Genomic DNA, 58,487 nt, shown 5'->3' with positions numbered 1-58,487 from the left:
CTATAAGTTTTTTGAGATTTAAAATAAGTTTAATATTGGCTAAGTTTGAATTCGGGTTTTGTTGTTTTAAGTCGACACTTTGACAGTTAATTTGTTTGAACTTGACCGCTGTCGAAAGACTTTAATCTTCAAATCTTACATGTCAAAGCGATGACAGCTGACAGATCTTCACGCTTCGTAAGTTAAAGAAAATACATCATAAACTAATATATCTGATACAGTAATTAATCCATATTAAATTGTACTTTTAGCCTATTCTGGCAACTGACAAGGAAACTCATCAAATATAAAAAAACAATCAAAATTTGTTAAAAAGTAAAAAAACTGCAAATGATATTCGAAAGTTGACATTGAAGTTTGAGAATCTCTTTGTGTGACAGTTGATAATAATTTTGATAAATTGATAATAATTTTGATAATGCCGCTTTATGTACGAAAAACTTTGACAAACCTATGAACACTTAACGCTTTAACATCTATAGACAAACATTTGACCACGAATATTTTTGACAACTCCCGACAACTTTTTACGCTTCGACATTAGACACTGACTTTTGACAACCTAATTGTGACAACTGATTTTTGACGCTTCCATCAATCAGCTGCGTACAGACTCATCTGATTGAGTCGTACTCAGACAATCGCCTTGAGGTATCACTTTAGGCGAACTTTTGCCGACAAATATTTCCACTTCCTAAAAAAAAAATTAAGCAACTTTAATAAGAGAAATACGACATTGCGGACAGTGATGCCAACTTGGGGGTTTCCCCTAAATTTTGAAATATCAAAATATAATATACTGTGAGATATGACTTTAGGGGTTTAAAATCGATATTAGGGGTATATGAAGTTGGAGTTGACATCACTGATTGCGAGTACTCTATGCAAATATAATGATTTAATTTTTAATCTGATATAAGTCTGATGTCAGAGACAAATTAATGTATCTAAATTAAAAATATCGATTTTCATACCACAATCATATTATGACCTGTGACGGTCATTATGTGTAATTAAGGAATGACAATCAAAACTGTTTACAAGCATGGTACGTCACAGTGCGACGCCATCTTGCCTAGATATTTTTGCGGGTAATTTAATTTTTAATGAAAAATAACAATTTGAATATTTAGGTTTTAAACTCTTTTCAAATAGTCCTTTATGTATTAAAAATTACCTGACTTCCTTCAACGGACATACAATGATCCGTTTCGTTACTTTGTCCGGGAGTCGAAGCCCGAGCTGCTAGCTGACGCTCGCGTGCCACGCGCCTGGAATAACATATAAAATAAATAAATCAGTGGCGCTACAACCACTTTAGGTCTGGGCCTCAGGTTTCTGTATCTGTTTCATGATTTGTCAATCCAATAGGCAAGTAGGTGATCAGCCTCCTGTGTAAAGGCCGATTTACATTATCTTAGTGTTTAGGAGAGTGCTTTAGGATAGTACTTTAGTTGAAACATGTAAACGCTACTTGCTTTAGTACGGTTCTACTTGACTTTCAAGTTGAATCAAAATAGAATCGCTTTTTATTTTTGTTTCAAGTGATACCCCTCCCGCGCCCGCGCACCCCCCGAGATCTTCCCTCGTTGTGTGTAAACACGTAATTTAGTCAAATCTTTAGAAGAGTGCATAAGTGCCGTGTAACGCGTGCGTGTTTTTTGATTTTTAAAGATGGCTAAATGGTCGGAAGATACAACTATCAAAGTCTATGTAAATGGCATTTTAGACTAGGCGTTTTGGTAAATTGAAAAATCTGAAATATTAATATTTCTTAATATTATCTTAAAATATATAAATTACCCGACAGGTTGTTTGTCCGCTATGGACTTCCTAAACTATTTAACATATTTCCATCAAATTTGCACACCGTGTGCAGTTTGATCTAACTTAAAAGATTAGCTTACATTTTTTTTATTTTTTTTTATTGATAAAGCTTGCCAACGCTCGGCACACTGAGACATTGGTAAAAACAAACACAAAATACAATTTTTAATCTGACAAGCACTTATAGGCAAACATAACATAGGTACATATAGATATCATAAAGAGATTATTAAACAAAACAAACAGTACATTTAATTTTATTGTAAAGTATATGTTTATTATTTGACACTTGACAGTCACAATTCTAACAGATGGCGCTGTGTTGAAAGAACCAACGTTTCACATAAGCTACAATTTAATGGCATTACCACCAAAAAAGCATGGTGGTCCCCAATCCATGACTGGTGTTCTCCTACCGTTTCCCTTGAATAATTTACCACTATGTATATAACAAAAACTTAGCCACAGCAACGCTTGGCCGATGCTGCTAGTTAAAATATATGACATCGTTATGTTATCGCGTTTTAAACATGCACAACGCCATCTGTTGTTTAATAAATGAAATGAATTTAGACATTTTATTTATTATACGATCAAAACATACCTCCTAGGGGCCTCATAGCCTATCGGTCTTATTAAGTGGCAGCTAGGTGAGGGGTACCGGGTTCGATTCCCGGTTCGAGGGCAAGTTCTAATTTAATTTAAATTTGTTCTCGGCCTTTGGGAGGGTTGTGCGGTAGGTACCGGGCGAGTGCCTAAACCGTACATGGAGGTCACGGTCGAATTTTTAAAGACAAGCACGAATTATAAAAAAATCCTATACTTGACGCTGGCTAATGCACAAATCGTGCCAGAGCCATAAAAAAAAGAACATACCTCCTATGTTCCAGCATCACTTTCCTGTCAGCCTCTCTCTTCTCGGCCGCCAGACGCGCCTTCTCATTCTTCACTTGAGGAGTGCGAGCCACCTTAGCCCGGACCGGCATAGATGGGGGTTTGGATGGTGGTGGTACAATCTGAATTTACCAAATAAATTAAGTGTATGTTCATAAATTTCTCGGAAACTAAGTCTTATCGACATATCTGTAAAGTAAAAAATCATTTAATCATATAGGTAAAACAATGTACACTTGTGAACGTCAAAAAAAAAATGTATATGACATGCTTCTAACTTTACATTTACTGCCAGTTCTCAAATCAAGGGCGTAGAAAGCAGAGAAGAACTGGCAATAAACTCTCCGCCACTCTTAATCGCCATGTTTTTTTTTACACAACGTTTGTAAGGAGCTGCATCCATTACACCAAGTTCCACATGACACCTTAAGTAATAAATAATAATAACATAAATTAAAAGCAAAGACTCCTTGCTCTATATATATATATATATATGTTTACTGTTTATATATATACATATAAGTTTTTTTATGATTTACATTTAAGAGACAGTATACGAAATTCCACCCCTATCATCTCGTATTTATTAATGCAGTTCTTTACGCACACCACCACTATGTGGAACCAACTGCCAACTGAAGTATTTCTGAGCCAATTCAACTTAGGGTCCTTCAAGAAGAGCGCACCATTTCTTAAAAGACCGGCAACGTACTCGCGAGCCTTCTGGCAATGTCGTATCACTTAGCATTAGATGAGCCTCCTGCCCATTTGCCCCCTGTTATATAAAATATATATGTATATTATACTTGGAGCACGGGCTGATCCAGGGGATCTTCGAAGTAATTACCCCATCCAGGAGCCTTGCAAGCAAACTGATGTTGTTTAAATTCTTTATACATACATAGAAATATACATTATTTATAAATATATATATTCTTAACATACAAAGTAATAACAATAATTAATAAATAGAACATTAAACCAAATTTAATAAGTTTGGTTCCAGGTCCAGCACCCTGAGGTAGACGTATAACGCTGGCATTTCCTGGCTGTGCTGCAATACATACTTATAGCACCAGCCCTGGGGTCACCGGTAGTACCAGGCGCTAACTTAAAGCTTTAAGTAGCTGTTTGTGTGACAAAAGTAAAAATTTAACCAAAATTCCTCACCTCCTGCCAATTATTCGCCTTCAAACTATCCAGATGAGAGTACAATGCATCGACATTCCTAACTTGGAGCAACACCATGTCCCAGAAGCCTTGGAGGTCCTCCAATGTTGTCGGGAACTGCTCATCTCCACATTCATTTATATTGTTATAGCAGAGACCTGAAATGTTTAACATCATTCATATTAGAGATCTTTAAAAAGGCCTACTACCCATCTGAGGTTGTAAATTTAAATTTTGGTTATTCATATTAGAAATCTTTAAATTCATAATTTGAAGTTGTGACTTCAAATTTTGGTTATAGGCCTAAAACCCAACTGAGATCTTGAATAAAATATTGGTTATTATAAAGGCCTACTACCCAACTGGGGTTATTAATCCAAGTTTTGGTTATTATAAAGGCCTACTTAACTGAGGTTGTCAATTCAAATGTATAGTTAAGTGAATTTTTTAAAATAAAAGCATTCAGAAATATGCAACCATGGTCTAGTTTAAACTTCTTCGAACCAAGTTAAATGTTAAAATCCTCACTAACCTTGAAACTGCTGCATTTTCTGTGTGGCCAGAAGCCTTGCTTTCCCTGAGGCAGCTCGGAGTAGACCCAGCACTTCCTCGCTTATGTTTTCTTGATTCTGAAATATTATTATATAAACTGTTTAAAGTACATACAATTCTCTTAACAGTTGAAAAATATTGGTTATACACAACCAAAATTTGTCTCAATTTAATTAAAAAAAAGTTTAATTGACTAGGTTTATGACAATTTAAACATAATTTAAATTAAGTATAAAACATCAGTAAACATTAGACTAATTATTTTTTTGCTTAAAGGAGCTGTAATCTATCAGAATTAAAGCAAGACATAAAATAAAATTTAGAGTACCACCATAAGACTAGTACACATGGTTTCTCTTTAGTTTATCTTAATATTAGGTTTTAATCCTGGTTTACTTGGTAATGGTTTAAGACGGCATGTCTGTTTTAATTGAGTATTGTACAAATTTGTTTGAAAGGTTTGAATTTGGGAAGTTCTAATTGTTGACTGTATTGTTATGAGTAATAAACACAAAATATTGTTAGGCTTTATATCATTTATAATATTTATACTAACTTGTAAGCTTTCCAATTCCTTTTCAGCCCTAGCCGAGAGTGCAATCAGCCTCTCTGTCTCTTTCTTCTCCAAATCCAGGAAATAGTATGCATCTTTCACAATTTCACCATTCTTCTCTTCATTTTTAACACCATTCACTTCACTCACCGTTTTACCATTCTCAGTTACTTCAATGTTCACTTCACTAGTTTCAGACTTCGGTGAATCAATTTTAGATTTCCTAGGCGATAATATTGGTAGTTGTGCACGGAATTCTGGTCTCAAATGTCTCAAGACTGGAAGGTCTTTGGGGCTGGTTTCCTCGGTAGATCTGACTCGCTCAGGGCTTTGGCAGTTGAGGGATTTCTCAGTCAAGATGTCTTCGCTTTTATGCCGTTGAAAGAATCCTTGTGCCAACGCACCAGGGCCGTACAGTCTCTCCACCCTCTGTTGGATGAAACTTTTCATTGGACTGGTCAGCTTCTCCCCATTCTCCTTGGTGATCTCGACTCGCTTTTCATTCGACGTTATGGTATACTCCGAAAACTCCTTTCCGGATATGAAATTAGTTTCAGAATAACTGCATTTGAAGACCTGATCCACCTCATCCTTCTGTATGGAAGAGAAGCTCTTGCTTTCTGATGAAATATAGGATTTTGTCGTCATTGTACCGAGGAAGTCGTTCTTGAGCTGACGATTTTCAGCCGCCATGAATGTGTTGGCTAAGTATGGGTCTGTATGCGCCTTGCTCGGCGCCTTGGACGTCAAATTGGTATCATGAGGGAATGTTGGTACAACCAATTTGTTCGCACTTACTGGAATGGGAACTAGCAGGGGATCAGCAGTTCGATAATGTGTTATTGGCCGTATGGGTGATGCTTCACGACTCTTGTTGATATCCTGGCGAATCTTGGAGTCATATGTCGTCAGGTTTGTGTAACCGTTGACTGAACAGGCCAGATTCAGGTAGCTTGGCTTCTTATGCTCGTCACGTTTTTTAAGATGGCTCCGGGATCTGTGACTCGAGGTATCAATCAGGATTTTTGGAGGTTTAAGAAGGTCTGGTCTTTCTGGGGTTCTGGGTGGTGTAAATGGTGTGGGAGTTAGGTTCGGTTGTAGAGTACCAGCTCTCTCTTGTATTCGCGACGTGAATTCTTTAATACGGCTTGTGGTTGATGATGGTGTAAGGATGTTCAGACTTCCCGATGTGGTATCTGAAAAAAATCTATATTTGAAATATAGTGATTTTAAATAGTAAGCAAGAAGTCACCGCTAATTGCAGTTTTCTAGCCATCTCCTTTCATCACAGCGTAAACGCAATTTAAAAGAGAAGAAATAGTACGTGAGAAGAGTGCACTGTGGTCGTAACTACTCCACATTGCTATCTATATGTACAACGAATTCTTCTTATCGCCAGAAAAAGCGCAGTTCACCCAGGCGTCACTAGAGCTTATACTCCAACTCATTTCTCTCTCTCTTACTAACCCCGATTGACTGTCATAATTGATATATGAATTTCGGTGTAAAACCTAAATTAAGTTTAACTTCTTAATTTATTGATAACCGATATAATACGATACGATATAATATACAAGGAGGAAATATTTCCCTTGCCCAATGTAGTAGTAGGTGTATCTGTGGCTTGACTCACACCATCCTATAAAGAGAATGATACCACCTCGAGTATCAGGCTAGGGAATGCACTGCTCATTTAATTGTATCAATTGTGTTATATTTATTTATGCAACGAAGTTTTAATTTGCAAAAGAAGGGCAACGGGCTGACCTTATCGCTTTCGAGCGATATCTTCCAGGCAACCACTGTGAGCAAAAATTTAAATTAGATAAGGTTGGGAGTGTGCAAAAATACATAGGTATAGTTATTTAGACAAAACGAAAGTAATAAAAAACATGTTATCAGTGATCAGGACAAGATTGTGGACAGGTAATGTTTGTACAGTATAAATTTAAAGGAAGATAGAGAAGGAGCTAAGCAAATGGGGACGGGAAGTGAATTTCATAACTGCAGAGACCTATGAGCGAGTCTAATCTATCTAATCTCGCAGAAACACGTGAAGAACTTTTAGCTACTTTCAGAGTGTCTTTCTGATACTACAGCCACTTAATCTCGTTATGTTTCGCTACGGGATTGATCTCGAAAAATGTCACGAGATCTCGCGAGATCGGTATTGCATTCCTAAGGTAGCAAACAACATGCATTTTTAAAAACTTACATGAAAATATTAAATAATAGTCACACATGTTCACTTACACACAATTAACACAATCTTATCAAAGCCTGATAAAAACGTCAATTATTACAAAAATTCAATAAACTACTAGGATAATCTATCGTCAATAATAAAATTGGGTAATTTTGTCGAATCAAGGATCCACTTTAAAACAGCTCCAATTTTTTTTCTACATATTTTCATCACTCCGCAATGGTGTACCATCCAATAATGTGCGCATGCGCATGCTCTTTGCCCCATTTATCATCATGATTTGTGAAATGAAGGAAAGAAGGTACGCATTTTTTGCTTTACCTAATCTAATATAACACACTGGGAACTGAGCCAATATGATTTATATCATGCATGTAATATTATCAGTTTTTAATTTTTTTCATGGGGTCATGCGCCTCCATAATATTAGTTGGGGTACTACATACAAGTCGTAAAGAACGATAGAATTTTATTTTGAGCTGTTTTAAGGTGAAGCCGTGATTCGACGAATTTTACCAAAATTGATATAAAATTATCGGTAGACACAAAAATTATATCAGTCTTAAAAGTATTTCCCTATTTTCAAACTACTAGCTAACATTTGGTATACAGATAAATGCTGGTACCACTGAGCTACTGATTATGTAACTCAAAGGTTGTCAGAGGTGGCTTTTATAGAACAGGGGTCAAACTGACAGGAGGCTCATCTGATGTTAAGTGATACCAGCACCCATGAACACTCACAATGCCTAAGGGCACGCGAGTGCGTTGCCGGCCTTTTAAGAATAATAACTTTCTATAAGTGACAAATTCAGTTCAGTAGCTCGACGTCCGTCGTTCCATCAATATGTGGGACTAACTTCCCATTGAAGTATTTCAAGGGTCAAGAAAAGCATACCAATTCTTAAAAGGTCGGCAACTTAAAAGCCTGGCAACTTCAGTGCCCATAGCAATACTTAATATTATCAGATGAGCATTCTGCTTATTAAACCCGTCCATAAAATGTAGTGCAGAAAACAAAAGAGCATCTAGCAACTTCTTTAACAAAAATAAAATCACTGTCAATGCACACAAACCATCAAATTAAAATGTAACATTGGTTTGTGGACTCAGTTTCCGCACTTAGACTCTCAATAGGGTCCATTGTGTGTATAATGAAACATACTATAAAATTAATGGTCTCTGGCTATCTGTTTGTATGATTGTGAGAACCTCAACTACCATACAAATACACTCATAGGTAGTGTTTCCCGAAGAAACTTTGGGTATACAACTCATTATATGATATTCATATTTAACTCATATATGTAATTTTTTCTGTCTGGGACAAAAATGCTAAAAATAAAGATATATGAAGCCAATTGGAGGAGGCCTATACTCTATAAGGAGTCTTTGGAAAAACAATTGACATATAACTTAGCTTGCCAAAATACCGTGCTGCTGTATGCTGTTGTCTGATCTTGCTTACATTACATTCAAAACCAGTTAAATTATATGTATATGTAAAGTAATATGTCTAAGCTATCCTTGATATTTCCAAAAATGGTTCTGACTATATTAGCGAATACATGAGATGAATATTTATTATATAGGCAGATTATATAAGCCATTTATAACTGACTGACTTGGCCCCACACAGCCAAATGAATATAGCCCATTACTCAGGGATAATGTAGCATTTTAATAATGTAATCATTTCTGAGAACAGTCCAGGATAAATTTATTTCTTAAAAACATACTAAAATCTCATAACTTATTATACATAATATTTAATCTTAAAAAAAATATGAAGAAGATAGTACAATAAGTAACAATAATTATTTTTACATTTATATTTCTTTATGGAAGTAGGTTATAATATAACTATTGTTCTACCTAATCAAATCTATACTACTTGTTTATATGACATTTTATGTAGAATTAAACAGGTATTTTATTTTATAATGTAGTTTCAAATTTTTTTTGAATGAAATGGAAACCTTCATTTCTTTGGAGGTTATATGTTTTACTTCAAAGGTATCAGTATAGAATAAACTTGTTCAAGTATATCTTTGACAAGCTAGAGTAAAAAGATATCACTCTTGGATATCTTTTTAAATAATGAAACGAAGTTCTGTGTAGTATACCACAAATTAGTTAAAATAGTTGATCAATAAAAATTAAAATAAATAAAACAAATACCAGTCATCTGAAATTAAAACATGTTATTTGCTTATGTTGGTTACACATCCCTTCAAAAATGCATGGTTAGGCACATATCAAAAACTACTTATTGAATTCTCATAACATGTTTATTGTTTATATAAAAATCCATTATTTTTTACTTTAGGCTGAAATCTTAATTTTACTGTAGCTTTAACAAGAGTAAACAGAGTCCGTCTAGTGATAAGTGGGACAATAAAGTATAGATACTGAAACCAATATTGTGACTAATAGCTTAATAAAACACATAGGGAGAGTCTGGGATAGATATGCCAATACTATAAGCTATTATTTATTTTTCTTAATATTTATTTTTATGAATATAGTAAAATGTGTTTTCAATCACATTCCGTTTGTGTTTACAGCTAATAATATGAGTTTAATTTCTAATATAGCACAAATTGTAACAGTTTTGCCTATTGTAAATAGATAATATTGTAAATAAGATTCTGAGAATACATATAAAACAAAACAAAAATCTCTAACGGGAACCATTTAGTCCATGTTTTGGAATAAAGACTATTGAAGCATGGAATCAAAGCATTTGTATGATAGTATTTTCAATGTTTATATGTAATTAAAGTCTATGTATATAATGTACACCTTGATATGGAAGTATGTGTGAATGATTACAGGAAAAGAAAGTGTAATATATTATGAGTATTTTGTTTGTTTCATTGCACAAGCTTAATAAAGCTTGCTAGGTTTATCCCTTGCTAGTATTATGCAATATAAAGAATATCTGATTACTTACAGGAAAACGTAATTCCATTGTTTATAGCTTTAGTTACCAATTATATGACGTCATAGATGCATAGCATATAGGGCCATGTTAATCATCAATAATTATTGAGCCTCGCGTCATAATGACATACATTGTACCAGTAATTTCAAAATCAAGTTATTCTTTGGAATTTAATACCGTGCTTACTCATCTTAGTTGGAAAGTTAAAAAAACATTGAATGCTTTCGTTGACGTATTATAAAAACGCTGGTAAAAGCGCCTTTCAACAAAGATATAAAACTTACCACACAAATTTAACAAAAACAATTACAACATAAGTTTAAGCACTTCACAAAACTTTGTAATTTTTTCTTTAGCCGCACGAAACGATTGCAAATGTCAAAACGTCAATTTTAAACTTTTTTCCGAAACGTCACATGCGCAGGCTGGTTGGTCGTCACGTTTCACGCACCTGCATTATTTTATGCAACACTTTTACTGCATAAGAATACTAGTTTATAACGTGCGTTTCGTTTAACACGATACGAGACAATGACCGTCGGCGTAAACGTGTAGGCAGAGTGAAGGTTAACCAATGACTTGTCCAAGCCTTAAATCTTTGTTTGGATTTTGCAATTTAAATTTTACATATATGACCTAGTTAATAGCGAGGTTGTTTAAAAAATATTATTGCGTAGGTTATATTTTGTCACTCGCCAATTGCGTTATTCCTAAATATATTGGGTGTTTGTGAATATGTAAGAAAATTAACAGTTATTTAGTGGTTACTTTAAAGGTACCTACTTAAGCATCACTTATACGCCCAGATTTTATTGATTAATTTTATTATTTTATTTGCAGACAGTATTGGAGGATATTAATCAAACAATAGATACCGAGAATAAAATAAAACAACGCTAAGTATTTTTGTCATTTTTATAGTAAGCTGAACAAGTTACCGTTTTGATTTGACCGGGTATTTCAAAGCGAAACAAACTGTATAAATAGTTAGTTTTTTGAAATGAAGAAAGACTTATATATAAAAAATATAACAAACTATACCAAAACAGCTTTAAATTAGAACCATAATTAAAAATTCAACACGTTCTGAAGAGAAACATATGGTTTTTAAAAATAAATTACGTAAATTTACGAGATGCGATTGACCTGACGCGATTAGACCGTAAAATGGAACGACTATTAAAAAGTTTACATGTAATTAAAACTTTTTGGATGACTTAATAAATTTTAATGTTTTTTATACTAATAAGGTTGTCAACTGGCTAATGCACAAACCGTGCCAGAGCCCATCTTTAAAAATGATTCTATATCTATATGCCCGTTGATGTCATTATAGCGTATTCTAGTTGACCAGGGAAGTTTGAAATGTCATTCATATATTTGACATCGCTGTCTAGTATAAGAATTACAAAAACATTAAAACGTGACAAAACAAAATCGAAGCAGACATGTAGGTGATAAGCCTTCTGTGCCTGCCCACGGCGTCAACTTTTAGGTCTTGGAGGTGATTGTTATTTCCTCACGATGCTTTCTTTCAGTAAAGCGGTAGTAACAAGTAATCATTAGTGAAGTCGGGAGTCGACACTGACATACAGAATATTTTGTATCTATTGTACTAAAAATATATTTAAACTAATTTAAAGGACTATAGAAAGTACAAAAACACAAGCGTCACATTCACAAAGAAAACACGTGAAAAGAAATGAAATATTTATTAAATAATATGAAGAAAGCTTAAACTAACACTCATACAACAATGAAAAGAATAAATTGAGCAATTTTAAAATTATCATTCAATAATCACGTGACAAGATGTTGATGAAGAAGACAATACTAGGGACTATCGTTGAAAAACTTAGGCTTGCTCCCAGTCCATTAAATGGGCGCCAAATAACAGACTAAAATCTGATTTTTCATTCCGTAGAATTCTGACATTTCATGTGTTGCTACTTAAAAATTTCCACCGAAAAAGGAGCAAATTTTACCCATTTGAGGGCAATAAAAATAAAATGCTACGTATTTTTTATGTTTTACCTACAAAAGGTAAATATAGATATTGACTTACTCAAGTGACCTAATACAAAAATAACAAATATTTCAATATCACGAACATAAATTTATTTATTTATTTTATCCTTTAGCTGGCATCTCTGCCTACTAATTCCAGGTTTAGTAAACCTTGTTAAAAAAAAATGTTATCTTTACTTGGGCGTTTTTACTGCTTGTAATGAAAAGGGACGTAATTATCACTCGCCGTAAAACCACTTTTAATGTGGAGCATCGCTTAATAAAATGGTACATTCACTAACAAATAAAATGTATGTATAGACTTAAATGTTTCGACTCGTATTGAAATTGAAAAATGCTCCCGGCCAAAAAGGTTTGTAATCTCCGACATGTCAAAAAATGATAGCTGTCAGATTTCTACGAATTAAGAATCAGAGTTTATATATAAATAGATATATGTCGATGTTCAGAATCTTTGAGGATTTTAAAATTGCCTAATTTCGAAGCAATAACAATACTTATAGCGATAAATATATACGTACTTAAAACATATAATAGAAACATGCTAAGCTACAACACACTCAAACATTAAGAAATTGGTAACTGATGGTATTCAGAATCGAGACTAAGCTATAATAATCCAATGCGTTAACTCGTTTCTGAATTACCCTTAAATTTGAGACATAGACCATACGCATTGCGCGAACTCAATTTGACATTGGACAGACGACAGTTGACACTTCGTTCAGGGGATCGAGACAAAATCACTTTTCGACAGGCGTGACTCACTAACGCTAAATCTAAAAATGTCATTACACATTGCGAATGTCATTTTTTTAGAACATCAGGGCACAAGAGCCTACGGGACTTCCAAAAGAAAAGTCATCACAGCCAATAGACACCCATTTTTAGTGGGTACGTTGCCGGCCTTTGAGGGAGGAGTAAACTCTAACTTGAGCAGTTGGAGGTCGTATCCCGTGTAGACCTCCGGGAGTCAATTCCACAGTTCGCTAGTTCGCAAAAGAAATTGTCTTGTGAAGCAGACCGTGGTAGACTACCAGTCATTAAGGTGATGCATTAGCTCACGATTTGTCACGTGACCTTGTCATACAAGTTAGGTTGGCGTTAGTGGGTCTCGCCTGATTGAAAGAGTTTTCATGTAAATTTATTAATTTTGCGCTCTGCATAGGCGCAGCATTTATATACGAAAGTATTTGTCCAAGTGACATCCCACATGCGTGTTGCTGTCACTATAATATATAGTGCCGCACAGACTATAGAAGATAGAGCTGTGCGCTGTGTAATAAAGTTACTAGCGCAATAATGAGTTAGCGCAATTGTCTTATAACCAATATTTTTTAACTAATTACATCAATAAATATTTAATATAAGGACCACGTTTCGTAACGTTACAAATTTTAACATCTGTCAACTGTCATTATATAGTCTTTTGTTTTGGAACGCGCTCCCTTTTATAAATACATAATATTACAGCGAATCGGTAACTACGATACGATAACTATCAAACCAGAGTCGTTAATTAAGGGTTACTTAAGATTATTATTATTTTTTGGAAATGTAACACGCAGAGATCAAGAAATTCTAAAAAAACTCATCGTGACTTGCAGAGTGGAGGGCATCAGAAATCGAGGCTGATCCCCTACTCACTGGACCGATCCTTAGTTGAATTGGTTCGCAAATACTTCAGCGGTAAGCTGGTTACACATAGGGGTGGTGAAAAACCTGCCTTAAAAAACAAAGGTATAAAAGTAACTATTAAAAAACGACTCGTAAGCAAAACTAACATTCCTATAAAACGTGGACAAGTGTCATTTACCAGTGCTCATATATGTCAAAAACATAGTCAACAACAAGTCAGACTTTCATAAATCTATTAATATCACCCTAAGAATCAGTTTTGGAAATAGTATTGTCTGCCTCCATATGATTTTGACATTTAGGAGACATATCAAAGTTGTCTTTTACGGCAATATATTCAGATCTCATAACATATAGTCCACGTTTTATAAGTTTAACCTTTAACTAGTATCACAGGTTAAATAATTTTATTGAGATTTGATAGAAAGATTTATTTAAATAATATTTAACACCAATTTATTATTATTCACTTTTATATTCAACTGCCATAGCATTGATTGTTTAAGGAACCAAATTTTGTCCTAAAGATTTAGCAAGATTTTAAATATATCTTTCTCGCAAGCAATAAATATTTAAATAGTAACTAGTTAATCAGGCTTTAAACTAAAATCTCTCTCTCGTTACCTGAGAAATCTGTGCTCGCGTCGACGTCCAACGAACAACTTCCAATTGAGTCTACCGACTTATCCATAACTTTGACCACTAGATGCGTTGGACTCAAATCTGTTTCTTGCACAACAATTTCGAACGCTTTTATATCTAATGTAGCGTCAAATTTATCGTTTTTATCAAAAATCAATGTGCTCTGACTTGTGAAATTACTTATAGGTTCTATATATTCAACATCATCCTCATACGCATCAGCTGGTACAGCATCAACCACATTCTGTTTCAGACTCTTATAGAAATGATCTTCTAATTTCTCCAATTTACACCTCGTGTTCTTTCTATCACTTTTAAGTATTGGCGAATCATCAGTTTCCAATTCAAATCTTTTGTACTTTGACGAACAGAAATCATCTATTGACGAGGTATCCGATTTCTTATCAAAGAACGTATCGAGGGAGAAAAATGATTTCCTCTTCTTCTTTGGATGCACTAAACCTTCTTTATCTATATTACTGGTGGCTATAGATTTGGGCCTATCAAGTCTATCAATTTTACGTGAATCCAAGCTGAGTGTCTTACGAAAGCGCTCATTTAGATTCGATAGTAGAAAATGTCTGCGCTCAGTCGATTTAGGAGTTATATTATACGATGTTTTGCTGCTGGATGGTTGATTTTCTGGAATGTGCTCTGTGTATTTGAATTCGATTTCGTTGAATTCAGAACTAGGTCTGTGGAAGGAGAAGGAGCCTCTATCTGATGCGTCACAGATACAGCTACCGATACACGTGAGTCTGTGACAGTTGTCTTTAGTCTGTCTTATATTAGGAATGTATATGTCAGGCTTGTGTTTATGAAGGAGAAGATCCTTTCTAATCTTCTCCAGTCTTTCGTCACCATTTAATCCTCTTGTATATTTGGACTTAGGAGGTCTGAAGAAGCGTATTGAACCAGTCTGTGGGTCATGACGCCTTCTTGCAAATGGGGAGTCAGATATTTTATTCACTCCTAGAAGGAGAACTGGTGATTTTTTATCTTCTTCATCGGGCAGATCGCTGTAATCAAAACAGACTTATATAACATCTATATATATATATCGTGAATATAGTGTATCTCTATTTGTTAAAAACACAAAAAGCAACAAAAGCAAGCAAAAAATTAATACTTACACAAAATTAATGTGTTAGACACTAACTTACAAACTGAATTTTAAATTCTTGATCATGCAGACTGTGCTCTCTGTATTATAATAGTATGAGAGCCAGTACATCTCCGATTTAGGTATTGCTGACGGGATCAGGGTGGTGGGAATGTAAACGAAAAAACATTTGTACTGCCTTTTTAAAACCAGCATCTCTAGCCTAAGGCCATAACACCGGACAAGAAACACATTTGGTCCTACGCCCTTGCAGACAGCAATACAGATCCTGATGTTTTTGTATGCACTGACGCAACCTTGGAAGTTACAAGGTAAAAGTATATATGTTCATAACGTCCTCCTGGGGACCTTAATGTAGATATATCATAGCTAGTACAAAACTAATTGCTGGACCTTACGAATCCAGTCTTCATCGTCACGGGAATGTCAACTAGTCAACTTCTCACACAAAGGGTCTAGTAAGAATGTTGAGAAGGAAGATAAAACCAAAATATTGGACCAATGTACAATTTAACGGTGTACCATAGATAAGCTAAGTTTTAGCTATAGACTGTAGAAATTACCCAAACCCGCATACGGACTCGCCTGTCTACCATATACCCACAGCGAATTGTATCTTATTTCTGCGATACAATGCGCAGAGGCTATGAGAACTTGGAGAAACTGATCGTGGTTGGTAACAGAAGCCAAAATATCACGTGGCTGTTCACCAACCAGATGAACCAACCAAGTGAAAGACTCATCGTCCTCAAAACTATACTGTCATAAGAGAGGCGCTGGTCAGAAACCGTAGGAAACAGATAGTCCGCTCCAGATGCTTCCTTGCTGTCCACGACGCTCAGACGTGGGGTGCCAATTGAAGAGAGATAGAAATTACGCTTTAAAATAATATTAATCTAAAATGGGCTATTTGACAAGACAAAAACAATTTCATTTGTTGATTGATTAGTGACCTACCTATACAAATTTAATAATGGTTTTAAAAATTCAAATAAAAGATTCACAATTCCAAGAATCCGCCAAAATGCTTCTCTAGACAAGATGGCGTCGCTCACGTTTTTTACGTATCAATTTTTACATATTATATTTTAAGTCAATAACAGTCTCCGCCGAAATTACTCCAAGGTAATATGAGGATTAGACTGGCGAAGACATTTATTAGATTATTATTCACTGGCGTGTTACCACGACTAACCTATGACTGTTTTGTGTCATGTGACTGACAAGACTATGTTTTAATTATTTGACACATATTTTGTTTAGGAATAAAATAAAATTCCTAATATTAATATTCCTATATATCCATAAGCGAGTGGGGGCCCTGTTATCTCAAATAGAAGCCTCAAATCAAAGGCTATAAAAAACGCCCCCCTTGAAGGGAGTCAGCACACCCTTGTGCAGCAAATACCACGGCAATTACTTTCAGTAATTCATTATTTTTCCTGTCAAATGCCCAGCCCTGTCACTGTCATTTTACGGTTTACCTCAGATAACAAATTTTTCATAGACTAAAGTAATTGGGAAAACATTTTTGGATTATTTCACCTATACCCCACGAGTGCACGAAATAAGGAAGAGTTGTTTGGTGTACCACTTTGCACCAGGCATGGGTATATGCGGGACCGTATATAACACAAAATTTATAATTACATGGACACTTAATACAAGAGAGCTCGCGAGTGCTTTTAAAAATTGGAACGATCTTTTCTTATGTATGTTTCATGAGGCAAGTAGGTGATCAGCCTTTGACTGATTGGGTCTAACGCAGGTGTAACGATGTTCTTGCTACAACCTTTTAGATCTGGGTCCTATGTATCTGTTTAATGAGGTAAGTAGGTGATCAGCCTTTGTCTGATTGGTGTTCGGTTTTTGGCATACGGCAGTACAACTCAGCGTAAATGCTTTGATAAGTCAGCAATATCTGATAGCTTACGGTAAAAGATAAAAAATTCCGTTATTATTGAAACAATAACGAATGGACGTTACTGTTATTAGTGATGGGATAAAATATCGATAAACTGTGAATTTTTGCATATGAATTAGTTTTAGGAAGAAAACAATGCCATAACAAGTTGTTATTAACAACCCTATATCTTCATTCGTATTCGTACACATGAAGTATTTTTTGACATAACAGGGCAAACTAGGAGGCTCGCAAGTGCCTTTTAAGAATTGGTACGCTATTTGAAGGACCATATGTCGAATTGGTTCGGAAAAACATCAGTGGGATGGTTCCAAATAGAGGTGGTAACACGGAAAAAACTGCCATAAAAACGCTCATTCATGGAACGCCGGACGTCGAGGTAATACGGGTGGTATTTCGTATTCGGCCTTGACGTCTGATGATACTCAGCTGCAGGTTTTAATCAGAGTAACTCCTTTAAACACTCCAAGGTAAATTCGGTGGAAAATGCAGAGAAAACACCTCTCTCCACGCAACGCCAGTCGTACTTCGTCGTATTGACATACCAAATTCTGCAACCTAAAGGGTCCAACTAGTTTGACCACTAACTGGAACATCGAGATGTATATGCCCAGCGGGAAATACTTCGATAGCGCGTTTTAAGGTATGACGTCATCGCAGTGATAGCCACGTTTGGAGGAAGGAATGTTCTTTTTAAAAAAGAGAGGATATATATTGAGTATTATATAATATTATATATATATATATATATATATATATATATATATATATATATATATATATATATATATATTATAATATTATATATATATATATATATATATATATATACCTATATAGAGCTAGTTTATCGATAACTTTTCGCACATCACTACCTCCCGTTGGTCATCGCTCGTTCACACGCAAAAGCATTAGACACGAACGAGGAAGTACTATTACTGTAAATCAGACCTTTCTATTTCTAAATTGGGTAAATAAACTATGGTCTAAGGTATAGAGAAATAAGAAGGTCCGTCCAGCACCAATGGACTTTTCTAACACTACCTCGTAGGAAAACATCGTACCGACATTATCAGAAGGCTTGTACTTATAATCTGCGCTTACAAATCTCTGCGATGACGTCACAATATAAAACGCGCTATAGAAGCATTTCCCTATATAGGGCATATATTATACATCTCGACATTTCATTCCAGTCAGTGGTTTGATTAGTTGGACCCTTTAGGTTGGAGAACACCTTCCTTCGTCCACGTGTCGCTACAACCTCCAACCGACCTAAGCCACTGAGGACTTCGGGCCAGTCAGTTAATTCTCCTACACATAGGCTGATCACCCACTTGCTTATTCGGATCCCGAAACAGAAATCTGAGGCCCAGACCTATAAGGTTGTAGCGCCACTGGTTTACTGGTAAGTTTTCTCGGATGAGGATCTTGTTGCTGGCCTGAAGGTCTTTGACAGCTCAGCTCTGCCTGAAATGGGTTTGTCCCGCGACTAACGCTTGCTCTCCTGCTGAACTCTGACCTGACACTGGGCCGGGGAATGTTTTCTTATAGCAATTGATTCAGTTAACATCCAAGGTCTTAATCCAATAAATAGCTTGATCAATTTGTCGCCAATTCTTAATTAAATCACCGGTCATACAATTATATTCTTAACTGGTCAATTACTTCCTTATTCAATGCTGAGCGATTCCACCTGCATTAATTCAGTCGTAGCATGTTGAAGTCTTCCTCTGTAACTGTTCTTGTTCGTCATATAGTACTGGACATGAGGTATTGGTGTCTTCTATAAAACTGTAGTACACTGCTCTATTGTCAATAGTTTTCGCAGCATATAGGAATCTTTATTGGTCTTGACACCTTGGGTCTTGGCTGTCCTGCTCATAACTTTTTGACAATATTCTATAGTTTATGTCCATCAGGTCTTGGTCTTTGTAGATATTGATGTCTTCTATAAAACTGTAGTACACTGCTCTATTGTCAATAATTTCTGCAGCATATAGGAATCTTTATTATTTACACCTTAGGTTACATGGTAATTACCCTGTCCAAAACTTTTTTAAAACTTGCACTCATCAGGGATAAGGTAGGGTTCCAATGGTGAAAGAATTTCTGAAATTAGTCTAGGTCCAATAGGTCGACTATACTTATATTCTTTACAGGTAACAGAAGCGTCACTTAGATTTAAGAACCCATCAAGAAGTCAAGTAAGTTACCCCAGCCAGATTGAAGCCAGTAGACACCCAGCTTCAAACAAGTGTTTCATTTAACACACATTTAAACATCGGTCTATGAACCACCACGGTTTTTTTTAAAGTTACGAACATACTTTTTGTCAAGCATAAAATTCAATAATAAAATGTGTTGCTTATATTTTCCGTTATGTATATATATGACGTAATGGGTGTGTCATTTAATATCGGCCTTCAATTTCCCATTGAAAGTTATAATGTTTCTCACCTATTGTTTTAAATTGTAACATAATACTTTCGCATTTTCTCATGAGATTTTATTGTTCAAGATTTCTTAATGTTTTTATTTCAGTTAGGACTGGGCCTCAGATTTCTGTATATGTTTCATGATTGTTAATGTAATATGTAAGTAGGTGATCAGCCTGATGTGCCTCACACACGCCTTCCACTTTTTGTGTCTAAGGCAAGTCGGTTTCCTCACGATGTTTTCCTTCCTTCGAGCGAATGTTAAATGAGCACATAGACAGAAAGTCCATTGGTGCACAGGCGGGTATCCCCGAAGCGGTTATTTTGAAATGGAATTTTGCTTTTGTCTCGAACGATGTTTGATAGTTCGGGCTGTTTTGGCGATGTCTGGTACGGGGTTTTTCCCACGACTAGCACTAGAGCGTCTCCTGTGAGTCAGAATCTCCTAAAGAGCAGGACGGAGACTCACTAGAATGAGCGAACTATGAACTCCCTGGTGAAGTCGATTTTTACTCTAATCAGAGTAAGAATGTGTCGTGGCCTCCTACAATGCTACTAATGGATTGGGTTGGTCTTTAGTAAAAGTGGCGTTCAAACGCCATCATCATCCACTAGGCTGAAATAGGCAGAACCAGTGCGGGGTGCTAGCATCCCGTAGCATCCGCAGCACCCTCTCTGCGTTTTAGCCCGGCTATTAAAGCGTGCCCCTACCGCCCAGTATCAGCAAGGTGTTTGGCATTTGAGTGAAAAAAGTTTTTGTTAAAGGAAATCTTACATACTAGCGCTTGTTATTCAACGTCGAACGCCATCTAGTGAGAGAAAACATACCATGACGAATTAAGATATTAACAAATTGGCCGTGTCATTTTCGAAAGTTCCATAAAAATTAATGTCCCAATTAAATTATTTCCGTTTAAGCAATAGATTTTAATATCTGACCCAATCTATCAATTTGTACACACCACGCAACTTAGCCTGTATATAGTGAGAGAACTAGATCAAACTTTGTTACGTACGTTAAAAGGTTTATTTATTTATTACTAATTGAATTGTCAAAGATCGATAGATCGATGTATGATAGGGAAGAGAGGAATAGACATAATAGAGAATACATGTATAAGAAGATAGTCGCAGATGTTACAAAAAAAAACTTAAGTGGAAATGGGTGGGGCAATGCTAAGAGGAATAGAAAAGTGGCGAAATATAGTACTAAACTGTTGCCCAAGGTAAAATAAATGAAATAGAGAAAAAGAGAGAGACAATGATAATAAATGACATAGAGTTCGCAAGCGCGTTGCCGGCCTTTTGACAATTTGTTCGCTCTTTGAAAAATAATTCAGTGGGCTGGTTCCAAATTGTGGTGGTGCGCGGCAAAAACTTAATTTAAAACGCTGAGAACAGAACGATGGACGTTCTGCCTCGACATTGTCATTCTTAATACTTTCAAACATATTTCGCAATAGCTTAAACTAGACTTAAATAGTCGTTGTATGTCCAGGCTGTACCATATGTAGGCCTCTTCAGTAATGCCTTAAGCGACTCATAACTATAATTATGTAGGAAAATATATAGCTTAGCACTCATGTATTATAGGATCACTAATAATCCACCGTCAATAACAGGAAGAACACCTACTTGCCTATTAAAAAAATAAATCAGTGGCGCAACAACCTGAAAGTCCTTTGGTGGGGGCTGGGGAAATTTGGGAGCTGGGGTTTGAACCTCAGGGATGACATTCGCACGCTGAAGCCAACACTGCCCTATTGTCAGAATTAAAAAATCCAAGTCCGAGAAATTTTTTTGTAGCGTTGTATTATTACTAAATAACAGTACTTACACATTTCATGCATAGCTCAGTCATAACAATTCACAACAACTAAAAGGTCGACGACACTACACCGTTTGATATTAATTAAACGTTTCGTAGCTTCAGCACTCAAAAAACACAATTTTTGTAACACTATAATCTTATTGTGTCACAAACTAATCTTAGTTACATCAATTTTACTTAAAACATCAATCAAATTCATAAAAAGTCTAACACAATTAGCTAATTCTAGTTTTGAGCATTTGTATAAATTATAAAGAATAGTGGCTCCGGAACGGTACCCAGCGGACTCTCGCGCACAACTGAGTCGCAGTAGGCGTTCCAACTGAATGACGTGTTTGGAATTAACTGTTAACGAACACGTTGTACAGCGCGTACATTGCTTGTTAATTAAAATAATATCACTTTAATATAATCGGAACCAAAGATTAAAATACCGTTTAAGTTCCTATAGTTTAAAAGAATTTAGATTAATAATATTTCAAAAATACCTAGACGACGCCAACATCGTCAAATTCATAAAGTGCAACCAACTAGTTGGGACATGTACACCAAATGGCGGACAACAGAACCCCAAGGTCCTTACTGAACTCACAACCTAGTGGCAATAGAAAACCCGGTAGACGAAGCTGCGTTGGTGAGATGTAGTTATCAATGACCTAACAATAGGGGATATACTTGAAGGTAATGCCCAAAAGGGGCTGTATAGCCATTGACGTTGAAATGAAAACACTAAATACGCAGGACAAATATCGGAAATACTACCAATCTTCAGAAACTATACAGCACATTACAGGAGCTTGCGAATGAATAAGTAAATCAAAAATCATATTTGTTAGAGTAATTCTTTCTTGTATTAAGGTTTGTTTTTATATTAATCTAATTATTCCTATCTATCTATCCTCACGCCTTTTTCCCGAAGGGGTAGTCGGAGACCCATCACCACTTGCAACAGTCCTGACATACCTCTCTCATTTTCAAGACATTCGCCATGCTCGTTGGGAAGTTTTGACCTGACAAAATTAAACAAAGACTTACTAGAGGAGGGCTCTAGTAAGTCTTGGTTTAATTTTGTCTACTGTATGTTAATTAACATAATTGTTTTAACCAGTGTTGGAATGGTGGCTTCAGCGTGCGACTCTCATCCCAGAGGTCGTAGAACCCCAGCTGTGCACCAATGGACTATCTATGTACGCATTTAACACTCGCTCGTACGAAGGAAAACATCGTGAGGAAACCGGCTTGCCTAAGACCCAACGACGGCGTGTGTCAGGCACAGGAGGCTGATCACCTACTTGCCTATTAGATTGACAAATCATGAAAAAGTTTTAGAAAACAGGACAGATATAAATAGGTTGTGGCGCCATTGATTTATCTTTATCTTTTTAGAGGAATCCAAGAGAACGAACGACGAACAGTGAATCGCGCCATCCCAGCGATGTATGTTAAAGCGTTTGGAAAGTGGAAGGAAGGGGACAGTTAGGCCAGACCTTTAATTAGGGTTGTCACGGAGGTAAATATTTTACTTCTAAAATTATTTTTGTTATTAGCTTGGTAATCCATTAAGATAACAATGTATTAGTTTAGTTATACAATGTTAAGTAGAAAATTTATTTTCACGTTATGTCTATGTGCGCATTTAATACGAGCGAGAACTGAGAAAATTTGCATGTAATGAGGCTGATCACCTTCTACCATTGACAGATATTTCAGATTAATTTGAAGCCAAAACTGTACCGTTACTGTGATTTTAACCATCTAGTATAATTAAAGTTTTCATATACATAGTTGCAAGTGCTATTGTGTTTACACTGTGATAATAAACCAGATGAATACTGAAGAAAAAATTAAGACATGATGTCGCTTTCCCTACATTTCAATCATATCATATCTATCTCCTTTGAGATTTTCGTAGGCAACGTTTTCGGTCAAACGTTTTTCTCCGATTTTGCAAATGTTAATACTATGAGAAAGTCAAATCTTGCTTGAAATTGGTAAATTTTCAACTTCTACTACATTAATAATATATCTCTCTCCGTTAAGGTTTTCGTAGGAAACGTTTTCTCCGAGTTTGCAAATACCACTACTACGAAATAGCCACGTTGGTTTTTTATTCAGTTCAAATCGGTTCAGTAGATCCACAGATTACCTATAACCTCACAAACTTTTAATAGTCAAAGAGGGGACAACCCTTGATTGAACGGCACGTGTTGTTGATAGTTCGGAGCCAGATGGGCATTTTTTACCTTTGAACAGACTACTTTAATCACCTATTTCAGCTGTCAATGACCATAGATATACCATAAACTAAAAATACGTTCTAAATGTAGTTATTTTTTAATTTAAAAAAATCTCAATAATAATCGTTGTAATACCTACATTAGACCCAATCAGACACAAGATCACCTACTTGTCTCAAAAAACAGATACATAGGACCCAGACCTAAAAGGTTATATAAAAGATCATTGTTACTCACGCCGAGCTTGAGTAACAATGCAGGTAACAAAACTCATAAAATTATCGTCTTTATTAAGTTGGATTAAGGTATATTTCCAATTGTTCTTAAAAACTCTGGAGTGTCATGAATGAGCGGATACGTTACAATAGACAATTAATGATGTCATTTCGCTTCAATTACAGACGTAAAACTTTGTTTTATAACTCTTTTAACTATGCCTTTGATTTTTAAATTAAACTACATATTTAAGTATACTACTAAAAATAATATTTGAATAGAATTCGTGTTTATATAGAAATCGTATCTGCACGGCAGTGCGCTCGCCAAGTCACGATATTATTTTCGACCGACTTTTTTTTTATGTAATAGGAGGCAAACGGGCAGGAGGTTAAGTGATACCGCCGCCCAGAAGCCGGCAACGCACTTGCCAGAAGGCTCGCAAGTGCGTTGCCGGCCTTTCAAGAATTGGTACGCTCTTTTCTTGAAGGACCCTAAGTCGAATTGGTTCGGAAATACTTCTGTGGGCAGCAGGTTCCACAAAGTGGTGGTGTTTGGCGAAAACTGCCTTAAATAACGCTCAGTTGTGGAACGACGAACGTCGAGGTGATACGGGTGGAATTCTGCCTCGACGTCTGATGACACAGCTACAGGCATAAGTCCGAACAACTCTTCTGAACACTATCCATCGTAAATGCGATAGAAGATGCAGAGATACCATTACGAAAGAAACCGCAGCCACGAGGCGATTGTTGCCATTTCTTCCGTGTTAATAGAAATTTAAAACCATTGATATGGATATCACGTAAATCTAGACAGCTTACATCATCAGAACATTGCTACTATAAGATGGCTCGTTATCAGAATGTATCACTTTCTTTAAACGATTTATTTATTTATAATATTAGTATAAACATACGAAACGGTCACAGATTTGTCGAATGCTTGTAAATGTCTTCACCTGTGTAATCCTAAAACTGTTTTAGAGTGTTTTTCGTTGAAAACTGTTTTTGAACGAAATATGTCTACCTTAAGATTTAACACTTAAAAAATGACGTTAATTTACGCGTTTGACGCTGGTTCGTGACAGTGCGACGCCATCTTGCATAAAGAAGTTTAAATAGTTAGAAAAACTATTATATTTATACAAAATAAAAAAATCAGTAGCGTTGTTTCATGATCATATAGTCTCATAGGCAAGTAGGTGATCAGCCTCCTCTGCTTGACACACGCCGTCTTGTTGGGCCGGTTTCTTCACGATGTTTTTCTTTGTACGCGAGTGTTAAATGCGCATTAAAAGTCCATTGGTACAGAGTCGGGGTTCTACGACCTCTAAGGTGAGAGTCGAACGCTGAAGCCACTAGGCCATGACTACTCTGTCGTCTAGTTTTTATATATACACTAATAAATAATATACAAATTAACATAAAACGGTATTAAAATCACTTAAAGTCATTATTTTTAATTTAGGTATGACCCTACGATTTGACACATGAGTCCTCTGTACATAGACAGAGCAGGAATGTGAAAACCAGTGTTTTCTTGTAATCGTTATTTTAAAAAAATCGCTTATATTTCTTAGTCTTTTTTCAGTAAAACAGATAAAATATGCATTGTTGGATTAAACCAATGTAGCGAAACAAAAAAAAAGTAGTTTTTATCGAATTTTAGTAATTTTATTCCTATGTATTAATGTTATTTAAGTATTTAGTAGCAATAATTCAGTATCCGCAATATTTAAGTAGAATTAAAACCTCATTATTTACATAGAAAGTTGGTTTGTTTTTCAAGTTTAGTTTTAAGTTAATTTTTTTACACCCGAGGTGGAAATGCATTCGCGCGGCCCCAAAAGTTAATGGGGTATGTGGGACTCGACCCACACTAGAATCTCTGCTATTTAGATACTGGGTGAGCAATACCCACTAAAACCACCTCGAGTTGTTCCTAGAAAGCCGCGTTACAGAGGCTTCGGGGTCGCTGTCGCATTCTACTGGGACCACAACGGCTCAACTCACATTCTTAAGGCAGAGTAAAAAAAATACTAAAATCCTTTTTTATTATGGCTGTTGTCCTGAAGGGCCTTGACAGCTCGGCTAGTTTTGGCGAGCGTAGCTCTACTGGAAATGGAATTTTCCCAAGAATAGCGCAAGGGCGTCTCCTGCGAGACTCGGACCTCGGCTTGGACTGTCGAGGGTTGGTGACAGCTGGAGCGAGCGAAGTACAAAAGCGATATCATGTTAATTGTTTTTAAATGGAATGAGTAATCTCGCTGTTTGCCTGAAGGGCCTTGAGAGCTCAGCTCGGGCTGCTTTGGCGAGCAGAGCTATGCATAAAATGGGCTTTTTTATCATGGGTTTGAATTTTGAACTTTAAAGGTTCATTCAAATCATTGTTTAGCCTTTGATAGTAGTTGCAGAGCGCGAGGAGACAGAGAGCTCACAATCAGAATATTAAAAAAAAATCTTGATTATAAAAGTATCATTAATTCGGAAGCGCGTTTTAAAATGTCAACACGCCATCTATTAGCAGTTACGCGAACTACATCATGAAACGGCACTTTACAGCGGCTCTATTATAGTTATGTCACCGGAACACATTCTCAACCGGTAGCAAATGGACGTCCGCCATTTACGGCCACGAACTCCTTACGCGAGTCACATAACCTAGTTCACCATAATCCTACGATTGCTTGGTCGTCAACCGACTTCTTAATATAAAAAAGAAATACACAGTCCCAAATTTCACCAAAATCTGTGCCTGATATCAGCAGCCTAGTGCTAAGGGCAAGCCGGAGATGCCCTTACATAAAGCTAATGATTTTAAACCCCTAAACTTCTTTTTGTGTTGGTTTGAGAGGTAATTTCAAATATGCATCAAAAATACATTCAAAATAGTATAAAATTGCGATCTCGGTGTATTATTTTGATATTTCAGTTACAGCCACGCTGGAGAATTAGTTTAGTTCGTTGGTTGGAACCTAAGCTTAAAATAAATTGTACAGAATCGAGCGGTTTTAAGAAAAAGTAAATAAATTTCTTGGAAAAAGTTCCCACTCAGTCAACCCTTAGTCGAATTGGTTCGGAAAAATCAACCGCCCATAGACACTCTAAATATCAGAGGGCTATCGAGTGCGTTGCCGGCCTTTTAGGAATTGGTACGTCCTAAGTCGAGTTGGAAATACTTCAGTGAAAGATATTCCTATAAGACAAAATGATAAGGTCAAAGTTAAATCATTTATTTCAATTAGACCACCTAAAATGGCACTTTTGAACGTCACACAAAATACAAAGAAGATTCTAGTTGCCCCTTCCAAAAGGTAGTTTCGTGTGGAGAAGAATGGACATATGGTCTGGGTTCTTTCGTAAGGAATTATATTGGGGCGGTGTTCGGAGACCATTACCACTAGGTAGCACTGGACAAAGGGGAGGTCGACCTTCTATAGCTGAAAGCCAGCAATTGGCGAGTGGACAGGAAGCGCTGGAGGAAGCTTCTCATTTCGAAGGGCTCTTTTTGAGTCGCAGAGATAGATAGAGGTTGACTGGACTGTTGCACCAAAAACATTGTAAGGAACATAAACCCCATTTTTTTATAAACCAGGGGGTAAACGGGTGGGTCATCTGATGTTAAGTGTAAGCCCGTGGACACTCAATGCCAGAGGGTTCGCGAGTGCGTTGTCGACCTTTAAGAATTGATATGGTTTTGGACTCTGAGTCGAATAGATTAGGAAATACCTACCGCCCATAGACACTAAATGCCTGAAGGCACGCTAGTGCGTTGCCAGCCTAATATTGCCTTTTTATTTCAAAAACAGCTAATCAGCCGTCTGTGTCACTCGATGTTTACTTTAACAGACTTTAATTGCGTACATAAAAAATCCCGTTTGTAACTCAGGGTTCAGCTACTGAGCCAACACTTTTTATGCAAAATTACTGCCAAATACAACATAATCAAAGAATATTCCGTAGCAATATTCAGTCCAAAACTCATTCGGTAGCGCATTTAGATTATTATTCATGCTTTTTATTAATGTTAAACACACACAAAATTCCGTTAAATAAAATATTAAATAATAAATAATTTTATATTAAAATACAAACAAACCTTTTGATCCAACGAAAAAAACGATTCCCGCCTTTTCCATTTTTCTTTTTCCCCATCGTCATCACTCACACCGCGAAACTAATTCGAAAATGGAACGCGTTCGGCCAGCAGTGTTAAAAACAAAACCACACTGTTATTTACAAACGGTTATACGTACATTCGACACTCTATAGTCTATGGTCTATTTTCAAATTTTACACTATAATTGCGTAGATAAAATAACACCAAAATTATTTTATTATTTTAAAAATCGAATAAGCACGCTCGAACCCGACATAATATTCTATTTTTAAATTTTGCATAGATACACTATAACACAAAAATTATTTGTATTAATTTAAAAATCGAATACAGCCTCTCGAACACGACATTCTATTTTTAAAATTTGCATAGATTAATTACACTAAACACAAAAATTATTTGATTTATTTTAAAAATCGAATACGCCCGCTCAAACCCGCGCCGTGACTGGCGCGTCCACGTTCAAATTTAGAATCCCAAAACAAACATGGCGGCTGCATTGATATGCAAGTTATTTTATTTTCAGTCTACGAATCACGGATAGTTTCATTGCACTCGCGTTTATTTTAGGCGCTATGACAAATAATATAAAATATCTCTAAATGTATGGTGTTTTATTATTAATTTTCCAGGCTTAAACGTCTTTTGAGATCAATGTTACCGGTGCCAATATGTACTATAAATACGGCAGGTATTAACTAACTTTAATAAGTACCAAGTTACTTATTAAAGTGATTTACCTTCAGAAATAAAATCAAAGCTTGCTCAAAAATTACTAAACCGATTTCAATATTACTCGGACTGTTAAAAGTGATAGAGCGGCGTGCGACTCCTATCCATGAGATTCAAACCCGAGCTATGCCCCAATGGACTTTGAATGCGCATTTAACACTCGCTCATACGAAGGAAATCATCGTGAGGAAACCGGCTTGCCTAAGACCCAACGACGGCGTGTGTCAGGCACAGGAGGCTGATCACCTTCTTGCCTATTAGATTGACAATCATGAAACAGATACAGAAATCTGAGGCAAGGTAATTTTCTAAAAAGTTAAGGTTTCATTAAAGTGATTTGGAATATTATCAAAAAGAATCTTGTACGATTTCAAGCTTACGAGAAATTTGTGAGCAAGCTTTCGAAATTCAGCACAAGTTTCGAAACCTAAGCAGATTTAAAAATCGCCTTGTGTCATCAAAATATATCTTCTCTCTTCAGCAGCTTTGCAGCTAATATCTCAAGTTCGTCACTCCAGCGTGCAAAAGAGTGACCTGTCTTTCACCATGTTCCATTGTACGTCATTGCTCATGCGCTCATTTCGATATGTGACAATGGATGAAACTAACTCCATCAGTTCTCATCGGAGTCCAAACGAAAGCCGAGTGGAGTGCGCGTGGTAAACCGACTCCAAAACGTGGAAAGACACAAAAGCTGGCAAGGTTATTGCATCAATATTTTGGGGTGCGCATTCATTTGACTATCTTAAAAAGGGAAACCCTTTCATCAGCGACTATTACGTAGCGTTTGAAGGAGAAAATCGCGGAAAAACGTCCCCATTTTAAGAAGAAGAAAGTGCTGTTTCATCAAGACAATGCATCGTGTCACAAATCAATGAAAACGATGGCAATTGGCATCCACAGCCCCCAGCGACTTTTTCCTGTTCTCAGACCTCAAGAGAATACCAGCTAAGTTACATCGGACGTCAAGGCAGAATAGAAAATCCATCCGTATTACTTCAACGTCCCTTCCACAACGTTTCTAAAGGCATTTCTTGCCGCGCACCACCATTTCCGAACCAATTCGACTTAAGTCCTTCAAAGAGAGTACCAATTATAAAAATGCCCGCACTTGGCAGATTTTTTTCATTCGCCATGGGCGGTACCACATAACATCAGGTGAGCCTCCTGCCCGTTTGTTACAAAAAAAATAGAATGCTCGCTGGACAGAAATTCTGCGGAAATAGGTATAAATGGTAAACTGAAGTCCATGTTGAGAAAACCAAATCATACCATAAAAATGGTATGATAATGAGGTATAATCGTTGTAATAATCAAATCAATTTCCAAAAAATCTTTTTTTTATATATTAGCCTAAGAACTTTACAGCCCAACGTTATGTCTAAATAAATAAAACATATTCCCCAAGCATGCGCTTGATTGGAGCCTGCAAGGAAAGCGGAAGCGTGGCCGTCCGAAGCAAACCTGGTTGCAGATGAGGCAGAGAGCCGGAAAGACTTGGAGCGAGGTAAAATACGAGGCTCAAGAACGAACGCGATGGAGATTTGTTGCGGACGTTCTCTGCCCCATCATTAAGTCAAAGTCAAAATATATAAAATTCAGAACTTTCTATTCATGGTTTAAGGTTCAAAAGGAATGCCAGCTAGCCAATATTAAAAAAGGGTGTCGCAAGTGTAAATATAGAAACAAGCTTGACTCACTCCAGCCTATTTCTGGGCGGACGGTTTAAGATTTAAATATCTTTAAATCAGATATGCTATACCAAAATTTGACTTAAAGGAATGTTAATTTTTGTATTTTATTTACATGATGTACTCCAGTAACTTCAGTCCCTACTTAAGTGACTTTCTGTCTCAAGTTATTACGTAATTAGCTACCCTAACATCTTATAGTGACCATATTAATACAAATGTTTTAAATAAATAAATAGCTTGGCAATCGCAGTAAATAATCTAAAGGCCGCTTTTTTGTTCGACTTGGCGGCCGCACTGTCTTGCCCCCAGATTAATTTCAATTGTTTGACCTTCAATCAAAACCACAGATCTCCTTTATACGTCGTTTATATGGTATTTCGTATCAATATTTTTCGTCTAAGTACGATTTAAAATATCATAATTTTATGCTTTAAAGTAAAGTGTTGACCCATGTAACCTGTGTTAGACAACGCGCCATAACTGAATATTTTGCATTTTATTGTATTACTAAAATGTACATTTTAATATTGAGAGAACAAACGGTTTTGTTATGGAATAGCTGGGACACAGGAATTAACCAAAGGGTCCAAAAATCTTAAATTAAACTAAAAGTTCCCTTTGGAGTAGAGACTCTTGGGCCATGGATTCAAGTGGACAGCTACTTAAAAATTTAAGTTGGCGCCTGGTAGGTGACCCCAGAGCTGATGCTATCCTCAACGTATAATCGTAATACAGCAAGGAAATGCCAGCATTAAAGGTCTGCCTTTGAAATTTGTTTTAATTTTCTATGTATCAATTTTTAAGTATTATTATTACTATGTACGTTAAGAGCAGTGTGGGTATTTTTTAATAATAATAATAATTTATTATTATTAACAAAAAGAAACATACAAGTTATCTTCACAAGCCGGATAGCTGCTGTCTTGGCAACGCGTTCTTCCATCACTCACTGCTAAACTTCACACATGACATGTGTCAACTGTCTGTCTGTAGACAATTTTATAAATTTTCTTTCTCTTATTTACTTTCCACAATTAAAAATTGTCAACTGTCAATCTACTGCCAGGCTAAATCTTACAGCTTAGACAATTTATTCTAAATTCTTCTGAACTTCACAAAACCTTGATTTCCTTCAATCTATCCATTGCTTTTAAATCATCTTGTCTCTGGTTCAAAAGTACGTCATCTTTAACATTTTAAAAACAAATAAATGGTCTGTGGATTATCGACACACCAACAGGCATTAAAGTTGTCAGACAGACCCAGGCAATTCCCAAACCAAGAATTTACATTACTTGACACTGTCCTGGCCCCAGGTCCACATACACATCATAAAGCTGCACTTTACTAAATAAAATATCAAAAACCAAATCACATCACCACCCACGACTCATGCAGACACGAAACTGGCTTCTAAAATCATTCATTGGAACGAATTGTTAAAACCAAAGTTTAATTATAACTGACTCACGAGTAATTAAACTACTATTTAACTGTGGGGTCAAAAGATTTACCTCATAACAAAAAATTATATATTCGTCATCTTTAAAATATAATGTTAGAGAATGAGCCACCCCCACTATGTGGAACCAGCTGCCCTAAAGTAATTCCGATCCAATTCGACTTAGGGTCTTTTAAAGAGAGTACCAATTCTTAAAAGGCCGGAACTCGCGACCCCAGTTGCCTCCGGCGCTGTGTATGTCTATGCGGCGGTGTCACTTAACATCAGATGAGCTTCCTGTCAGTTTGCCCCTGGGCAGCCTCTTCTCCTTCTTCCCCTTGTTGCTTTTAGTTGTCTTTATAGTTCACCTTTGTGACTTACATAGCTTAAAGTTCTATCTCCCAACGTAGAAAACCAGGCTGATCCCTGGTAGCTCTCTTAATTTCACTCCTCGTCATTCCAGCTTCCATCGCCATTTATACTTCGTTGCCAGTTTTGTGCCACGTTTCCTTTTGCCTTAAGGGTATTGCGTGGCAATGTGTATATCAAAGTAGTTTTTCTAAATTTTCTGGACCTCTGCGTTTTATCCAAAAGAACTCCGTTGGTAACAAAGTGTCTATAGTTTTTTTACCTGTCTTGGTAATGACTGTAGGTCTATCCGAGACGAGAGAAGAACTTCTAGCAATTTTCAATGGTGAGCAACCCAAGTGGTCTCCAAGAACTTAATTTCTTTAGGAGATATGTGCGACGGCGAAGGCCGTGATACCAAGAGCCAGAATCTGTTGCACAGATCCCCGTTAACAAAGACGTTGCTACTGAATGCTGTCTCCGACACTATATCTTTATATGTACGCAGAGTTCATATATATAATTCAAGTCTATTATAATATACGATATTGTGTATCTTATGCATTTAATATTATATGCTTCGTATTAAAAGTGTAGGTATTTTTGTAAATAAATTAATGTTTATATTTGTAGAACAATTTTGATCTTCCGCCGTTTGTTTATAAAAGCTTATGGTAGCTTTTATAAAGCTTATCGTGCATCCGCAACGCTTTCGTCGTATTCAATAAGACATATAGAAATATACTACCCGTTTCGCGCCCGCTTTGCTGGACGAATTAAAATAAATTTTATGTTTCATTATTTTATTTTTTTTCATATTTTTATTATTCTTCTTTTTAACTTCCCGCTAAGAAAATTGAAATATTTCGAAAATCGTGTTTTTAACAGATGTTGACGTTTAGAGGTTCTAGGAAGCCTCCCCGAATGTTTCCGCGGTGAAGACCGTATGGATAAATTTTCATAAAAGTAAAACAGCAATAAAAAAATGAAGGAACGTTGGAATTTAATAAATAAATAGCCATAAACCATCTAGGTAAAATTTCGCATCGAATTGTGGTAGTTTCATGTCGACACGATCAGTGGTTTAGGCGTGATTGAGCCTCAAACGAAGACCATTTTCATTATATATATATAGATTTTGAAATGGGCGGCATATGAGCAATGATAGATTGACGATGAGACATGTTAGAAGAGAGGTGGCACGGTGGAGTGACGAGCTTTAAGTTGATGGGGGTGGAGGCTTCTTTAAAGTATAAAAATATAGATTTTGTGTTAATGTATAGAGCTAAGATGGACCGTCGAAGTCACCCGCTGGAGGCGACCTCCAGTTAAAACCTGGGACCCCAAAAGCGGTGGGCTGACGACATAGTTACGATTTCTGGGTTTAAAATTTTTTAAACATACCACGGAATAATTGTACAAAATTTTAAAGATAGTAAAGTATTTTAAAGTTTTAATACAATTGTCCGTTTGGTGGCCGCCAAATTTAGGGCGATTCGCTTAGATTTCCACTTGGAGTAGATTAACCCACTGATACCTTGGGGCTTTTTCCCTACATTTAGGGAATTATTTCTTAAAAACGCACCATTGTATATCATTATAAGCCTCGAAACCAACAAACTTAACCAAACACTGTTGCTTTAACTGACATATCAAAATAATACTCCAGTATCAAAATTTTATACCATTTTGTATTTTGAATGTACGTATATTGGTGATGCATATTTGAAACCTCTAAAACCAAGTGAACAACAAAAACTTTAGGGGTTTTTAATAGAAGTTTAGGGGTTTTTGACGTTGGTCCTAGGATTCTGTAGTATCACTAGACTTAAGCCCAGGTTTAGATTAGTCTAGATATCTCTCTCTCTCATAGAGCGACCCTTTTGAACTATTTAGGTCAAATAAAGTTAATCTATAATTAATCTTACACTGGCTTTCGGCCAACTATTTCCTATAGGATATAAAGATGTATTTAAAAAAACAGAGGCGCTACAACCTTTTTAGGTCTGGGGCTCATTTCTGTACCTGTTTCGTGGTCTAATAGGCAAGTAGGTGATCAGCCTTCTCTATCATTTATCAGGTATAGGCAAGCCGGTTTCCTCAAGATGTTTTATTCGAAAGAGAAATGCGCACATAGGAAGTCCTGGCCTGTCCTGGACAGCTGGGTTTGAACCTCAGGTATGAGAGACGTACGCTGAAGCCACTAGGCCAACACTGTATTATATTTAAATTGTCAAATAAATTAATACTATTTTAAACTTTAAATCCTTATTCGTAACAATACTGGCCAAACCGAACGCGCAGGCGCGTGCGCATCGCGTATGTCACTGTCAAAAAACTAAAACAAAACTCACTAAACATATATATATATTATCAGTCTGTCTGTTGAAAGAAAATATTTGTATATTTTATATATAATTGCAATTTTAGATCAAAAAGGATCTTCTGTATTGACTATACTATGACTAATAAATATAATAAAGGACGGCAACGCACCTGCGAGCCCTTCGGGATTGAGAGTGTCCATGGGCGGTAAGTATTTCCTAACTAATACGATTTAGGAAAAAAAGCGTACCAATTCTTAAAAGGCCGGCAATGTACTCGCGAGCCCTCTGGATTGAGATTTCTCATGGGCGGCAGGTATTGTCTAACCTGCGGAAGTTACAGACTGGCCGAGTGGAGGGCATCAGATGTCAAAGCCTTGCTGGACCGATCAAGTAAAGGCCCTTAGTCTTACCATCACCCAGGGGCAGAGGCTTGCCAAAACAGGGTAGACTGAAAGTGTGTAACGCCACTAATACTTTCAGAAATGAAGAGCAAGACTGAAAAAGGAGACTTATGGCTGATCACTTGACTATTAAGAAAATTCAAAAGATACAGAATTCCGATGATTTACCCGTGAAGTGGTTTCGATCAGTGAAGGAAGTTAGGATATTAGGATAACAACAAATATATACATTTATACCTACATAATATAACATATATAAAATATAGATTTTACATAAAATAAAATATGTTTATTATGGAACATAAGATACATGTATCACTTATTCCACGTCATTAAATTTGAAGGCATCCCTACTCATCGGCAAAGAAGACAGAGGGTGTAGGCCGAGAGAAAAAGCCGGCGTAAAAAACTCTCGGTACTCTTTTAAAACAGCAAATCATCAAACAACACTAATTTAAAACAAATATCGCAAATTAATTAGAATTAGCCTGTCTAGCACTAGTCCCAGGCCCTTTTATCAACTAGATAATCGTTGACTTTATAGTAAGCCTTTTTACACAGCTTTTCTTTAATACATTTCTTAAATTTATTGAAAGGCAGTGATAAAAGAGCCTCTGGGATTTTATTAAAGAAGAGTATCCCTTTCCCCAAAAAAGAATTACTAACTTTAGATAGTCTAGTACGGGGAAATTGCAGCCTGCGTTTGTTCCGTGTATTAACATTGTGCGTATGTTCTATTCTAGTAAAGATAAGAAAATTATTACTTAATAAAAATATTCACAAACAAAGACAGGTCTATATAATCTATAAAATAATTAATATTCATAGTATAACGCGATATATATGGACATGCAAAACGCTTTCCAATTGAATTAGGACAATATCTGTCGACAACTTAACTGTTCTAGAATGTCAAACTTAAACTTCAACTGTCAAAACACATGATAGACTTTTGACAAGACTGTGAATACTAATTAGAATAAGTGCAAACTTGGGGGTTTTCCCGCCAAACTTAGGGGGAGTCGATATGTTTTGGGGACAACCAACAAACTAAACCATATACTTCAAGCGTTGCTATAACTAAAATATCAAAGAAAGAAATTGAATACATTCAGTATTGGATTATTATTATGTATGTACAACTTTTTAAATTAACTTTTTAAATTTTTTATGTACAGTTCAGATTTTGTTTTATAAGTATTTTTAACATATTAAATGATAGAACAACCATCTTACTAGCTGCCTAGTTATGACTTAAGACCATGTAGCAACATCTACATTCTGCCGCTATGATTGTAGTGTTTCTAAATAGTAATATATTTCTTACACCACTGAGAGCTTCCGTCCAGCCTGCCAGTATTAGAATTGATCAAGGTTCTCCCTTTGGGTTGGTGGATAACCTTTGTTCCAAGAAAGTTGCCTATAGCATTTGGCCTCAATAACTATCAACCTTGAGGTTGTATATTCAAAATTAACAAGGGTTATTAAGGCAGCATATTGCCAGGATCAATGATACCATTAACAGTATTATGCAATTAAAAAATAATTACTACATAATGTAGATGGAAACTATAATCATTAATTGATGGTTCTTTTCACAGCAAGATAAATACAATGTTACTCAAAAATACTTCTTAACATCGAGCAAATACTACACATTGAAATATTATGTCTAAAGCATTTAATGTTTAGGTGCAATTAAGAAATTTCATTTAAATACATAGTTATCAAAAATAGTAAGATCAGGTAGATGTATAAAAATTATTAAGATTTTCAATAAATATAATAAAGAAGAATCAAATATAAAACAAAGAGCAATCAATTTAAACCATAGTTATCTGTTAATTTATAATTTATTAAAAAGTATAAGCCTTGTTATATATAGGCATTGGTATTCCAAGACCTAAATTTTATTTTAAAAACCCCATTATTGTGTAATAAAAACCTAGGTTTTTATATTGAAATGTATCAATCCTTAGTAATTGGGTCACTGTCAAATCTAAGATTTACTAAGGTTCAACTCTAGTAATTTCCTTGCTCAGTATACTGCTAAGAATGTCAAACAAAAAGTTTTATAATAATAATAATTTTAAGTTTTATAAGAAATTTTCAATTGTTATTAATATAGTAATGGTTTTAATTATAAATTTATGAAGAGCAAAACTTGAGGGTAATCAATGAAAAATAATTTAAAGTGTTGTGTCAATGACTAAAACTAAAGAAAATTGCTGAAAACAATACAATCGCGAAATTTAAACATATAACGGTTGACAAAAATAATAAATACGCACTACAGAAAGCAAACAAAAAAGGTATATGATAATAGTGTAAAAATGTGACTTACCACAATAATTCGGTCTTCAGGTAAGAAACTGATCAAAAACGTTTAATTTAACACTATTCTTATGAAGACAATTAATTTAGTTCACTATTTACAAAACAAAGACTTCACATGAATTATTTAATTTCGAACTCCATTGATTTATTTCGTGGACTCTTTATTAATTCGGGCTGTCAACACTCATCGCACAGATGTCGAATATCAAGTAAAAAAATACTTCCAGAGACAAAACTGCAATTGATATTACAACCACAGAGAACCTTTGAAATCCAATCGATCTATAATATTTATATAAAAATTAATTGCTGTTATTTTGTGATTTGTCTCGCTCGAACTCGATAGTGGCTGACCGCTGAAGTCTGAACCGATTGGGCTAATTATGATCTTAACTATAATATTTGTAAAACTTCAGGGTAGGTTAAACGGTTGAAAACATAAATAAACTGAAACATAAAGTAAACACGACAGTTGAATTTTCCAATAAAAACTGTAATTTATAGTTTACATTTCGGCCTTTATTATTTAAAAATCTTAGCTTATATTTTGTGTAAATTTGTTTGCTTAAAGTTCTTAAAACTATAGTTTATATTAACTTCCAAACGAAATGTAGTCCTCATTCGGCGTCAGCGTTCCAAACTGTGCAATGTTGATTGTGTCAAAGCTATTACTCTAGTTTTAACAAACGTAAATTATTAAAATCTTTAACGTATCAAAAATAAAACAACTTTGTACTTTTAACGTATATTTAAAGTAAAATAATTTATTTAAATGTCTATATTCTCCAGAAATTACTATTATCTAAAAAATATTTACCGATTTTGATCAAAGTAAACTGTTTCCTAAGTCTGAGATGACCCTTAACCCTAAGGGTCATAACAAATATTCAAGATAAATGCTAGACTCATTTCATTTTTGAAGTCAAAGAAGTGCATAGGTACACCTCAAATAGTTTATACCAAATATATGGAATGCTGTCAAGCTGTTAATTATTACCCTCATGACATTCCGGAGATTTAATTTATTCTCTAGTTGTGACTACTTAAAGAAACTTGTTAATTCTAATTTGTTATATTTAATAAACACTATAATAAAATACAATATATTTACAATGTTAGATGTTTAAATTACACTGACCCACTTGCAGTCACAGATGATGACTATAATAGAATCACATTACTTAAGGGATGGTATATACTACATATATGACATTTCTAAAATCCTCTGATCATGCAGTAAAGAAGAAACATCTAAATAATACAATTCCTTAAATAAATGGTAAATTTTAGTTTATTATACATTGTAGTAGGCAATTTTAATTATTATAAAGTATAATTTTGATATCGCAAAAAATTACAGGATTAATTTGATTAATATATGCATTTTGGTCCGACATGGTACAATACAATATTGTTATCAATTTATTATTAGTTATATTAATAATGTCTACCAATTATTACTATTCAATATGACTTGTAATAACACATTATATATTATTTCCCTATTAATAACTTTTGACATTGCACTACAAATTGTTATATATAATAAAAGACCAATTAATTATGTATTACTGAACAATTATTTTTAATCATTACCACAATATTATAAATTATTATTATTACAATATTATTGAATTATTAATGATTTTGTGATATAATGAATAATTTATGAACAACCTATGATTACATTGATTTTTATTAATAAATATGACCCAAAAATCTATTATTTTAGTATAAATTTTAAACTCTGATTAATAAACATCAGTGTTTTTGTTTTTTTATTACTTCATCATTAAATGGTAATCATTTATCAATGTTAATAACTGAAATGTCTTAATGTTTTAATGCAAAATCAGGCCAATAATCTATCAGAGGCCCGTGCTGCACATTCGCTTGCCCAATAGATATTCCCACAAGAACTTATAAGTGACCACACATACGGGCTGAAGAACTCTTCAGGCTTGTCTTCTTCAACATAACGGAACTTTAGGTCTGGAAATTTCTGTAAGGAATATTTCGTATTAGTTTTATACAGGTATCACTTATTCCACGTCATTAAATTTGAAATGGTAGACATCCCTACTCATTGGCAAAGAAGACTGTAGGCCGAGAGAAAAGGCCGGCGTAAAAAACTCTCGGTACTCTTTTAAAATTGCAAACAATCACAAAATTACTATGGCATCAACACTTATTTTATGACAAATATCGGAAATTAATTAGAAGCAGCCTGTCTAGCACTAGTCCCAGGCCCTTTTATCAACTAGATAATCGTTAACTATATAGTAATAGGCCGGCCTATAAGCCTTTTTAACAGGTAAAGTTAAAAGAGCCTTTTAGATTTTATTAAAGAAAAGTATCGCTTTTCCCAAAAAATAATAATTACTAACTTTAGATAGTCTAGTACGGGGAAATTGCAGCCTGCGTTTGTTCCGAGTATTAACATTATGAGTATGTTCTATTCTAGTAAACTTATCACTATTTTTGTATACATACATAATATTTTCATCAATATATATTGCGAGGGAAAGGTATATTAATTTCCTTGAATTTATCTCTCAGAGATTCCCTACATTCTAAATTATAGATTGCACGAATAGCCCTCTTCTGCAGAATGAAAATACTTTCGACATCAGCAGCATGACCCCATAATAATAAGCTATAAGTCATTAAGCTGTGAATGTGACTAAAATAAACAAATCTAGCTGTATCGACATCAGTTAGTGAGCGAATCTATTTAACCGCATAAGCTGCAGAACTAAGTCTCTTCACCAATCCGTTAATATAAATATAAAGCCGGTGTTACGATGTTCTCGCTACAACCCTTTAGGTCAGGGTCCTATGTATATGTTTCATGAGGCAAGTAGGTGATCAGCCTTTGCCTGATTGGGTCTAATGTAATACGACGTTTTCCTTCAAAAAGCGCGTCTAAACTTAATTGGTGATTGATGATGGTAAAGATTGGGGCACAGCCAGGGTTCCGAGAACTCAGGGAGAGTCATGTCCTACTAGGCCACCACTGCTTTAATAATTAAGTAAATAACAACATTTTTATCTCTTTTTTTCAAATTATGTTTACGCTGAGATAAAAAGAGAAGCAAATATAGGATAACACACCTTTAATCTGTCACTTGACCACTGCTCGGCACCCTTTTTGATGCATTGCAATACTTCTGTCACTCCCAACTCACCGCCAGCACCTTCTTGTACCCGTTGGAGGCGGGTTGAGAAATAACCTATTACCTGATTTAAAAAAATACAGTATGACAGTGTTATTGAAAATAATCTGTACAGAACATGGCATTAAGGTCACATTGGAGCATGCTTGAAAATTGTGTCCCCACCTGTCTAATCTTAATCAATCAAAATACGTTTAGATGCGTCTTAGCGCATGCTTATTAATGTCAAAAACGTTTACAAAATTCGCGAAAGAGCAAGACTACGTCATCCGTTCGCAAAACTACCAGGAGGCCTTGTTCTGAGAAGATCGGGCAAGAAACTCAGCAAGTTTTACCCTCCCTCTACAATTATTTAAAGAAAAATGTCATAAACCACGTCATTAAAGTTACATAAGAAAAAAATCTGTTCTGTGATTTACCACATTCACCATTACATACATATTCCCAACACTTCAAAGATAACAAAACAAATTAAAACAATATATGTAACTAGAACTATTGTCACGCGTTTTTGTCTTCCAGGTAGTCATTAACTGTGTAGTAACCTTTACACATTAATGTTTTTTAATATGTGTTTTAAATCTATTTAAAGGCAGTTCTACTATTTCACTAGGAATCATGTTATAGCAGCGTATACTTAGGCCCATAGGCAATGAAGCATTTATTTTCTGCAACCTGTAAGAGGGCTGGAAAAGTATTACCTTATTTCTTGTAATCCTATTGTGAATGTCACTGTTCTTTAAGATAACTAATATTACTACGCACAAAAACGATACAGTTGTAGATATATTGGGAAGGTACCGTCAAAATGCCCGGTTTCAAGCAATAAATTGACCTAATAGCACGTTTTTGCAAGATAAAAATTGAATGTATATCTGTTGCTTTGCCCCATAAAAGAATTCCATACGACATAACGCTGTGAAAGCAACTAAAATATACTATTCTGGCAGTTTCCTCGTCTGTGAGTTAATTTTCCTAATAGGTTACCGCAGAACTGAGCTTGTCAGAAAGTTTAGCACTATGCTGAATCCATTGAAGTTTTTGTCTATTTCTACGGTATTCTGGGCATTACCCAGAAATACCGTAGAATCAACTAAATTTAGGTTTTCATTGTTCAGTTTAAGCTCTATAGACTATAGTTGTAGTTTTAACATTAGGTAAAGTAAATCTTAAGCATTTTGTTTGCTGAGATATTATCTTGATAGTTGACATTTGACGTTGACAGTTGACACATGACTACTCACCATTTCGATGTTCTGTGCGATGTTATGATGCGAGTGCTGCTGAAACAGCTGCTTTTTATGCAACAGCGCGTAGACCAAATTTAAATTATTGCACAGCTGATGTGTTAGACACGAATTGACAATTTCCAACAACATTCTCAGCACTTCGTCCAATACAGCGATGTGCTCCATCTGTGGGCAAGTTCCCTTTGGAGTTGAGACTCTTGAGCCGTGGGGTTCAAGTGGGCGAAAGATTTAAGCACTTGGTAAGTGACCCAAGAGCTGGTGCTTCCCTCAACGAATTATCCATAATACAGCGAGTAAATGCGAGCATTAAAGGTCTACCACAGGCTGCTAGTTTAGGGACCAAAATTTTTTAAATTTGTTTTTATTTTCTTTTTATCAATAAATTATTATTTTTATAACTATGTCGGTTCAGAATATTGTAAATATTATATATTATTGTGTATTATATTGTGTATTAATATAAAATCATAATCACTTACAATTTCTTCAGTCTTGTCTTCAGCGTTATGTGGTAACTCTATACTATTAATGTCCCCACCTGAAAATTTTCATAAATATATGCAGAGCAGTTTTGGGCTAGTAGCATGCGCGTGCGACTCTCATCCCTCAAGTCGTAGAACCGTGACAGTGCAGTAATGTAATTATTTATATTAACACTAGCTCGTATGACGGAAAACATCGTGAAGAATTTGACCCAATCAGGCAAAAGCTGATGACCAATCTCCAATATATTACTGATCAGCTTGATTCTCTCTTTATTCTACAAAGACTATGGAGGGTGTTCTGAAGATCTTTTTCATCCCTCCTGCTTCGTTTCATCATCGTCTAGCACAGTCCAGTAGGTATTTTCTTTTGAGAACCAGCGAACTATGGAATCTACTTCCTATGGTCTTGCCTGGGAGATACGATCTCCAATTGTTTAAAATGAGGACATTCTCTTCCCTCATAGGCCGGTAACGCACTCACTAAAATAATACTGTGAGAGTCTTCTCCGGGAGAAACGACTTTCAATTGTTTAAAAATAGAGCATATTCCTCCCTAAAATGCCGGCAACGCATGCTCTAAAAAGGGTGTCCCCTATGCTATTAAGAAATAAGTAATAATAATAAAAATACATACCTTCGATTTCACTACACAGTCTGGCTCTTCTTTTGCTTAACGTTTCAAATAATGATATTAATCGCTGCGCTACATATGGGTGTAGGTTTCTGAATTCACCTGAAAACAATATTATTATTCAAAACTTAATGTTTAAAGCACAAAAAACTGTTCTTACAGAAGACATTATAAAATGAATCAATTAATAATTGCACATACTCTAAAAATAAAACAATGATTGTTTCATAATGTCTATGGGACAGAAAATAAATGTTTTAATAATGATAGACTTTTTTTTAAGACAATTCACACCAATTGACCTAGTCCCATGCTAAGCTGGTGAAGCTTGTGTTATGGGTACTAGGCAACGGATATACATACATATTATAGATAGATAGACATATAAATACATATTTAAACACCCAAGATCTAAGCACAACACCAAATGCTCATCACATCGATGTTCGTCTCAGCCGGGGATCGAACCCGGGACCCATGGATTCGCAGTCAGGGGTACTAACCACTAGACCAATGAGTCGTCAAACTCATAAAACACTTTATAAGCTAAAAAATTAAGAGCTAGTGTTAAACACATCCAAAAAACTAAACATACTCACAGCTCATGTTAGCAATCGCAGCCAGACAATTCGTGTGCAAATATTTGTCCCTAACCCGCGCCATATTGTATTGCAACGCCCGAACAACCACCAACACCATCAAACCACCTAAAGAAATCTCCGAAATTGATCTTTCGGTGTACCACGGTAGGCTTTTTAACATCTGCAAAAAAATACGTGAAAGAAAGTGGTAACTTCTTAAACAGCTTCGTTACGTAACGCGTTACAGTCCTCCTTTCTCACTCTAACCCGCAGCGCTAGCCGTATACGCTTCTCCCTCTCTCTCCTCAGTGTTTAGTGTGCGTTACACATTTACTTTAGGCCTTAGGGAAGAGAGTTGCACCAATGTACTTTGTTTCTATGTGCGCATTTAAAACTCGCTCATAGGGAAACATCGTGAGGAAACCGGCTTGCCTTAGACTCAACACGGCGTGTGTCAGTCACAGGAGGCTGACCACCTACTTGCCTATTAGATTGACAATCATGAAAGAGATACAGAAATCTGAGGCCCAGACATAAAAAGATTGTAGCGTCACTGATTAATTAATTTTTTATTAATAAATAAAAAATATACTTACGACCAAGTGAACGTTTTTTATCAAGGCATCGTCTTCAGTTAAAATTAACAAAACGATTAGCGACATATATATATGATGGGAATTGCTGTCTGGAGCGTTATATAGCACTTGGAGTATTGGTATTATCTGTAAACATAATAAGATTATATTACCAGAGAAAAATGTCAATGTCCGATGAAGTATTTCCAGTTCTTAAAAGGCCGTCAACATACTCGCGAGCTGTCTTGCATTGAAAGTGTCCATGTAGGTATTTACGAAACAACACTTCGACTTGGGGTCCTTCAAAAAGCTTACCAAATCTTAAAAGGCCGGCAACGACCAAGCCCTCTGGCATTGACTGTCCAGGGGCGGTTGATATTTCCGAACCAGTTCATAAAAAGCCGACCGCGCAATCGCGAGCTGTTATGCATTGAGTGTCCATGGGCGGAGTCACTTAACATCAGGTGAGCCTCCTGCCAGTTTCCCGTATGGCCTTTAAAAGGACTATACATACTTATCGGATCAAACACGAAATATGTCTCAATTAATAGTGGGAAACAGAATTTATATATTTTTTTTCACGATTCGCGCATTAGCCAGCGTCAAGTATAGGATTTTTAATAATACGTGCTTGTCTTTAGAAATTCGACCGTGTCCTCCATGTACGGTTTAGGCACTCGCCCGGTACCGCACAACCCTCCCAAAGGCCGAGAACTAATTTAAATTAAATTAAAACTTGCCCTCGAACCGGGAATCGAACCCGGTACCCCTCACTTAGCTGCCACTTAATAAGACCGCTAGGCTATGAGGCCCCTAGAATTTATATTATTATTCATCTGAAATCAAATTGATTTCGGAATGATTGCAATCATTAACATTGAATAATTTATGCGGTAATGATACTAATTCGGTAATCTCTTTACACTTACCAATTTCTCTATATGCGGTACATTTGTGATATGCCTTTTGTAAGCATTGCACGAGTGTAGCATTAAATATAACAATAATGTCGAATGTTCACACCCTGCTGTGGCACAAAGGGCCTTGTGGAGCTGGAATAATTAATTTCGTCGTTAATTGGCCTTTATTTTGAATTTGAGTTTTGAAGGTATATTTTATGTAAGTTGCTAAGCTCAAAACTCGATTATTGAAGTGAAACTTCTTTAGGCGCACAGGGTATAATTTTTACGGAACGTCACGAAGATGTGCAGCGTTTTTGTCGAAAAAAAGAGAGACAGAGAGAGAGTGAGAAGGGTGAATTACCTAATAGAAATTCTATTTTTAAAATTAAAATTTCGTAAAGAGATTTTATGAAATATTAGTATTTTATATTTTATGCAAAATAATTTATTGAAATCTCAAATGACGAATTGTAATTTAAAATGTCACGTGTTTTAATCATCGAAGAAATAAATAAAATAAAAAATTTCGACACTTAATATTTTAATGACAATCAAATTCCTGACGTATCTTCCCTTTTCCCTCTCTCTAAGTCTCGGAAATCTAAAGTTTTCGATTTGTATAAATATGAACAAGAGTTAAAAATTAGTTCGCCAAAGTAGTTTCACTTATGACATTTTTTGACGCATTTTTTTTTCTTAAACTCGGAGGAAGGTTTTTATTGACAAAAAAAATGGCGAAATTGCAGATTTTTTAGTGTGTGGTAACATTGCATGAGCTGAGGGATATAAGACAGGATACGATAGGGAATGCTCAGGTGGTTTGGTGTAGATAGATTTGCGACTACGACATACAACGCAAGTGGATGGTGAGGTCGGGTAGTCCTTGTCCTGGATCAACTCCAAGAGGTAAGAAGGGACAGGACAAAAGCATGGTGAATGTCATGTCAGGATTAAACTTACAGCGGCCATATCAATTCTTGGCGGTGTTAACTGTCCGTTATCTTTACGCGGCGTCGTAGAGGACGTTTCTGAAATTGTTATAGCTTAACTATAGTAAGCAGTTAAAATAAATGTTTTTTTTTTTCGGTAGAATATATATAGGATGTTCAAAATGATCTTGTTTCATAACTTTTTCAGTTTTAATCGTGAAATAAATTTTAGAAACAATTAGCTGACCCTGCAAACGTTGTTTTGCCATGTATATTATTTCTAGGAAACATTTTTTTAGTTTAATAAAAATAACTATATATACTATAATAAAAAATAGGGGTTGATCGAAGAGGGGTGAAAATTAAGGGTTGTATGTAAGTAAAAATTTTGTCTAAAAAATACAATTTAGGGAAGAACAAATGAGGCTACAACAGAGGGGCCTTCATAATAGTCTGTGTTTCATCTAGTCGCTGTTTTACAAACCAGGGCAGTGTTGGCCTATTGGTTTCAGCGTAAGATCCTCATCAATGAGGTTCCAGCACCAATGGACTGACTTGTCACACTTGAAACTTAACACTTGCGTACACACGTACGAAGGAAAACATGAGTCAGATCAAGCAAATAACCTAATTGCGCATAAGATTGACAAATCATGAAACAGATTCAGAAATTTGAGGCCCAGAACTAGAAATGTTGTAGCGCCACTGATTTATTTGTTATTTAAACCCACTCCTCTGTTACCCCGAGGCCTCCAGGCCCTGCTAGACCTAGTTCCCAAGAAGTCCACTCACCATTGCTATCCACACACCTCAACCACGAAGCCTCCCAGACTTCTAAACCCAGCCCTGCTAGACCTAGACCCCTAGAAGTTCACTCACCATTGCTATCTTCACACCTCAGCAGAGCGCATCTATACAGATTCTCTTCATGAATATGGTGATTGGATAAAGCCAATAATAAAAGGCAAGACTGGTTGGCGAGAGGATGTTCCCGAATCAAACGCTCATGCAATTCTCGCCTCTCCGATGGTGGTTCTGTGTATATTGTCTGTGTTGATGATAACGTCAACATACTCCATAGAGATGCTGGAAAAAACAACAGCCTGTATGTCAAAATCTATTACTATTATATATGGAACCAGCCCACAGGAGTATTTTTTTACTACCAGTTCGCAAGTCAAGGGCGTAGAGCGGGCAAGAAGAAGTTTTGAGTCCTACAAATTGTTTCAACTGGAGCAAATTAATCCCAAAGATTAAGATCATTTAAATAATTGTCAACTTCAAAGAGCATACCGATTCTCAAAAGGCCGGCCACACACTCGTGAGCACTTTGGCATTGAGAGTGTCCATAGGCGGCGGCAGCATTATATAACTGGGCAAACAGGAGACTCATCCGATGTTAAGTGATACTGACACTCACAGACTTGTGTGTTGCCGGCCTTAAAAGAATTGGTACGCATTATTGGACCCTAAGTCGAATTGGTTCTGAAATACGTTTAAATTGAGTACTTACAAGCGATATTAATGAAGAGACTCCCCGGTCCTTGTGATCCGAACTGCGCCGGCGCAGGCGCCATATTCGATAAATTATTTAATAGAATTTTTATTAAAAGTGGCGCTTGCATGCTATATCTGCCTTGAAATAGTGTTCTGTAAAACATACGAACATACATGAGAAGATAATTGTTGCAAAAATGCGGACTAAAGTTTTTTGTGGGTACCAATCAGTTTCGCTATATAAAGTTCAAATTAGCTTAGATTTTAATAATCAATCAAAATTGCAAATTCACGTCACTAAATTGCGTTAATATTTGTTTTTAGGATAAATGAGCTTGATGATACAGGACGCCCATAAAGTGCAGTCATGGCAGCTCATGGAGATCCATTTTAGTGTTATGTGTTACCGGCCTTTGACAGCATACTCCCTCTCTTTTTAAACAATTGGAGGTCATATCTCCCAGGAAAGAATCCAAGACAAATTGAAAGCTAGTTAGAAATCGAGGACGGAACCAGAAACCTCGGAAGATGGAATAAAAGAGATAAGAGATATCGGGTAAGATTGGAAAATAGAAGAAGAAAGGAGACAAAAGGAAGATATTGGAGGCCTTCACCTCGTCGGAGGTCGAGTTATTTATATATAATAACATAAACTTTATATAATCCGTATTATAGTACTCGAATATAGGTTATTTTTATTACCACCCGGTGAGTCGATTCCACAGTTCGCAAAAGAAAAACCCTAGTGGAAGACTTCCAGCCAAGATGATGCGGATGAAATATGGCAATAAAAGATACAAGAATTTGGTTAATCCAATAATAAGACATCGTAAATAACTATCGTTTATATATCTATGCTCATAGATCAGACAATGATAAGTACATTCATATTAGTGTTTCATATTTTAATAGTGCCTTTAAAATTTCTTAATAATTTAATTGCTTGTCCTGTAAAGTAATGATATTGCATTTATCATATTCTGACCCACAGATATACATGGAAAGAGGCCAGGTGTCCAGACAAAAGATGGACTGGATTGGATGGTGGTTTTAGAAGAAATGAGGCAGAGAAAAAAGTAGAATAAATGCTGGAAATGAGAGCGTCAAGAAATATTTGTGAAGTATCGCGTGATAGGAAGTAATAGTGAGTAGTATTAAAAAGTTAAAAGAAGAATGCGAAAGGGAATGCTTAGGTGGTTTGGTGTAGAACGGATGAATGAAAAGTGGTTAACAAGCACACGAGGATGGTGAAGTCGGGTTGGGTTGGGTCTTGGACCAAATCCAGGTCCAGGAGATGGGAAAGGTCAAAAGTGACGAGCAAAAGTGTACGTGGATGAGGCAAAGTCAGGACTGTAGTAGGAGATCCGTGGTTATCTACCCTTTCAAGACAAAACGCTGGAAGTTATAAATAAATGTGCTCAGGCGCAGCTGTGAAACCGGTTTTATATATATTTTATAGTTTATTTTCTTAAACTGTTTTAAGGACCGATATAGGCCGCTTCTGAAATGAACTTACCTGAATATAAGCGATGTCTCAACCAATCTCGTCTGTCCGTGTATACCCGCGAACATATAAACAGACATAAGAACTAGCAGCGTATTTATACTTTCCAAGTGTAAATGGTATGTATTGTCTCTGAAAAAAAAACAGAATATCATTTAACAAACAGTGTTGGCCTGGAATCAATATTTAAAAGCGGATGAGAATCGTAATTTAAAAAAAAAACCGCAGCTTTAAGACTTTGACTCAACCATAGTCAACAAATATTTTAGTTTTATTTAATCTTGAAACATACAGTCATAATCTATGGGCAAATGGCTTTAAGGTCTAGATACCAGGCCATAAACTCAAAAAAAAAAACTATGGGCAAAAATACAATTTGCCTTTTCAATCTCGCCTATATGAAAATTAATTAAAAACAGCTTTCCAATATAAAGAAAATCGATTCAGCAGCTCTCACTCGGCTCACAGAGACACCTCTAGCCCCAATTGTCCTGTTTCCACCGTAACCGGCTTTCAACTGAAGGCCACCCACAATCTGTCCCAAAGGCCTAAGAGTCCAAACTCCACAATACTCACGTGACGGGCACATCAATGATAAGACTTATCAATGCATCAATCAACATCTCGACCCGACTCTCCCCATTTGGTAATTTATCATCCTCCTGATCCTGCGCCGGATTCTGTGAACGTAATATCTGTCATAAAACAATCTCCAGTGTCTAATCTCTGTATAAGGACACAAACTCAAATTACACAGACTAAAAATTAAAACAAAATTTACACTGATATATTACATATAAACAAAACCAGAAAGAATAGAACCTAAACCTCTTTAAATAAATAAAAAATAAAATAGCGTAGTTAAACAATATCTTGTCTAAACAAGAATACAATTGTAACAGACTAAAGTCAACTATTATCTAGCGTCAGTCTGAGTAAGCACAAAGAAACATTAAAATTATGAGTCAATTTTCTTTATTTATAAATGCTATGTTCCAATTTTCAATTACATTCCAATTATAATTTAGAAAGCAAAAAAAAAGACATTATCACTAAGAGTTATAAATAAAGTACGAACTGTTCACAAAATTTTATAAGAATCAGTCAAGTTTTAGAGCTTGATAATGCCTACAAGTCAGAAACATTTATCTTACATTTATAAAAGACAAGACAAACTCAAAAACACCTCCAATATCTAGAATTCATGAGGAATGTTCAATGTTATATCAACAAGTTACTCACACTATTCCTGGCCTGAACATCTAAATGCTTGCACAAATCATACTCAGGAACCATTTCAACCAAATATTTAGTCACAGCTCGGATGAAAAATATTGCATTGTAACTTTGCCATGCCAGCATAAGGCTGAAAAAAAAACAATTTATTTATCCTAATATATAGAGGAAAGATTTTATTGTTTGCATTCAATAGGATCAGTCATACACTTATAGCTATAGGCTGTAGAATATATTCAAAAAAGGTTTTTTATGAAATTATAGTGTTACCCAAGGTGTGAGAAAGACTAATAAAAATTCCTAAATGCTGCAGAAACTATTGACAATAGAGCAATGTACTTCAGTTTTATCAAAGACATCAATATGTCTATCAAAATAATATTCCTTTTGCATTGAAAAGTCTGTTTATCAGGAAAAGATTTGGTACATTGTGCGACAAACAAATGAATGCAGGTGGAACTGCAAAACACAGCTAATTCATAAATAATCCTATACTTACTTATCAGTATTTGGTGCTGCTAACAATTCCGTTGCCCGTGTTATAAACACTTGTACTAAAGACCCAAGGTTGCCAGTTGCCGGATTATTTTGTAAAAAATTCTGCAGTAAAGACTCCGTATTTGAATCAAATATTAATTGTTCATCACTGTAAATCACACAATCAATTAGTATTAAAAAACCCAATCAATTAGTTTCTATAACGGAAAATAAGTCAATACTAAAATTATAACGCTGTTAATTTTGGAATGTAGAATCCATAAGCTTATGTTGTGTCGAATATTTCATTGTTTTTTTATAGAACATATATACTTCAAAATTTTAGAGTTTTATGTTAAGTGATACCCATGGACACTCACAATGCCCGCACTCTACAGCCTACTCTTATCTAGGTTGTGTGTATAAAATCATACTACTTATACAGTTATAGAATAATAAACTTACACATTTGCCGGCAACTGTATATTAAAAGCCAAAAGCTGGTTCCAAAATGGATCATTAGGGCAAATTACTTCTGTTGAACAAAACTTTATAACCAATTCATTATTTGTGATGTCTGAGTATCTGCTCACTGATATACCCATTGTTAACTCTGAAAAATAAATATAGCATCTTTTAAGTTAAACAGAAATTGTTATGGAATCCCAAAGATACGGAAACTCATTTATTAATTGGCAAATACACTACATCAAATACCTGTGTAGGTATTAGTATGTGTAATTACCTGATTATAATACAATATTAAAAAAAAACTGTGTAGCCGTTGCATTATGACCATTTTAGCATACTTTTTCACATTATTACAAACAACAGTGGCTTAGATGATATTTTTAATTGGACCAAGCAGTGGCTGCTGTCATACGTTAATAAATGCACAATATTGCACATGGGAAAGAAAAATCCTTACAATACTAATTAACGCCTTGGTCAACAGCAGTTAATGCCTGTATTCACGCAAAAAGACTTGGGTGTTACTATCTGTTATGATTTGAAATGGGAAGGTCACATCATGAATAAAGTAAAAAAGGCTAATTCCATTCTCTATTTACTGAGAAATTTGTTCAATTGCCTTTCACCAAGAACACTCTTAATGATATATAAATGTTACATTAGACCACTATTAGAGTATGCCTATAGCATACTAATATCTTTTATGAAATAAGAAAGCTTGAAAGGGTTCATAGAAAAGCCACGAAAATGATCAAGTCACTCAGGAACAAATTTTATTATGAACATCTGAAAACACTTGATCTTACTGATTTAGGAAGTAGGTGATTAAGAGGAAATCTCATTGAAACCTATAAAATCCTCACTGGCCACTATAATGTTATAGGAATTGAGAGGCTCTTTATTTTAAGTGAAAATGCACATTTGAGGGGTAGTTCTTTAAAACTGAAGACCACTCAACATAACACAAATTCTGTAAAGAACTTTCTCCCAAACTGAGTAGAGGCCGACTGGTAGAGGCTGATTGGAATAGGCTTCCGGAAAGTGAAATTAGTACAGCATCTTTGAACTGTTTTAAAAATACATTGGAAAGTTTTTTCAAATCACAAAATACGCATGCATCAGCTTATTAAGCTGCTAGTGTGTTTATAAACATAATAATACTTTTTCTACAGGCTTATGTCCTTGAAGATAACAGTAATTGTAGATATTGTTTTGGAGTGCTACACATATACTACACATTTTATAAACAGATATTTATAGAGTAAAATCAGATTGTCCCTAGGAGGCGTACATATGTTCAATGAGTTTGTTACAATTGCCAACTAGTGGCCAGCCTTTAACTATTTGGGATAGAAAATATAGTCAGCTACCATCTACAGATATATTGTGAAAGGACCTCAATATAAGTATCACATAGAACTCATATATTTGCTAAAAATGCTGCTGCTTAAGCCATTTCAAATACATCAATTAAATACAGCTAGCATAGGCATTATAATATTTCTAGCGATATAAGAACAATGTGTTTACAGCACTAAACGAAAAAAACGATAAATATCTATATCGGTATAGAATTTAATACGTCAGACCCACGTAGCTACAGAATTAACGAGTTTTCATATAATATAAACATCTTTTCTCGAACCCTGTCGTTTTTAGATGTTTATAATATATAAAAATGTGTCCTTTTATGCTAATTATTACTTTAATCAGCGATGAAATGTAAAAAAATCTATTGTATTGATTAATATTAAGTGGCTATTCAGTAAATGCGGCTAATTGTAATAAAATTACATATGAAAGTAATTAATGGACAACAAGAATTGTATTATACGGTCAGAAAAACTCTGCTTACCTTGTTTAGTAACAAACAATACTTATTTCTATGTTTTTAATTATTTTTATAAACAAACAACCAGGTTGCAAATTGCAATTCCTATTTTTACGCCACGAAATACGAATTCTCAAATGACTGACAGATAACGAATGTCATTGACATTAAAGCCTAATCAATTTGCATTTTTTTTAATAATTTATTTCATAACCATGGATACAGAGTCCTTCAGTCGGAATCATAGAATTACATAAGGTCCTTAAAAGTATGTAATGGTAACGTGCAAATGTTACATTTAAACCATAAATAATAAATATAATATTAGCATAAACATTCTTAAACTATTACGTTAATACAAATTGTAATTATATCCAAATTAAGTATAATATATTAAAACTAAATAACTTAACACAAAACTATTCTATACAATTGGAAATATTTCAACTAACTCTATGTAATTAAATTTGTTCAACTGTGTTTGAAATAAATTTAAACACAGGTAAGAAAAAAGCACGATAAGATAGTAAATCTTGAGGGCGGCGGGGAACACTTAATGAATTTTCTTCTGCGACATCACTAATGACACTTGCAAGTAATAAACGTTGGATGTTAAACGTTTCGCATTCAAACAAGACATGCTTTATATCGGCATTTTCCTTTGAACAATATGTACAATTATCATCAAGAATGATTTTCTTCCTCTTGAGATGTGCTGGAACACAGCAGTGTCCTACACGTAAGCGATTAATGCACGTTATGAACTTCCTATTAATGTATTTGAAGCTGTTATACCACGGGATCATTGGTAAATCTCTCTGTATTTCTGAGTACCATTGTCCTTTATTTAATACCTCTGTATTGTAGTTCCAATATTCTTTCCATCTTCTCTTGAGATGAATCTTTATCTGCGTATAATAGTCTGTGAAAGGCACTTTGAAAGAGTCTGTTAAATCATCGTCATGGTCCCGACGAGTCGCCTCGTCCACAACCTCATTGCCAGTTATACCACTGTGGGAGGGTACCCATACAAATTCTACATGCTTTTCTAAATTGTACAGTAAATCCTTAATTTTATATACAATATAATTCTGTTTATATCCTAAGCTACAATTACCCAATGCTGTTAAAACACTCTTAGAATCACTTACAACCAAAATATTTACATTATTTACATTACTATTTACATATGTTAAAGCAGCTAATATTGCCCAAGCCTCAGCAGTGAATATACTACAAGTTATAGGTAATCTCAAGCATTTAGTTAATTTCATTTGTGGGTCATAGAATGCTGCCTTAACAGTCTCACATTTGGAACCATCAGTATATATAATATAAAACTCTGATTTATCACTTAGAAATTGTAAAAAGTCAAACTTATTTTTAACAGAGTCTAAATTACATTGAATATTTAAGTAGTTCAGTAAAGAGTTATAAGGGCTATTGTAAATTGGCCACTTATTACTTGTGAGCATATTATTTGTCAAGTTTTTAATATATGACATTATGGTTGGAATTTCAGGTAACAAGCCTGAAATCAGTGTATTTATTGAGATGCTGCTTGCTTCAATTGACTGAGTTATTTCTACAGGATAAGAGACTCTACCAAGAATAACACTGTTCTCATTTGCCAGCTCCTTCAAACAAAATCGCTCAGCCAACTGTAAGTGTCGCAAGCACAGTGGAGGTATACAGTTTTCTACTTCCATACTGTTTATAGGAGTGGTGCGCATAGCTCCACTTATTACTCTCAGTCCAATATTTTGTATCACATCCAGTTTTCTTAGTAATGTACTATTTGCATTCATATAAGCTAAGGAACTGTAGTCAAAATGACTTCTGACTATGCTTTTGTACAGCATGTTCAAAGTTTTTGGATCTGAACCCCAAAAAGTACCTGCCAAACTTCTCATTACATTAATGCTTTTCATGGCATTTTGGCATATGTACTGAATGTGTTTATCAAATTTTAATTTGTCATCCACTACTACACCAAGAAATTTATGGTGATTAACTATAGGGATTTTATCATTGTTATAGGAAATATTTACAGTGTGTGCAAATGGATCTTTACTGAATACTAAAACTGAGCTTTTCTCTGAACTTATTTCTAATTTCAAAAAATTTCTGTAATAAGTCTGAAGTTTATTTAATGCAGTGTTTATGCTATTAACCGCTATGTTTAAACTTTGATTTTCACTATACAAAAGTAAGTCATCTGCAAATTGCAATATTTTAACCTGGGGTATATTTACATAATCCAGTATTTGTGATGTATACAAGTTATACAACAATGGTGACAAAGTTGCACCTTGCATTGTTCCTTTATTGGCCTGTTTAGGTCCATGTAATTTATTATTAAATTTAACATATATAGTCCTGTTGTGCAGGAAATTGAAAATCCAATTTAGAGTTTTTCCTGGTATACTCAATTTATGTAAAATTTTGATTAGGCTCTCAATATCAACATTATCAAATGCACCCTTAACATCTAAGAAGACACAAACAACATTAGAGTGACTAATCTTAGCTTTTTTGAGATCAGCAATGAAAGATACAAAGCTTTCAGAGCAACTTCTACCTTTCCTGAATCCAAACTGAATATCTGGTAACTTTCCTTGCGATTCAGCAAAATAATCTAATCTTATCTTTAGCATGTTCTCAAAGAGTTTACCTAAACACGATGATAATGAAATGGGTCTGTATGATGATGGATTATTTGCAGTTTTATTTGGCTTTAAGATGGGAATGATGCACTGAGTTTTCCATGAATCTGGTATTAACAAGTTTTCCCATAGTATATTATAAATATTTAATAAGATTTCTATAGCATTAGGATGTAGTTTTTTAATTAAAATATATGGTATATTATCCAACCCTGGTGTTGTATCTTTTCTGCTTTTGAGGGATATGTACAATTCATTTAATGTAAATGGTTTATTCAGAAAGGAATTACTGTTATTTTCAGATGAATCATTTAAAATACCACTTACATTGTTTAAATTTATTTGATTTGAATCAGAGATGTTATCTAGGAATGAAGGCACCCATTCATCATTGAAAAATCTATCATGACATGAACCTATTCTCTTGAACCTTTTCATGTAACCCCATATTCTAGAAACAGGTGTCATTCTATTGAAACTACTACATAAGTTGTGCCACGAATTAATACTTTCTTCTTTAAGTATTCTTTTCTTTTGAGCATCTGCTTTTTTGTACTCTATAAAATTAGAAATGCTAGGTGAAGCTCTATACTGTATCAGGGCTTTTTTGGACTTTCGAACTGCATCATCACATGTTTGGTTCCACCAGGGAACAGGTTTCCTCATGACTTTCACAGTTTGTCTAGACTTTTGTTTAGGTATAGAAATTGATCTGATGTCACACAAAATATTTATAAAATTATTGTATAAAGCAATTGGTTCTGTATTTTCAGTGTCTAACTGACAAAAAGATGTTTCAGATAAATTATAATATTCAGTCCAATCAGCCTTACAATATATGTATTTTTCTTCCACAGGTCGGACTTCATATGTGGATGGTTTTACATTGACAACAACCTGAGTTGGATAGTGGTAGCTGCCCATTGAATCATCATGAATTCGCCATTCACAAAGAGGAGCTATTGCTGGGTTAACCAAAGTAACATCAATAGCAGATGCATTTCTGTTTGGAATTTGAACAGTTGTAGCATTCCCATCATTCAAAATACACAAGTCTAGTTCATCAATGAGATTGTATAAACTATTGCCTCTACTATTATTTGATTGACATCCAAAAACTATATGGTGTGCATTTAGATCTCCCATTATTATACATGGCTTAGGTACTTCAAGTAAAACCTTTTTCATTGTGCGAATATTAAACCTGTTAACATCACTATTGTGAGGGCAATATACACAAAGAATGTGCAATTTGCCCATAGATGTTTCTACAGCTACACAGATATTTTGAACGGATTCATGAAAAGTAGTGTTAACTATATCATACTGTAAATTTTGTTTGATTAGTATACCCACACCATTATGGGTATTAACTGAATTTTTATATATAAAATTATATGGTGCAAAGTTTGGAATTATACTAGTGCTTTTAAGCCAAGTTTCATTTAATAAACAGATATCAATATTATGTTTCGATAAAAAATTATTCAATAAGGCTTTCTTACTCTGTAAGCTTTGTATATTAAACTGTGCTATGTTTAAAAATGTATCCATTATTTAGTTTAATAAATTAGCTAAAAGTATTTCTTTAATTTTTTTATTTGTAATGGGTGTGTCGTTTTTATCATTACCCAGAGTAATAAGTGATTTTACTATGGCATTAATGATAATGTCGTTATTGAGAATTTGTTGTGCATTGAACGGGCCTGTAGTCACATTTTTATTGTTTGGCTTAGTAATAGCCGGAAACTCTTTAGGGTCTAACATCTGAGGGGCTATGGGAGCTGTACTCACCACAGTGGCATAACTTCTGTTGAGATTAAGATATTTATTCTTTTTTTCCTCCATTTTCTTCTTTTTAATGGGGCAATCCCTGGAGATTGCCAAATGATTGCCATTACAGTTAATACATATAATTTCATCTACATCACACTCCTTGTAGGAGTGCCGGCCGGAACATGACGAGCACATTTGCTCTCCGCGACAAACTCGAGCTGAGTGATTGAATTTGAAACATCTGAAGCATTGCAGCAGTGGTGGAATGTAGGTGTGGATCGGGTATCTGAACATCTGTATATATGCATATTGGGGCAGCGTTGTGGCAGCAAAAGTAACTGAAATCGTGCCGAGCGGGACCAGTTTTCCGTCAACTTTTTTCATGAATCTTTTAACGGAAATCACTTCCGTGTCGCACATTATGTTCTTATATATTTCCGCATTTGTTAGCTCCTTGGGCACATATCGTATGACGCCCGTCGCTTCAGTCAGGTGAGATGGAACAAAAGCTTTAAGTTTGTGTCTTCCTAAAAAACTGTCCAGTTTTAGGAAATTATTGGCCGGAGCTGGTTTTTTAAAAGTGATGCCGATTTTGTGAGCATTCACTCGGTGTACGCCCACTATTCCTTTAACATTGTCCGTGAATAATTTAGTTAACGTGATGGGATTTTTGTTCCCTAACTTTTCATCTTCTTGGGATTCCACATAAACCACACAATCCGTGCTGTGGTTGTCTGGAAATTGTCTTTTATAATTTGGTTTAGTGAACACTTTATAGTTTTCATTAGTCACCTCTAATTTTCTTTTCTTGGCGTCTTTGTCACCGGGGGCCCGCCCCCCGGCGCTGTTTTCACTCATTATTATCTACTATT

General features: G+C 35.3%; 2 protein-coding genes across 2 annotated transcripts; both read right to left on the bottom strand.

The window, feature by feature from the left end:
- Positions 1–418: 418 nt before the first annotated feature.
- Positions 419–28,466, bottom strand: LOC125062288. Its single transcript, XM_047668089.1, has 8 exons — positions 28,328–28,466; positions 14,440–15,476; positions 5,000–6,192; positions 4,424–4,520; positions 3,892–4,049; positions 2,704–2,843; positions 1,178–1,271; positions 419–694 (listed from the first exon to the last, which is right to left on the bottom strand). Exons 1-8 carry the CDS (start codon positions 28,387–28,389, stop codon positions 599–601), a joined length of 2,877 nt encoding a protein of 958 aa, XP_047524045.1. The 5' UTR covers positions 28,390–28,466; the 3' UTR covers positions 419–598.
- Positions 28,467–39,310: 10,844 nt separating this feature from the next.
- LOC125062328 (dymeclin) lies at positions 39,311–53,324 on the bottom strand. Its single transcript, XM_047668163.1, has 17 exons — positions 53,198–53,324; positions 51,337–51,484; positions 50,894–51,040; positions 50,401–50,524; positions 49,735–49,838; positions 49,171–49,290; positions 47,671–47,807; positions 47,037–47,243; positions 46,189–46,256; positions 45,256–45,378; positions 44,348–44,473; positions 43,770–43,932; positions 43,174–43,272; positions 42,534–42,592; positions 42,049–42,219; positions 40,743–40,868; positions 39,311–39,630 (listed from the first exon to the last, which is right to left on the bottom strand). The coding sequence occupies exons 2-17, from the start codon at positions 51,474–51,476 to the stop codon at positions 39,481–39,483; spliced, it is 2,064 nt and encodes a 687-aa protein (XP_047524119.1). The 5' UTR covers positions 51,477–51,484; positions 53,198–53,324; the 3' UTR covers positions 39,311–39,480.
- Between the last annotated feature and the right edge of the window lie 5,163 nt (positions 53,325–58,487).

The sequence above is a fragment of the Pieris napi genome, chromosome Z (assembly GCF_905475465.1).
Source record: "Pieris napi chromosome Z, ilPieNapi1.2, whole genome shotgun sequence".
NCBI lineage: Eukaryota > Metazoa > Arthropoda > Insecta > Lepidoptera > Pieridae > Pieris > Pieris napi.
Note: the sequence above shows the minus strand (reverse complement) of the source record. Positions and strands in the feature narration are given on the sequence as shown.

Excerpts from the sequence above, each read along its gene's own strand:
- LOC125062328 (XM_047668163.1), bottom strand. The coding sequence starts at position 51,476 with ATGGGTATATCAGTGAGCAGATACTCAGACATCACAAATAATGAATTG. Across the intron at positions 43,933-44,347 it reads TAAAAAACGTTCACTTGGTC|ATGTTAAAAAGCCTACCGTG; the intron begins GTAAGTATATTT and ends ATTTTTTTGCAG. Across the intron at positions 42,593-43,173 it reads ACTGTGTAGTGAAATCGAAG|GTGGGGACATTAATAGTATA; the intron begins GTATGTATTTTT and ends GAAAATTTTCAG.
- LOC125062288 (XM_047668089.1), bottom strand. The coding sequence starts at position 28,389 with ATGACGATGGGGAAAAAGAAAAATGGAAAAGGCGGGAATCGTTTTTTT. Across the intron at positions 6,193-14,439 it reads CGCGAGCACAGATTTCTCAG|ATACCACATCGGGAAGTCTG; the intron begins GTAACGAGAGAG and ends GATTTTTTTCAG. Across the intron at positions 2,844-3,891 it reads AGGCGAATAATTGGCAGGAG|ATTGTACCACCACCATCCAA; the intron begins GTGAGGAATTTT and ends TGGTAAATTCAG.